The sequence below is a fragment of the Abramis brama genome, assembly GCF_963993115.1.
Source record: "Abramis brama genome assembly, chromosome: 23".
NCBI classification, from domain to species: domain Eukaryota; kingdom Metazoa; phylum Chordata; class Actinopteri; order Cypriniformes; family Leuciscidae; genus Abramis; species Abramis brama.
The window spans coordinates 6,710,980-6,783,068 of NC_139985.1; the positions used below are offsets into that span (position 1 = coordinate 6,710,980).

Below are 72,089 nucleotides of genomic sequence, written 5' to 3' on the forward strand. Positions count from 1 at the left end.
TATCAGTCATTTCTTTAATTAAAACGTTAATTAAAGTATATTATTGATCGATTGATTATTTGATTGTTGAGTTTTAAAGCTGAAACTGCTCGTTTCTCCTCCAAGCTAATGTTAGCTTCTCCTAGCTTGTCTTACGCTAAACTTCAGCATGTAAACAAAACAGTTAAAAGTACAATTGCATCATTTCCTTGTGGGAAAAGTACCAAATTAAATATTCATGGTGTCTTTATGGATTCAGGTTACACATTTAGGTAAACAGCTTTTGGAAACAAAATTGGAATAATTAGTTCAAAACTATTGAGGTGATTACATTATACATTAAAACTGAGTATCTTTTTGGAATTCAGATTGTGTCAGATTGGAAGGGTTTTTGTAACAATTTTTTTAACCAAATGTACTGCCCATTTTCTCACATGAGAGGAAACACATCGTGTGAACGTTTTCAGGAAACTGCTGCTTCAAGGCAAGATTCTGTTTTGACATCAACAGCTTTAGACTTAAGAGGACAATCAGCAAGAAGGAAAAGAGACAAAAGAGTGGCAAAAAAGAGGAGGTTTGATCCCAGGAACTTGAGATGTCAGATCTGCTTTCAGAGAACTGTGACTCAACCTCCAATTAGTGTATGTAGGTTGTTTTATATATAGATCTGCTAAACGAAAGAGCATTTATTCATATTGTTCACGTTCAATGAGCCACAGAGACATCATATAAACACTCACATGAATATAAGAAATACACCTGTGAAGACTGAACCAAGAAAGAATGAATATTATTTATTCTTTTTTTATTTTAACATTGTTTACAGTACATTAAATGCCAGCAATGTACTCGATACTGAGAATAAAGAAAATAAAGACATAAACTGGCTTTTTAAAAAGCATTTTTAAAAATTATTACGTTTTAATCATCGACTAAACATCATCTGACTATTTACAATATATAAACTATAGATGTGCTTATAATATAAAGGGTTTACATTTATGTACATTATTTATAAATGCTGCCATGTAAGTAATGAATTCATATAAACTGTTACAAACAGATGACACTTTCATTACATCACAAGGGAAACATCACGCTGACTGGACACAAGTACACAACTGCTAAAAAGACAATTAAATGCATCCCCCTTCTGCTACTTTGTGAATCATTGCAGATTTGGAGATCATACAATCTGCAGGTGCTTAAAAAGTGCTGCTGTCAGCCCAGGCGTCAGCTCGGAAGCTACAAAAGCGGTGCGTGTGAAAGTCTGGGGATGGAAGAACAGCATTATGGGGGATCTTGTTGGTCAGGGCAGTTTCTGCTGCACCGCTGCTAATGTTATAGTTGCAGCAATCACGGATTGTACTTCTAAAGGGAAAAGTATGTATGCATGATTCATCATCGATGCTAAAAATGTCTACTTTGTGCTATATGATAGTAAGTTAATAAGATCTAACTGGTTAACTACCTTCATCATTAAATCAATCATTTATGAAGTGGATACATCAGAGAGGAATCAAATACTCAGCATCATCATGAAATCAATGATACACTCTATGAAATTTCACTCCAAATTCAGAAGAAATTCTCTCTCTCTCTCTCTCTCTCTCTCTCTCTCTATATATATATATATATATATATATATGATTTTTGAGTGAAATGATCCTTTGTTTCAAACTCATCTTCAGCAATCAGGAATCATTTTGAGCCATTAGATAAGGACAGATACTGGCAATTCTTTAACAACTGGCACATTTAGTTTTCAGGCTTGTAAACACACATCAACATACACTGCTAAAACAATGGGACACTTTTGTGCTTGAGAAACCACATTGGTGTGTGAGGCATTAAACCACTACAGACAACATGTCACCATCACCAAAACACACAAATAAAGGCTTCTTTACCAAAAAAATTAACCATGATCTCAATGGGTTATTTCACTGATGCACTTCAGTAAATCACTCATTTCTCTTTGTATATCCAAAACAAAACACCACAAAGAGGGAAATGAAGCATCTGGTCATGATAAACAAGGATGTTGTTTTTTTTTTTTTTTTTTTGTTGTTGTTGTTTTTTTTAACAGCCTGGAAAAGGAAGTAGAGATTGTAATTTGGAATATATTACAGTGCCTTTGCTGTCAGACAGGCCCTTGATGCAGCACCAGAGACATTTAAAACACTGAAAGAAGATATCAATATATGTAATTATGCTGATACTGGTTCACAGATATGATGATTTATTTATATGTGTGGCTGGCCTATCCATTAAACATTAATTAAACAGACAAAATTAATTAAAAAGTACCACAATTTAAATGCACATCTCATTTAGACAGTCCATTACAGTACATTCACTGACTGAAATATTCTTTCTCCGTAAGCATAAAGAGGAGAGAACGCACACATTCACACACAATAAAACACCACAGTGTTACCACTTAGATCATTATGGGCCAGTAAGTGCTTGATTTATAGTATTTTAGGATGACGAGTTTCAATTACAAAGATTAAAATATTCATGATGTACCATGTTAAACATCCACACATTACTTGTTTTTTTTTTTCCTTCAAACAATTTACAGTTAGTAGTACATATGCTTTGTTCATATATCTGTCTACAAAATATATTATTAATCTATGATTATGTCATAAGTCGTAACTGGGTCACTAGGTCAAGAGATTGAGCGGAAGTTGTGCTTCAAATGAAAGTGCTACAGTTTAAGGTTTCAATAATCGCCAAATGACCCTTTGACCGTGAACCGATCTCCAAAATCATCCGTCTGGTTCGGTTAATAGCATAACTAGAAGCAACATTTTAATACGATCAGCTTTCCACTGAGCAACATTTACCCACATTTACGCCATTTGCCCTGGAACTAAAACGTTTATGTGCACCAATGCACAATATTTGTTTCTCCAATCAAGGAGAAGACCCTGTGAATGTTTTTTTTTCTTTTTCTTTTTTGGTTTTCTCTGCTTATAAATCCAGAGTCTTTCAAAATCAGTCTGTCAGTAGGACTCATGAGACCATTACAAACTGACCCTACGATTAACTGTGCTTTCCAATCTGTGCTTTCCCACTGCAACCAGCAGTATTTATTCAAATATTCAAAACGTGCCTTTCACCATAATTATTTAGATCTGAATCTTTTAAAGATGGCATTTAAGCTGAACAGTTAAATATTGTAAAGGGATGTGATAGATATCCTTGAGAGGACCAGATGAATTGGAATACTCTTCTATTTTCTATATCATATATATATATGTATGCTCATATACCTGCTAATAGATTTATCTCTAAATATTGTAGAAAGGATAAACATTATAAATCCATATAAAAATGTGACATGTACATCTGTTCTATACGTACAATTTGCATAAATTTGAAATTGTGTAATAGACTGCAGCCAAATCAAGTCTGGATTCTAGACGAGGTCGTGTGTTGCCCCTCAACAGCCTTCGGTGTCAGATATCGCACAGCTATTGCACAGAGTATTGCTATATCTAAAATGAGATATGATCAAATAAACAATTTAATAACACCAATCCTCCCATCAGAACTGAGCACTTACTGTGATTCTAATCTCTTGTGAATGTGGCCGAGAGGTAAAGGTGAAAGGTCATGATATTAAGGGATGGATGGGAGGTTGGACCAGCTGATCAGTCCGTTTGGTTAGAATGCAAAATCCCTTTTGTTTGCAAACCCTGCATACTGCATGTGCTGTTACTATGGCACATACTGACTATTACGGGCTTTTGATTTTCTAGTTCTGGTCATCTTCTCCCCACATATCAAGCTTTAAAATTAATATTTCCATGCCCTTTCATGACTTTAAATGGAATTAATGCCGGCCTGAGATGGGTCAACACCCCATTTACAGCACATGCAGGTCACAAGGCCAAATAATGCATTGATTGAAATCTAGGAATCTAGTGATGATCACTGACTGATCTAGTGAGAGATTCTGCATCCTCCCCAACTACTGACCCAAAAATAAAATGAAAAAGCATAAACCATTAGAGGATGAGGTCTAATGACCACTGTTTCCTTTGCTGTTCCCTGACGTCCAATCAATGATGATGAAGCTCAGGCTCATTATCATAAATAAGACTCCTAAAATGGCAAAGCAAGCAGCCTATAAAAAAAGAAGAGAGGCAAGATTATTAACACTATGATGTAATCGAAATATGCAAATGAAAAATTTGATTGGGTGCATATTCTGAAGAAATGTCTAAACAAATTAGACATAAATAAAATTTAAAAAATAAAAAAAAATTAGCATACAAAAAAAGATTAAGATTTTCTTTTGTATTGTGCCACTTTCATGTTTGTGATTTTAAAATGAAACACATTGGCCCCGTACACACTGCGGCTAAATTCAGTAGTCATTCACCTTTTAGGGCTTAATCCTGTTCTGTACAGACACAGTTCAATCATTTACAGGAGTGACAATTGCATTCTACAACCGAATTTACTCCTGAAAATGCAGGTAGTGACAACCGCATTTACAAAAATTCTTCTTTACGGACCCGAACTGAACAAAGTTGTTAATGATGTATTTAAAGGTTTTTCAGAAATGTTTCTTTCTTCTTTATGTGCGGAGCAAGAAATCACAGGGACGAGCATTGACTCATTTGTGTTTCAATAAATACAAAATTTGCATACTTTCACTGCAAATTTCAACGCAATTTTAAATAAAACAAAAAAACACAACAATGAGAATTGAGGGGGGAAATGTGCTTGATTGTCATGAAAAACAATCTCACAATGCAAAAAAAAAAGAAAAAGTATAATTCTTAATGGCCCTAAAAAAGGCTGGACATAAAATAACCTGGACATTTCTTAGAATTTCTCCAGGAACTTCTCCAGCTTCCTGCAGTTTGCTGTAACTTGAGGTGAACTAGTTTACTAGTTTTCAATAGTTTGGGTCACACCAAAGATTTACCCGAGGGATTTACAAAGCACTTAGAATGATTAGTTTTCAGAGAATCTCAGCCTAGAAAGGTTTCAAAGCATCAACATTCCTAAGAGAGGCAAGAAACCAGATCCCACTATGGATGAATGGGATGAAACCGAATACAGTATGTCTGCAAGTACTTACAAGGATTTTCGGCGGTGAGCGCATGGGTTCATCTTCCTCGGGAACAATGCGGATGTAAAACACAGCAGGAAATATAAAGATGAGGCACGGCGCGGACGTGGCACCTGTGGAACAAATAAACACATGTAGACACTTACTTACTAAATGTAAACCTAAACCTTCACTAACATGATTCATCCCTCAGGAATAAGTCATAAATGTGTCAGAAAATCTTTAGTTAAAGCAGTTCAAGTTACATAAGTCTCAGTCATTTAAGGAGATTTCTCAGGGTGGTCGGGCCCTTACAGAACAATAGTGTCCATTTTTCTCTGAGGTAGGTAAAACAATTGGTGTTAACGAGTTAAGTATGAGATCAGGAGAAACTATCATGTACTGTAATAAAGGGAAAGCATAATGGGACTTTGTTGATAATTATATACACATTCCAAAGGTGATTAATAATGCTGGTGGGGATTTATGCACGACTGGCACTGTGCGTACAGTATTATAGTCTGAAACTTTAATGCATGTGCTGATAAAAGCGAATGTGAGGTCCTTGAGGTTGCCATGGAACAGTACGCTGCTCTCATGCTCTTTTCACACTAATGGAACTTCAAAAGAAAAAAGAATCCATCGAGAATCCAACATCACTCAAGAGCCGAGAGCACCAAACCTACCGATGATCCCGAAGATGCCCAGGATGTTTGGGGCGAAGATGACCAGTAAGTTGATGAGGGTGAGGAGGCAGACAGCTATGGCAATGTGACGTGGCCACCAGAAGGTTTTATTTGCGAAGAACAGCTGCTGAATTGCTCTCCTTACCTGAGAAAAGACATGAAATAACAAAGCATTGAAAACAGACACTGAAATCCAATCCTGACTCCTCGACAAAGCTGTAACTGGATAAGATGAAGTTTATTTAAAATGGTAAAGTTTGTGTGTGTAAGTGTGTAATACTCACAGGAAACAGCACGATGGGTACAGTGAGTGTGACTGCAGTCAACACAGCTAGACGAACGCACAGGATGAGTGTGTCATACGGGTCAATTCGACTGTAGGTGTGCAACAGCTCGGCTTCCACCTTATCTACACACAAATAAAATAATTTGTATTTAAATGTCAAATTAAAAAAGGTTTATTCAACAATAATTCAAATTATGTTGCGTTCCTCACTGCTTTAGATCAGTAGTTCTCAAAATTTTTCAGGTGGCGGACCATTTCAAAAGTAAAACAAACTTTGTGGACTACAAACTAAAAAACTTCAAAATGAAAATTCTGTCATAATTTACTCACCCTCCAGTTGTTTCAAACCTGTATGAATTTCTTTCTTCTGCTGAACACAAAGGAAGATATTATGAAGAATGTCGGTAACCAGACAGTTGTTTAAGTACTATGGCCATTGAGGCCCATCAGCTGTCTGGTTACCGACATTCTTCAAAATATCTTCTTTTGTGTTCATCAGAAGAAAGAAATTCTTACAGGTTTGAAACAACTTGAGGATGAGTAAATGATGACAGAATTTTAATTTTGAACTATTCCTTTAATAAATACTGAGATTAAATAGACTGCTACTTTTAGGTATTGAACCTAAATGAGCCAAATATTTGCTAGCTAAGAAGTTTTGAATGAATTGAATCACTTACTGAATTGAAAAACAGAAACATTTAATCACAAATGAATGTTAATACAATGAGTTAATTCATTATTTGTTGAGTAATTAGTTGATTCATTCAATCTAGGGATTTTTGCCATCTAAAATTATTTTATATATTTTCAGTATGTCAGAAAGTTTGGGTTTTTTTTGACAGAAATTAATACTTACATTTATATAATAATACTATATTCAGCAAGGATACATTCAATTGATCAAAAGACTTTGAGATTGTACAAATATTTTTTTAAATAAATGCTGGGGAAAATGTATTACGGTTTCCACAAAAATATTGAAATGTTTGGGCAGCAATCATGTGACACTGAAGACTGGGGTAATGATGCTGAAAATTCAGCTTTATCATCACAGGAATACATTAGATTATAAAATATATTAAAACAGTTCTTTTAAATTGTAATATATTACACAATATTACAATTTTACTGTATTTTTGATTGAAAAAAATGCAGCCTTGGTGAGTAAGAGACATTTTCCGAAAACATTTAAAAACAAATCATAACAACCCTACATTTTTTAATGGTTTTGTATATCATTTTTTTAATCACTAAATCAACTCTCAGACCTACTGACAGTTTGAGAACCACTGCATTACTCTTTCCCAGCTCACACTGGTAATAGTTTTCATTAATGCACAATGGCCACTAGATGGAGTGCTAACACTTTTTACAACATGACCGTGCATCCAACACAGATTTATTGAATCAGATGATTAGATCTGTGACATCAGCACATGCACATGCTGATCCTGTAGCTGAGCAGGTCTCAATCTTCTTGTACTTCAAAAGCTCTGGAACATGAGGGTGAATATTTTGTGCCTAAAATAAGAAAACACACTCTTCCTCGTTCCCACTGCAGTCACACTGATCTCACCCAGACTCTGACATCTCAACTTGAATGACCACTCAGCACATCCATCTTGACAGGTCTTAATGAAACAAAAAAAAACCTCCTCCACTCTCTCCATCTCATCTGAGTCACACTGTTGTCTCCTGATGTGTAAAAAGGTAGGGAGCTGTCCTGGATGACCAAATGACCTTTAATAATTGCGGCAACTACCCATCCCTGCTGCTTCATGCTCTGTAACATATGACAATTTTGCCTTGCTCTTCACCTCTACCCCTAGATGTTTGATTCATTCTGTATTAGCCATCCTAGCACATCCAACTCTGAATGTTATCTACAATACAGTCGACAGCGGCTTCTGTTGTCTAACGTTTGGAAACAGATTATTGGCACAATATCTGCATTTCTATTGTTATTCTTAGAGGACGTTCACATAGGACATGTTTTTACATCCATCTGCAGCGTTTTTTACATTTTTGGTTTGTGTACACCAGTGGTTCTCAATTCCAGTCCTCGTGACCCACTGCTCTGCACATTTTGTATGTCTCTCTTATCTGACACACTCAGTTCAGTTCATGGAGTCTCTCCTAATGAGCTGATGATCTGGTTCAGGTGTGTTAAATAAGGGAGACATACAAAATGTGCAGAGCAGTGGGTCACGAGGACTGGAATTGAGAACCACTGGTGTACACATGCCTCTGACTATTTTTAAACAATACTCTGTCTGGTAATAAATAGTCCAATGCATTCTGTTCCCTTCATTTCTACTACATCTAACTCTGTCAACAGAATAAAGGCCCTTCACACCAAGAACGATAACTATAACGATAACTATATTAGCGTCGACACCAACGGACGATATTGTTCTGTTTATTATAAGAGCGCTGTCTGTCGCTTTAAATGCTCAAGCTCTTTAAAGCAGGAAAGATTCTGAATGGCTGTCAATGTTTTTATCGTTCATCAGCTAGAACAAAAAAGATGTAATCGTTATAGTTGTGGTGTGGACTCTGCTGTTCTTTTATATTTATAATGATTTTTAGAACTATATAATTATCATTATCATTAATAGTTATCGTCCTTGGTGTGAACGGGCTTATACTCTGTATAACACTCACTGATGCTATAGCTTGTCCCCAATTCCCACTAGAATATGATTAATATTTTTATTGTCACTTTGTCATTGCGGTACACATTTTCACTCTTTAGTACTCAGTTTCTACTATCTTGAGTAAAGGAAATGATGGTAATAGGCCTCACCGATGAAGGTCAGATATCCAAACAGAGCAGCCAGGAGGTACATGATGTACATGACCGCAATGGAGATGTTGGAGACGTGTTGCATCTTTGTCTTTGTGGGGCTGAAATCAGAAAAATATTAAGGATGTGACAAAATAAGACACAGATAGACTAAGCACATTACAAATTAAAAATATCAGTTCATAAAGTTTATACAGTCAACACACACTACAGACACATTTCAGTCTCCTCAAAAAATCTCTGAAGTGGTCATAACGCATAAATATTCATACTAATGGTCTATTTCTACCACTCTGATGTCTATTTATAATAGAATGTTGAACAAGTACGTACTTGTATGTACTTAAAGGAATACTGTGGCATAATGTTGATTACATTGCATAATGGAAATAATTTCTTGATTTCTAGTAAAGTCAGTATTTTAATGTTTACAGATTGGCCCTTTTCACTAAGTGCCTCACTGTAATCCAGATTTTTGCTTTTTTATAAGAAAATGATGGAAAAAAGTATGCCACTAGTGTTGTCGCTTAGACTTAACTTGTACTGAACCCATAATATTCCTGTAATGTCTGTTTAAATATGCTAATTCCAGACTGGTAAACCACAGCTCTCCGAAAAGAGAAGAAGATTGGTAGTGGTGCACAGCGCAATAGCCTCCATATGCACACTGTGACTCATCTCTGATTCCAGAACTTTGAAAGATCTTGCCACCTACTTGCGCAGCTCCGTGTAAATTGGCAGCACCTCGGGGTGGCACACGAACGCAAATGCCAGGATGGGAACCGTGTAGGCCGTCTAAAAAAATTAAAAACACAGACCAGACCACGTCACGTCACCATGGATACAACAGCAGCAACCATAAAACTCAAAGTCCACACTTTAAAGCCCATTAAACACTGTGGAGCATTTCAGAGAGCTAATTGTAGCTGTGATTAAGTCAGACTTGGACAGAGCTCAGGCCTGGATTCATTAAAAATGCTGGTCCTGTGCACACAGAGAAAGACTGAACTTAACACTCCTGACTACAGATTTTTACACGTAACACTCTGACAGTAAAGGACATGTGTGGGAAAACTGCACACGGCGATGTGCGAGTTGACACTTGTGTATGTGCAGGAGATGCATTAATGCTCGAGACATGAATAATAAAGGACCATAGGCCACAGACTGGAATAAATATGGACCTGTTTGGTTAACGTCTTACAAAGCCTGTGCTGAGCAAAGACTACATTCACAGAATTTTCATATGGGTTTCATTTTTCCTGCAATTAGAGAGCAAAAGAGAGGTAGTAAAATGCCAGTTCTTTCCATATCTTCCCAATTTAGCAAACCACTCAGCAATAATCTTTAAAACCACAGCCCGTCAAAGGTTCCAAACTTCCTGTGCTTTAGAAATGTGAATATATTATCATGACATACCACATAATATCATATATTATCATAAGCTGAAAATCCAGACTGATGCGTATATAAGCCCACATATATACAAGTCATGCAACGGATTATTGGGAACTACAGTGTGTGTCCATTTGATTTCGCTTAAAGTCTTATGTCACATGACTCATCATAATTTGAATGAATGTCACAGCATGATTTCAGTGCATTGGTATTGTAAGTTACGCAATGACATACCTGCGAGTTCATGTTAAAGAGGTGAGGGGTGCAGGCAGGGTCACTTTCAGGGGTCATCTCCACTCCTCTGTGGTCAGACACGATACTTGTGTTAAAGCCCACCACCGTCATGTTATGGGTAAAGTCCTCAAAAGGACATTTCACCTGGAACTTCTTATAGATCACCTGGAGGGAGACAAGAGATTCAGTAACTAAACAAGTCTCGCATAGGTTGCGCTAAACTCACAATGAGTTTTTAAGGGTTCATATCTTTGAATCATTTTTCCCTTAGGGTCCACTTATCATAAGTCATAACATTTTTCATGACCATTTCAAACCCGCTTTCTGTCCCTTATAATTAGCCAGGACATTTTGTTCAGCTATGGATTGCATTTGCATGCTTTTATAGCAATTAAAAGGGCTTTTAGTATAATTTTAAAAATGTACCTTTTCAGGTCGTGGTTCACTTGTCTTTTTGCTGTGAAATCTGATTTTTATAAAGTGAACATAAACGTTTTTAGAAAAATCATTTTAGAGTATCAAAGACATTATTGGGAGATATAAAGTGACAACTGATATTTAAATGGATTTTATGTAAGCATCTATACTGTAATAAAGATCTCATTGACATTGATCTCATTGATATTTAAATTTCATCTTACTTCTTTGGACATATAAATATCAGTAACTGCACCAAATTGCACATTTGTGCTCAGTTTGGGGCTCTGAATAAAATTAAGTTTTTTTCCCTCCCCAAGTATGAGCTCCATATTGACTTATATCATACTATATAAGCCATAAATGCCTGATGTATCAAATATTATACATATGCAATTTTTTTGTCATTTTGTCTAAAGGTTTCAATAAACTGCTCCATTAAAAAAAATGTATTAGACATATATCAGGCTTTACAGGGTTCAGACTTTAAACATGTTGACATGTAAATGTGGGTTGTCATTGGCTGATTTATTTGTTTTTCCGATGCCAGAAATCCAAGGATGAATCGTGTTTACTGCTTAGTTTCAAAAGATGGTGTTTTTGAGTTCTGAAAATGACATTTACAAGTTACAAATTCATAAATTATATTCTATTACATTTTAGCTTTGTTTCGCATGGTTTCTCATGATATGACCCCTTTAATCCTGAAAGGTACACCGCTTTATACTGTAATGTTATTCATCTGTGTCACATGACCAGTCGGATGAGAGCGAGAGAATATTGGGGTGGCTCTGGCGCGATTATGTCATTTGGTGCTTGTTCAGATCACAGCAGGGATGATGAATCGAGTGAAGAAGAGAGAGGCAATGCTATCGTATTCAGACAGGACCATGGTGTAAAGACCAGATGGTTTCATGAATCCAGTGTGAAGATGTGGCACAGCCAATGCCACACGCTCACACTAGCATGAGGACAGAGAGAGAGAGAGCTGTGTGCACATATTAAAGCTCCCCTCCGAAACTAGGTCAGTGAGGTGCACTGAACACAACCCCACTCTAAAAATACTAAACACTCTCACACAACATCACACACTCATTCTGCTGGTGGAAAAGATGAGCACATCATAAAATCCCCCAACTTATTATAAGATTTAAACTGCTAATTGGAACTGTATCAAGATTAAATATAAATTTTCATGCTCTCAGCACATTATTCAAGAAGAAATGTCAAAATAGCAGAGTACTGCTTCATGATGGGAATACTAAGCAGCACATGGCATCTGAATGAAACAGATTTAAAGGGATAGTTCACCCAAAAATGAAAATTACACCCATCATTTACTTGCACATGTTGTTAATAGTAAATACTGAGTAACTTATATTTTAGACACAATATTGCCAGATAATGTCTTTTTTTATTTTTTATCTGCCAATGAAAACAGTTCCAAACAAAGCTTAATAGAATTAAACACAGTGTGTCTCCGAGCAACACATAGTAGTGGAGTTACAAATGAATCAGTGTATTGAACGAATCGATTCGAATGGACGGAATGAATTGTTTAATGACTCACTCAAAAAGAAAGACCTTTTGCCAACTGACGTATCGATGTAACATCTAAAACACAGACTAAGAGTCTGTCTGGAGTGAACAAAAAAGCTGACTTATCCACCTTATTTTTCAACATGGAAGTAAGCTGTTTTCTGTGAATGTGCAAGTCTTGCGATGCATTAGCCGCTATAGGGAAATAAAAAGAATATCAAAGTACAGTAAAGGGTAAAACTGTTTGTGCTACAAACCAGTGTGTTTCTTATGAAGGAAATATGATGCCATAAAGAATCGCATGCGCAGGGTAGGATTTGTAATCGTGTACATAAGATTGCAAGCGCAAATAAAATGTGCATGTGCAAGAGAAGATTCATAAATCGCCTTTCAAGTGTAAGAAAAAGAAAAATGTTTGCAGCTTCATGCTACGCAAAATAAATATGATCTGTATTCTTCTGACTTCCATTTTTCCGTGCTTACACTTTTGGCAAGTTTTTTTTTGCACAAATACGGCCAAAAGCACTGCAAGCCTGTGAACAGCAATTTGCAAGTGAAAACAACAGAGTCAGGAACTACAAAACAGATTGATCACGTAAAACCAACCTTTTTGTAAAAAAATAAACTGTTGCAAATGTCTAAATGACTTGTGGTGTACATGGGGCAAAAAAGTTCCTGAAATAACCTGATTTGTACAGTCTTTAACCATATAAGCAGATAAGACAGTGCGTCTTTCTTTTAGCTGCGCTTACAGTTTTGGCAAAAACTCACAAAAATGGAAGTCAGAAGAATACAGATCATATTTAATTTGTGTTAGCATGAAGCTGCAGTTTCACAATACATGAATTGCACTTACGAATAACAGTAAAATGCTGCAAATATTTTTTTCTTACACTTGAAAGGCGATTAACACCTTTACAAATCTTCTCTTGCACATATAAAACATTTTTACGCTTGCAATGTTATGTATATTTTCACAAATCTTACCCTGCGCATGCGATTCTTTATGGCATCATATTACCTTCATAGTTTATAATTAATATTAAAATAAAATAGTAAGACATATCAGTTTGAAATATCAAGCAGCATAACAAGCTGTTTTTGTACAGCTAAAAATAACTGGAAGTGAATGACACCGGAGGCAGTGAAAACAGTGAAAAGTCAGTTTTGTTGGATTGTGTATCAGGACTTTCAGAACGCTACTCGACAAATCAAATTCAAGGCAGTGTTGTTGTTGTTAACTAAAAATAAATCTAAAACTATTAAAATTTGTTTTTGTTAATTGAAATAATAAAAGAAAATAATTTCCATTAAAAAAAAATCATAATAATAAATAATAAAAAAATTCAAATAAAATAAATTACATTACATTAGAAAAACTTAAACTTAAAAAACTTAAACAAAAATTAGAAATGTTGCCTTGGTAACTAACCAACATAAAATAAAGTTACGTTAAGTTGAATAAGTTAAGCTGAAGTACTTAAATCAATAAAAATAAAATTGAAATAAAAATAAATGAAAGCTAACTAAATTGACATTTTTCAAAACCAATATACTAATACAAATGACAAAATTACTAAAAATGTCATTTAAAATTAAAATATAAAAATAACACAAATTCACATAAAATACTATTATATAATATAAATAATATTATTTATAATAATATATCAATTATAATATATCAAATATATCAATTATAATATTATATCTTATAATAATATCAAAGACCATAACTAAGTGTTGTATGATGCAAAATGCCCAGATAATTTTTTTAATAATGATAAAAAAATAGAGGGATGAGATGAGAAGCAAAAAACAATTTTTCATTTTAGGTGAATTTTTTTTTGACAAGGTCAGCAAACATACCGAAATAAGGAAGAAGACCATACAACTGAGAGAGAAACCGCTGGTGTAGCCCAGGTACCCTGAAACACACAGTGTGATGATGGAAGAGAGCCAGTGATCATATACAGCAATTACCCACAACACTTCTATGAGCAGTCTGACCAGATCACATCTAACCCTTTATTAAGATTCAATACTTTTACAAATCAATAAAACATGAATATAAGCATTTTACATTATGTGGTCGTGCAGAAAGGAAGTTGTGAGCAGAACACAGGGTGTGTGCAATCAGACATTAGAATTAAAAGTTTGAGAAAACTTACCGAGCTGCTTCATTAAAGCTAGCGGCAAGATGACACTGCATGATACAATGACGACCAAGTAGTTTCCGTTTACATACCACTCCCTGCCAAACAAATCAAAGAAGAAAGGCAAACACAAAAAAAAGAATTATAATATGGATCACAGTTAACTTTCTTCCAAACTTAGCTTCTTGTGAATTCACATATCCTTAAAAATAATAAAAAAAGACAATAAGGACTGTCATTTTACCTCATTGACAATGGAATGTTACAGCAATAAATATAAAGATTTATACCATTTTTAGATTTTTTTCCCACTGTTATAAGTTGTGACAGTCACAGAGATTTTCATTTCCATCTGTATCTTTTTTATTTGATTTATTACATAAATCAAAATTATATTATATTTTATTTTATATAAGTTTATGTCAGATAAAAATGAGGGTCGGATATCATTCTTATCAGAGTTATTAAAGTAAACTAAATTTAAAAACTGTTTTCGTTACGGGTTAATCAACGTTAATCAATGTTGTGGAATATTTTGAGTGTATCATAAAATCAGAATAAGGTCTTTTATATATATATATATACAGTGAGGAAAATAAGTATTTGAACACCCTGCTATTTTTCAAGTTCTCCCACTTAGAAATCATGGAGGGGTCTGAAATTGTCATCGTAGGTGCATGTCCACTGTGAGAGACATAATCTAAAAAAAAAAATCCAGAAATCACAATGTATGATTTTTTAACTATTTATTTGTATGATACAGCTGCAAATAAGTATTTGAACACCTGAGAAAATCAATGTTAATATTTGGTACAGTAGCCTTTGTTTGCAATTACAGAGGTCAAACGTTTCCTGTAGTTTTTCACCAGGTTTGCACACACTGCAGGAGGGATTTTGGCCCACTCCTCCACACAGATCTTCTCTAGATCAGTCAGGTTTCTGGGCTGTCACTGAGAAACACGGAGTTTGAGCTCCCTCCAAAGATTCTCTATTGGGTTTAGGTCTGGAGACTGGCTAGGCCACGCCAGAACCTTGATATGCTTCTTACAGAGCCACTCCTTGGTTATCCTGGCTGTGTGCTTCGGGTCATTGTCATGTTGGAAGACCCAGCCTCGACCCATCTTCAATGCTCTAACTGAGGGAAGGAGGTTGTTCCCCAAAATCTCGCAATACATGGCCCCGGTCATCCTCTCCTTAATACAGTGCAGTCGCCCTGTCCCATGTGCAGAAAAACACCCCCAAAGCATGATGCTACCACCCCCATGCTTCACAGTAGGGATGGTGTTCTTGGGATGGTACTCATCATTCTTCTTCCTCCAAACACGTTTAGTGGAATTATGACCAAAAAGTTCTATTTTGGTCTCATCTGACCACATGACTTTCTCCCATGACTCCTCTGGATCATCCAAATGGTCATTGGCAAACTTAAGACGGGCCTTGACATGTGCTGGTTTAAGCAGGGGAACCTTCCGTGCCATGCATGATTTCAAACCATGACGTCTTAGTGTATTACCAACAGTAACCTTGGAAACGGTGGTCCCAGCTCTTTTCAGGTCATTGACCAGCTCCTCCCCTGTAGTTCTGGGCTGATTTCTCACCTTTCTTAGGATCATTGAGACCCCACGAGGTGAGATCTTGCATGGAGCCCCAGTCCGAGGGAGATTGACAGTCATGTTTAGCTTCTTCCATTTTCTAATGATTGCTCCAACAGTGGACCTTTTTTCACCAAGCTGCTTGGCAATTTCCCCGTAGCCCTTTCCAGCCTTGTGGAGGTGTACAATTTTGTCTCTAGTGTCTTTGGACAGCTCTTTGGTCTTGGCCATGTTAGTAGTTGGATTCTTACTGATTGTATGGGGTGGACAGGTGTCTTTATGCAGCTAACGACCTCAAACAGGTGCATCTAATTTAGGATAATAAATGGAGTGGAGGTGGACATTTTAAAGGCAGACTAACAGGTCTTTGAGGGTCAGAATTCTAGCTGATAGACAGGTGTTCAAATACTTATTTGCAGCTGTATCATACAAATAAATAGTTAAAAAATCATATATTGTGATTTCTGGATTTTTTTTTTAGATTATGTCTCTCACAGTGGACATGCACCTACAATGACAATTTCAGACCCCTCCATGATTTCCAAGTGGGAGAACTTGCAAAATAGCAGGGTGATCAAATACTTATTTTCCTCACTGTATATATAAATATAGCTGCGAGCAGCGATGAAGGGCCAAAGCCGGCGGCACCGCCACCCCGGTGCCTTTAGGTAACTAAAGGCACCGGGGTGGCGGTTCCACCGGCTTGGGCCTGTAATCGCTGCTCGCAGCTATATATTATTATTTTTTTGCTTCTGACGCCCATGCATTTATCCACTGAATCCATTTTTAAATCATATAGCTATTGCTGTGGTTTTATAAACACATCAATGCTGTGTGATACAATGATTTTACTATGTTTAAAGTGGTTTCAGACCAAAACCAATTAATTGTAATAAAATCATTGTATGGCTTCAAGTGGCCATTCATAATAAATACTGACCCATTTAACATTCCCCTTGTGCATTTGCAAATGCACAGCAGTTCTCTTATTAACCTTATGCATTACATTTCCATGCTATTACAGTAAAAGAGTGCTTACTGCAGTATGTTCTTTAAATGGCTTAAAGTAAAGTGCATAAATCACATTACTGGACAACAGCAGGACAGGGAGGTGGTGTTTATTTTGGGGTGTGATCAGTGCCTTTTCTTTTAAATGTGTTGTGATGTGTGACTGAGCTGCTATTTAGATCCGGAACCTTGTGCTCCGACTATCACAGGCCAATTTAGAGGGGAAATCCTCTCCCTCTCTACCTCATCCCTAAAGCTACTAATCTTGTTATTCTGCCCGTCATTAAGACCAAAATCATGGCATCTCTCAAAGAAGCTTTGAACGACAAAGACTGAGAGACTTCTCATGGATGGCCTGTACCCTGCCCGGAAATTCAGCTTGATTTAAGACAATAGAGCGACTCTATAAAGCCAAGGATGTTCGATGGACCGTGAATTTTATTAAGTGGAGACGTTGCAATCTCAATGAGGTGAATGGTACCAGGTACATTAAGAGCTGAGAGCTGGTCAACAGCGCTAAAACAAAGTTATCTCGAGAGGTCGAGCTACATTGGAGGTGATGGTGCTTGACTTTTGTACTGATTGGCTCAGGATCTGTGTGTGTGTGTGTGTGATGTTTCACATGAGCAATAGTGTGAGTCAGCGATTGAAAGGCATGCCAACACTCGTCTGAACAAACTGTGAGTTACTTCCTCTCAACAGTTTTCTCCCCACCTACCCACCCCTCCATGTCTAGTCTGGATGAGGACATGTCTGGGTGTAGAATGAATGGGGCACATTAACCAAAGTGACTTAAAATACAGTGTACAAATCGTGGTATTTCCAAATAGCAAGACAGGAAAAGAAGAAAATAGCCACTTTCACAAATGCAACAGATTTCCATATTGTATCTGCATTGCTATCGTTCACATTTCAGAACCAAACTACTGTTAAAAATGTGTTGCAGTCTTTGACTTGAATATCTAACCGTTCCAGCATCATGTCGACTAATTTCCTTGGATGAAAAGAAGCGAATTTATTTCAGCATCTAATTTGATTACATTTCTTTCTACAGCATATACCTACCATTAAACATTTTAGGGTGAGATTAAGATTTTTTTTTATTCCGCAAGGATGCATTAAATTGATCTTAAGTGACAGTAAAAACATTGTAAAAAGTGATCAGTTCACTTAACTTAATAATTTTAAGGCAATGGGTTTCCTCACTTTTTTAAGTTAAGTCAACTGATCACTTTTTACAGTGTAATGATACAAAAGATTTCTATTCTTTCCATTCATCAAAAAATACTAAATTTTGTTTATCAAGGTTTACACAAAAATATCAACTGTTTTCAACATTAATAATAATATGAAATGTTTCTCGAGCATCAAATCAGCACATTGGAATAATTTCTGAAGGATCATGTGACACTTAAGACTGGAGTAATGACTGAGGAAAATTCAGCTTTACCATCACAGGAATAAATCACATTTTAAAATATATTAAAATAGAAATAAAAGTTATTTTAAATTGTAATAATATTTCACAATATTATTGTTTTAACTGTAATTTTGAACATGCAGCATAGGTGAGCATAACAGACTTCTTTAAAAAAAAAGAAAAAAAAAGAAAGGTTGTGCATATAACTACGTTTTTTGACCTAGTTTGTCTTGCTGGAATAACGAGTGACACCAAGATACACATAAGTACATCCTACTTAACGGACTGTCTATTCTCACCCTTGTTTTCATTTGTGTCAAATTAAATATGTATGCAATGACTAAGGTCCTTTCATAAGTCAAGTATATTTGTATAGCGCTTTTCACAATACAGATTGTATCAAAGCAGCTACACAGTATTAAATTAAAATAATACAACATGGTTTGTTTCTATTTGAATTTATTGATTAATAAAAATAAAATTAAATATCCCCAAAATATCCCCAACTGAGCAAGCCAAAGGCAACAGTGGCAAGGAACCGAAAAACTCAAAACATCAAGTGACCTAATGGTGAATGGTTTCATAACACTTTCCTGCTAGTTTTAATTTACAAAAAATGTCACGCACTTAGATTCATGTGCACTGCCAGCTAAAACTGAAATTAATAATCACTGTTTACAGCGTTGTGATCCTCCTCGCTCGCCTGGAGAGGTGAGGAATTCAAATGAGGCATCCAAAGGTCGTTTCCGTGGAGTTTTTGAGGTGTCCTCCAGAGTGTGTGCACAGGCCTTCTGTCAGGCCGAACTCCAGTCATCGCATCTGCAGCCGGCTTACGTCACCGACCGTCACACACTCATACACACACATTTCCTTGGCTGGGCAAGTGAGTGTTAGTCAGGAAAGATCTGACCTTCACATGCATACATACATGCAAACCTGTTCTCACCATATCTAGTCCATCTATCACAGTTCTTCTCTTACACGCACGCACACACACAAACACACGCCAAAGGATTTAACTATGTGACTCAAAAATCCTAAGGGACCTATTGATCTGACAGAAACTGCGCAGCTCACACACATTCACAAATTGGCAGTAATCATTACGAGGGTCAAAACTGATGTGGTTGCTAGTGTTAACGGCCTCATGTCCAAATGACAGGCTGGTATTTGACAAAAAGGAAAAGAAATGCCATTGAAAGAGGAGCTTTTACAGACTCAACTAATGAACAACACTTTTCCTTGTGACCTTTAGTGTAGACCTTCCAACACACTGGTTTCTTTCATTCTTTCTCTTACTATCTTATCCCAAAGGACATTTTTTAAATTTATCATGACGTTTTTGCTGTCGTGTAGTCAACTTTATCTCAGGTGTTTGTAATATAATAGCTAAATATAATAAAAAAAAATAGACACAAATGAGATTTGTTGGCATACAGTACACTCTTTCTATATTCTACTATTCTACTCTTTCTATATTATATCTATATTTTGCAGCACCTCTTAAAAGGCATAATATGGCCTCTTAAAAATTAAGAATCCAAAAGCAGGTTTTCCCAGAGAACCTTTCAGTGAAAAGTTCTTAAAAGAACCTTTTTTTTTTCTTAGTTTGAAGAACATTTTAATAATATAAAGAACTTTTTTCCACTATAAAGTGGAAAGGTTCATGGATGTTAAAAGGTCTTTATTGAACCATCGATGGCAAGTGTATAGGGTTATAAAATAAAAAAAAGTCTGATCTCTTGTCTTGAAATATCTGACTTTTAAACACATACACAGTTTGAGACATTGTTGAGACTGTAAGACCTTTTTTTGAATCTTTGGATAAGTTACTGGGTCTTTTTCTTAGGAGAAACATTTGAAGCAGGAGACTACTTTTGGTTTCCCCTTTTGTCTACAATTAGAGACATTAAACATCTCATGTTTCATTTGACTTTCTAGCGAGTGCTTCTGTGTGCTGATACCCTAACATGCTTGAAATGGTTCGCGTGGTAATCTAGAGTCCTGATGTGGCCAATAAACAGTGGGAAAAAACAAGATGTATTTGTGTTGCTTTCTGAGAACTAAAAAACAACTTTAAACACACACAGACATGTGTACTCACCCTGATGTACTGTCCACCTTGAGAAAAGCCTGGATAACCAGTGGAAACTCGTACTTTACTATGTACAAGTAGCTGGACATGGCTATGAGAGGAGAGAAAGAGAGAGTGAGATTCATACACAAACACACACATACAGTAAACACCCTAATCCAGGACGTATTTGTCTACTCCAGGGGATTATGGTTATTATCCTGGAAGCAAATGTCACAGTAAAGAAGAGAATCAGTTCTATATTTAGTTACTATAAACATGCACCAAACAGCAACCAGCTTAGGGTCTTTTTACACTACTGTAGATCAAATCACAGTTAAAATGACAAAGCTCTCTAAAAACTATTGACGGAAATGCAAAGCAATATTAAAAGAAAAATACATTAAAAAAAAGAAGAAATGATAATGTTATACAATAGGCAGGATACTGGTATAAACATTTTAAGAAAAAAATATGCTGAAAATAATCGGTGTGCCTTAGCAGATGGACCATAATAATAATAATAATATATAGGTGAAATAGGCTACAGCTTTCGAAAATGAGGACAACATGGAGGAAAGGGAGGAAAGGTTACAATGAGATTGAAAGAATAAAAAAATAACAAAGCGATGACCTGGACTGTAAATGAGAAATGAATGACAATGCTATCTATCTACGTCCTGTCACTTTCTCTGCAGAACTGTGCTGTGTCCTTGACAGGGTCACAAAGCATTACATTGTGTCTCCCGAGACGTAACTTTTGACAGCGTCTCACCTCCAATGTTCTGCAGGGTGATTGCAATGCCGGCAGCCATCTTGCCTGGTGTGCCGAAGGCTCGGAAGCCCAGTTGTTCATAAGCTCTAATGCCTGACAACAAATCAAAAAGAAATTAAATTCACACATCGCCCGATTGCTATTAATATACAACAATATAGTAAAAAACCTTAATCTCCCACCAAAAAAAAAAACATTTCCTCAAATAATAACAATAATAATCATAGTATATGAATTTAATTTAATATACTAATACATTTAAAACCGTATATATTAGTAATAATAATAAAAACATCAAAAACAAGTATTTTTCCAAGTAATATAGTCTTACTCAAATCAGATGTTCTGATTTATTATGTCATTTAAATTGATTCATTATACAAATATCTGTCATGTTCTGTTTGTGTTTAGTTTAATTTTCATAGACTTTCAGTTTGTTTCTCTTCAGTCGCCCGTTTCTTTTGTTCTAGTTTCCTGCCATTCATCAGTTGCGATGGATATTAATTTTATTCATTTAACAATCACACCTGTTAGTCTTGGAGTTCGTTATGATTGTATATTTAAGTTCCTCTTGGTTTTCAGTTCATTGATGGGTATTGTCGTGTTGTTATGCGCATGCTGTCATATTATTTACTCATCTTTGGATAACCTGTGTTTGTTTTGTTTAAATAAATACGTTTTTGTTATTAGTACCCTTTTGGATTTTCTAATCGTCATCCTTGGACAAAACCTTACACTATCATCAAGTAATATGTATATCATGGTATTTGTAAGGTTTGTCAGTTTTCAAGGTAACCATGTGGTTGACATGGGTTTGGGGCATCAATGTAAGCATGGGCATATAGTTGATATAGCATTGACAATGACAGCCACAATTGATCAAGCACAGCAGACGCTTGGCTATTTTTAGCCTAATGCACACCAGAAATTCTTGCCAATTAAAATCTCTCACAGAGCAATGAGGCAGATGGTCACTGAGCCAACAGAGAAACCAATGTCACATCAGTTAACGCCTCTATCTAAACCGGCTCTTCATTTTAACTCAGGAAAAGTTTTCCCTATCCATTTAACAACAGAAGAGAGTTTAAACTGGTCTCAGGTCAGTGTAATGAAATACTCACCCACAATGCCTGAAGATTTTAGCAGCAGGTGAATGGAGTATGAAGACAGGCCAGCAACAGCAGTGAGAAGAATTCTGAAAGACAGAAAAGATTAAATAAATGCAATTGGACCCAAATGTCACTTTCATGACCCGTTGTGACTATGTGTTATATTTATATAATACTTAAACGGCCAATGGTTCATAAACATTCTGTGTTCAACTGAAAGGTAGTAGGATCAAACCATACATGTGGTAATCCAACTCAAATCAAAAAATATTTTATATACAAGAAATTAAACATATCATTGACAATATACAGTGAGGAAAATAAGTATTTGAACACCCTGCTATTTTGCAAGTTCTCCCACTTAGAAATCATGGAGGGGTCTGAAATTGTCATCGTAGGTGCATGTCCACTGTGAGAGACATAATCTAAAAAAAAAATCCAGAAATCACAATGTATGATTTTTTAACTATTTATTTGTATGATACAGCTGCAAATAAGTATTTGAACACCTGAGAAAATCAATGTTAATATTTGGTACAGTAGCCTTTGTTTGCAATTACAGAGGTCAAACGTTTCCTGTAGTTTTTCACCAGGTTTGCACACACTGCAGGAGGGATTTTGGCCCACTCCTCCACACAGATCTTCTCTAGATCAGTCAGGTTTCTGGGCTGTCGCTGAGAAACACAGAGTTTGAGCTCCCTCCAAAGATTCTCTATTGGGTTTAGGTCTGGAGACTGGCTAGGCCACGCCAGAACCTTGATATGCTTCTTATAGAGCCACTCCTTGGTTATCCTTGCTGTGTGCTTCGGGTCATTGTCATGTTGGAAGACCCAGCCTCGACCCATCTTCAATGCTCTAACTGAGGGAAGGAGGTTGTTCCCCAAAATCTCGCAATACATGGCCCCGGTCATCCTCTCCTTAATACAGTGCAGTCGCCCTGTCCCATGTGCAGAAAAACACCCCCAAAGCATGATGCTACCACCCCCATGCTTCACAGTAGGGATGGTGTTCTTGGGATGGTACTCATCATTCTTCTTCCTCCAAACACGTTTAGTGGAATTATGACCAGAAAGTTCTATTTTGGTCTCATCTGACCACATGACTTTCTCCCATGACTCCTCTGGATCATCCAAATGGTCATTGGCAAACTTAAGACGGGCCTTGACATGTGCTGGTTTAAGCAGGGGAACCTTCCGTGCCATGCATGATTTCAAACCATGACGTCTTAGTGTATTACCAACAGTAACCTTGGAAACGGTGGTCCCAGCTCTTTTCAGGTCAGGTCCCACGAGGTGAGATCTTGCATGGAGCCCCAGTCCGAGGGAGATTGACAGTCATGTTTAGCTTCTTCCATTTTCTAATGATTGCTCCAACAGTGGACCTTTTTTCACCAAGCTGCTTGGCAATTTCCCCATAGCCCTTTCCAGCCTTGTGGAGGTGTACAATTTTGTCTCTAGTGTCTTTGGACAGCTCTTTGGTCTTGGCCATGTTAGTAGTTGGATTCTTACTGATTGTATGGGGTGGACAGGTGTCTTTATGCAGCTAACGGCGACCTCAAACAGGTGCATCTAATTTAGGATAATAAATGGAGTGGAGGTGGACATTTTAAAGGCAGACTAACAGGTCTTTGAGGGTCAGAATTCTAGCTGATAGACAGGTGTTCAAATACTTATTTGCAGCTGTATCATACAAATAAATAGTTAAAAAATCATATATTGTGATTTCTGGATTTTTTTTTTAGATTATGTCTCTCACAGTGGACATGCACCTACGATGACAATTTCAGACCCCTCCATGATTTCCAAGTGGGAGAACTTGCAAAATAGCAGGGTGATCAAATACTTATTTTTCTCACTGTACAGATAGATAGATAGACAGACAGACAGACGGACGGACGGACGGACGGACAGATAGATATAAATGTATATAAATTCTTGACGGCATGTCACAAATATTTTAATTTTTTATTTGAATAATTAAACAATTTTCATTGTATATCTAAATCATTATTAAATATGTTACATTTATGAATATTAATATATAGAATATAGAACATTAAATAGTTACAGGCCTAATGCTAAGAGTTGAAAAGAGGTTCTAGCCTCAATAAGGTGGAAAACTACTAGACAGCGTAATCACAGCCAAGATAGCCCATAAATGCAACGGCACCCTCCAGCTGTCAACATCTGGACAAACATCTCAAGCTGTGAAACCGAAACACGCTCTACTGACTCTTTTTCTTGCATAAAAAAGCCCTGTTTAGTCCCTTTTCCCAGTTCCAGAATGTCTTGGCATCTCTACGGACCAGGCCTAACCTCTCTCTGCCAAGCACTCAGTTTCAACTCTGCACTTTCTCACGTTTTCCCTTGTCCTTCTTTTTTCCAAATGACGTGGCTGAACTGCAGAAGTCAACGAGTGCAGTTCTGCTGAAAACGCTGTTGCCTTGACTCACACGAGCTCTGAAACAGATATTCAGCATCAAAACTCCCATCTCTGACTAACATTCCAGTCATATATAAGTAGAGAACAATTGGTATAGCTAATCGCTCGCGTTTAATAACAAATTACGCAGGAGTAGGCAGCATTACGAGATTAAAAAGCTTTGAGAAATCTGCTGAAACTGAGACAGAACGTGTGATTTGTTCACCAGCTGCAGTGTGTTAATAGATACAGCTGGCTTGAATGAAGACAGCATGCAATCAGTTCAGCATCTAATCAACTTCTTTAGCAGCTGATTGTGATGAAATATTTGATATTATCCAAGCTCCAAAAGATGCAAAAAACTTCTTAATTTAGCCTAAGTGCACAGAAGAATGGAATCTATCTATCTATCTATCTATCTATCTATCTATCTATCTATCTATCTAGAATATTTGTGACTTCTATGTATTCTTATGTTTATTGAAAATATCTAAAATGTATGTTAATATTTATATACAATATAACGTTCAAAAGTTTGGGGTTGGTACAATTTGTTTTTGAAAAAGTTCCTTTTGCCTGCCCACACTGATCAAAAATACCCTAAAAACATCAACATATTATTATTTTTTAAATAAACGTTTTCTATTTTAATATAGTTTAAAATGTAATTAGAATTGAAATCTTCGAATTGTTCCGTTTATTATTTATTCCTGTTATGCAAAAAATAATTTTCAACATCATTTCTCCAGTCTTCAGTGTCACATGATCCTTCAGAAATCATTCTAATATGCTAATAACAGTATATGATTATAATAATGTGCTTAAGAAACATTTCTTATCATTATCAATGGATAATAAAATAAATGGAAAAATGAAAACTGGGATATATTTTTTCTGGATTCTTTGATAAATAGAAAAGAACAGTATTTATTTTGAAATAGAAATATTTTATAACATTATAAAAGTAATTACTGTCAGTTTTGATCAATTGAATGGGTCCTTGATAGATAAATTAAAAATATTAATTACTTTCAAAAATAAAAATCCAAAGTTTTGAACGGTAGTGCAGTTAAAACATTATATATTAATATAAAATGATCATATCATTTTTTTTTAAATTAAATTAACATTTTCTGTTGATTAATTTCAGCACAGAATGAAATGTATTGCTAATCAGCATTTCTCTCTACCTATCTGCCATATTAGGTGATTTTGTCACCTTGATTTTTTGTCAGTGAGCTCACCACAAGAGAGTTTTAAATCTGAGATTGAGACCGGTCTCGAGTGATACTTTGCTAGAACGCCTTATTAGAACCTGAAGACAAATTACATAATTTACTCTGGAGCATCTGTACGTGTTTCTCCATTTATTGAAGAACTTTTATCCAAGTGGCTTCATCAGTTTTTCAATCAATGTAAAAACACCTCTTCAGCAAATGGAGGAAGAAGTGGATGAAATCCAAGCACTGTTAATTGAGACTCCAGCAGCACTGTGTCACTGAGGCTATTAAAAATTATTTTAATGGAGAAAGAATATATGAACATTTAATCCAGTATGGTCCTACAGCAAATTATCATATCAGATATGAATTTTTTTGATCCCATAACTACTTCGTATGACACAATTCTTGCTCCCACTGTCTCTCATGAACATGTCTTTTATTCCAGAAACATAAAATCATGTAGCCTAATTTCAGATGAGGTTTGTCATAATCTTTCTCAAAGAGCTGCTCTTTCAAAGACAATCAGTTTTAGTTATGCTTCATGAACCACTAATATTTGATGTAACGTGTGGAATAATATTTACGTGGTCATTTGCGGGTGTGGGTTGGGAATCAATAGGCATGGTTAGACTGAGGGTCTAATAGCCAATACTTTTTCGACTCAATTCGGTACCCACTGATAGGCGGCTGCTTTCAAATGGTCCCGTGCTTATTTGCTTTCTAATTACAACACGATTTGCAGCGTTGAGCACAGCGTTTGCACTGCAACTGAAGTGATTGACAGCTTCAGTCATTAAGGGAGCGCTTAATTTCTTTCTGTATATAATCTATTTGCAATTTCAATAAAAGTTTTATCTTTCATGCTGCTAAGAGGATCAACGGCCACGTATACACCGCAGAGTTTCAGGAGACAACCGCATTTAAATGCAGAGTGAATCTGCTAAAATATCCCTGATATTATATGACAGTAAATATAATATATATGTTTTTTTTTAATGTATAGAGACCTCTAAGCGTCTGTATAGCCTATGGTATGATTTAAACAAATGTGCATAAATGTGTTAAAAATAGCCTGCAATACCCTGTATGGGCAGATTGTTCACATGATGTAGGCAAAAGTTTTGTATTGTTTACACGACGGATGCACATTCTCAATTTTTTTACATTTAATTATTAACATGTTGGGCTGTGTGTCTATTTTTCTTAAAAACATAATGTTAGTTTGATTGCTTGTGTTACATAAGAAAATAAATATTTTTTGTCTACCTGATGTAGATTTAATGCGGGTGCAGTTCGGGTCACGGTCTTTATGTCAAGCGGGTCGGGTCGGGTACGGAATTACATTAGTGCTGCTGTCGGATAACGGGTCGGGTGTTCTGTTAAATACTGCGAGAGAGGTTTAGCAAACAAGACCCGTGCAGGACTTTACGTTTCATTTACGTAATAACATAGTCCTAAATGTTTCTCCTAAAATAAAATAAAAATAAAAAAAGAAGCAAATTAGATATTGAGATCATATTTAAAAAAGTAGAACTATAAAAGTAAAGTGGATGGTCTTATGTCATCACACAAGAAATTAATTAATATACTGAACTCTCTGACTTGGTTTCTGATGATAATATGATGAAATCTTTTGCGAAACTCCAGAGGAGACAAATTTACTGTGATCTTTTTCTCAGGAGAAAAATCTGAGCATGAGTCACTCTTATCTAGAAGAAAAGAAAGAAAGGAACTCCACACACTGTGTTATGTGATGCTGGATATTCTGTGTTTTGTAATGTTGTGCATTTCTGGGAGATGTGGACCTACTCTCGCCTCTAGGGAACTGCTGCCAAGATTCAAAGTGACAGAGCAAAATCAAGCCTGAAGTCAAACCACAACTCATACAGGCAAAACCCAACATAAACATTTCAGAATCTGTCCTTCCTCTATATACACCAAATTCTATATACACCTAACGACAATGTATTACAGTATGAGACTCTACAAAGATATCTCCATAGCAAGGTCTATAGTAACTCCCATAAACCTTATGAATTCATTCACAAGAGCTGCAGTATTGTTGAAAGGAATATTAGCGCCGTTTAATTAAATTGTGTCTGGGATTGATTTATGTGTAGCCTGAAGTCACAATCTGCACTGGAGAAACACAGTTCTCAGATTGGACAGGTACCACACACGCAGAAATCGAGAGTGCGGAAAGTTTAAGTGTGCCAAATATCACAGAACCCCAGTCACACCAAACAGCTCAAACCCAAAGCCCTTTCAGAAAAAAATCCTCTGTACATTGCTTAACCCAGATTAAAAGGCCAGACTGGTTTTCATAAAGCATGCACAGCCCATGTTAAGTAGCACAGGTCATTAGATCATTCTCTTTGTTAACAAAAGTAATGTAGCGTGCCTGGAGTGAATGTGGAACTCCCGTGCAACATAAGTTTCCTGGTGCAGCCCGCTCAGCTCTATACTGAAGGTCAGTCAGGACACAAATCTCTCCGGCAATCTGACTTTACTAATAAAGGCTGCTTTACTGGAGGATTAATACAGCAGGGGAACCAGTGCAGAGAACGGGACTTAACCCAGATCATGACAACTAACAAACTTTAGGGAAGCTGTGATGTTTACACTGCATAAGAACCGAAGCAAGATTTGAGAAAAAACCTATGAAAAGCTAAAGAGATTAGACAATGAGCTTGAACATGATGTTAACTATTGTTAGCGAATGTTCAAGAGTGATCCAGGAACTATAAAGTGTTAAATATCTGCTTCCACTGCCTCATAAGAGTCTAAACCTATAGCCTCTTACAGGTCCATAACATTATACCTAATAACTTCTTAAATGCTTGGGGTCGGTAAGTTTTTATGTCCTTGAAAGAAATCTCTTGAGCTCACCAAGGCTGCATTTATTTGATCAAAAATACATTAAAACAGTATTATACTACAGGGCCGTTGAATGCTTGAATATGATTGGTTGACGAACGTTCTAAGGTGTGCATTATTTTCAGGGAAACGCACAGCTAAAGTAGTTCCAGGCAGGTCTTGACCGCATTACAGTTCCATATCACTTCGCGTAAGTCAACTGTAATAACGGAAAATAAGATACAATTCATAACAAGAAAAAGCATTTAGCCCCATGCGCTTGATCTGCAATTTTCAATAATGTCTAACTTCACAATCAATGGAAACATGCAGTTTAATTTTAATAAATAAAGTATATAGTCCCATCTATAATCAATAAAAAAATTAAACTGAATATAGGCTAAATAAATGGATAGTCCTGAAGCACGGATTTTTATTGCAGATAATATAACAAATAAATAATTATTGATAGGCCTACTTGTTAAAAGGGCTTTGTGTTTCATTTATTTGGCTAGTCTACTGTCATCTGTAAATAATAGAAAAAAAGAATGAACGAATGAATTAAAACGAATTGAATAAATAAATAAATAAATAATAATATTGACGCACATGCTTTTCTGTCTCATTATTGCAACATCTCTCTCTAATAACTGCATTAATAACTGCATAAAGCCGGGGACACACTTTAAGGCCGGTTATGAATGTTATTTGATACTTATGACTGATCATGCCCAAACGCGTGTTCAGCGCATTCAGTCTGTGTTCAAAGTCGGTGTTTAAAATCTGCTGCGATGAAAACAGTCAGAGAATGTGTCAGCTAGTCATGTGTCCCCAGCATTAGTCTGCTATCAGTGGCTCAAACCTCCGTTACTAACTCTAAAATGACGTTTTGGAATTAGCAACGGAGGCATGGGATTAGATGCGTAAGAAATTAGTCCTACATACAAGAGCGTTTTAATGACAAAAACTTTACAAAAGTCTTGAAATACATAATCTGAACAATGTTTCGAGGTGTGGTAACTGTAGTATAAGCGGAATAATTGACTTCAGGCCGTTGAATTATTAGAAAAATAATGCACACCGAGGTGTAACGGCCACTCCGCTTCGCGTCGTGACCGCATTACCACCTCGGGTGTGCATTATTTTTCTAATAATTCAACGGCCTGTCGTCAATTATTCCTTACATATTGTGAAATATAATTACAATTTGAAATAATTGTTTTCTATTTTAATACTTAAAATTAAATTATTTCTGTGCTGGCAAAGCTGAATTTTCCGCATAATTACTCCAGTCTTTAGTGTCACATGATCCTTCATTCTAATATCTGATTTGGTGTGCAAGAAACATTTCTTATTATTATCAATACTTAAAACAGTTGTACTACTTAATATTTTTGTGCAGTGATACAAAATTGTCAGGATTCATTGATAGAAAGTTCAAAAGAACATAACATATTATTTGAAATATAAATCTTTATTGTCATTATGTTTCCATGAAGAACCTTTAACATACATAGAACGTTTCCAGTGCATAAAGGTTTTTTTTATAGTGGAAAAAGGTTCTTTAAGTTATGTTTTTTACACTTAGAAAATGTGTCTTTTGAGGAACTTTTCAGTAAAACTCTCTTCTAATGCATCGCTGTGAAAAACTCCTTTAGGAACCTTTATTTTTAATAGTATAAAAAAACGTAACAATAATAAAAGATAATTTATTATGACTTCTGACTTTAATATTTCCCCACAAAGTGATTTATGATGTATCAAATGCACAATGATCATATTAATTCTAGCTCAAAATGAATTATCTGTTCTCCATTAAAGTGCCCCCCCCCATCATGCTTTTTCAGAGTCATCAGTAATTCCAGTCTTACTGGAAATCACAACAGACTGGGCCATCTGACCAATCAGAGCAGAGTAGACTCTCAGAAAGGAGGGGTTTAGAAAGGCTGAATCCTTTACAGAACCGTTTCAGACACTGTGAGAAAAGGGGTGATTCTGCAATGAATATTATGAGAGATTTAAAGTGTTTTTTGACCTTGGATGCATGTAAACCAATTGTAAAAGACCCCCAAAACAAAACAAGGAACCTTTAAAAAAAGCACTTTAAGGAATTACCCCAAAAATCTGAACACAGAGTTTGACCTAAAACTGTAACTTACATAAAGAGGACAATGCCCGTGTTAGCCATGGCATACGCTAATCCCAGAATTCCACTTCCCATGATGGCGTTTCCCAAGTTGAAGACGGACATCCCAAAAGAAGTCTTTCCCTCAAACTAAGCAAGAAGAAAAACAGAGCAGTTAGTCCACACATTCACATTTGAAACACTTCACAACATTATGGTCTCATCTGAAGGATACACATCGTCACATATTGCTATACATGAAATCTTACCAAAAGTTCAACTTACATCCGTGAAGCGAGGGTTTTTCTTGTCATCTACATTGGACAGGAACTCTGAGCTTTCTGGCAGGTTTGCCTCTGCATTACCTGGAGTTCTGTCAGTACTAAAAACACAAACAACAGCCATGAGGGATTGCCTTGTTTGGCAGTGCATCAACAGATAGGGTTAACACCACCAAAACAGTAACTGAGGGTGGGTGCTTTAATTATAGATGCATGATTTGCAGCTGCAGACACACACAAAAAAAACTTATGTCTGCAACAATTCTGCTCTCTGCATGACGTACCTGACATTTTCTGTGCTATTTGGTACAAGTTCCCTAAGGAGCAGAGTAGGAGCCGCATCCACGAAAGCACAAGAGACAAGGAAATCATGATGAACACATCCTTAGTTAAACACACTGATGAAGGTATGTGGCCAGTTAGGGGGAAGTGATGTCTAGCTGAGAAACTTTTCATTTCCTTAGGGTGAAGGTAGGCAGTTCTTCTACATGCAGGGTGATTTTATTTTGCATATAAAATTATATATAGGTGTTTCTTCAACTATGGGCCCTTTTGGCCATGTAAAGAAAAACAATTATATCTTAAAAGACACTTTTTGTGTTCTCACTAATCATTTATTACTACTAGCAATGTGTATTGTGTTCTGTCATTTTTTTCTAGAACAAAACATTTAAGTTCCACCATATCTCACACTACTATGTTTTGCATTTGACAACATTCAGTGGTGGAAATTATTTTTGATGCATTTTTTTAAAAACATTTATAATATTAAATTGCTCCTCCTTTGTCTTGCTAAGGCAAATTTCATAGCATCTTATGTATCTTAAATGCACACAATTAAATGATATTGTCACACATTTTTCATAATCTGAGATAATTACAGCCTAACTGGAAATGACACACAATAGTGAAACCTTCTTTTTACAAGTGATGTTTACCTTGATTTACCATCTCAGGCATGCTCTTCTTTGTGAACAAGTACATTAACTAATGAAACTTTATTAGTGGCAAAAAAATTTGCTGTATTTGAAACAATGCCACAACTGAGGGACAGATTTGCTTTGTGTAAACAAAAAACTGTAAATAAAAGTAAGTATTTTAATCTGTAGATCATTGAGACAGTAATAGTTAATAGTGATGCACCAATTCTTTTTTAAACACCAAAAAATGTATTGGATGATAGGCACGCTAAAAAAAATGTTCAGTGAAGTTTTGTTCATGCATCAACTGAAACCAGCATAGACAAAAAAAAATTAAATAATCACAGTTCATTAAAATGAAGATCCATTAAAAATGAAAAATCGATATTGTCAATCCAGACCTACCATCCACACAGCTCACGTCTACCTGTTCAAAACGTGCCATCGGAGAAGTGCTAATTAAACGTCACCGTTTAGTTCAATGATTTTGACCCTCCAAATCTGCTTTTTATTCAGCAACCAAATATTTTTTGTCGATTTTGGAATAATTTCAGTGCATCACTAGTTGTTTTTCAGTAGTTTGTAGATTGAATGTCTGGGTCTTAGAAAAAATCTAAAGTCATCACATAAAAAGTTCCTGTAGTTTAAGAAACACCCATATACATTAGTTTGTATAAACATCTACACATAAACATCTACACAATCACAAACACATTGGAGGTTTGAACACAGTTATATAGAAAGAGCATAACATCAGTGCTACTGAATGTGCCCAGTGATGTCTGAACTGTGCTGTTCAGTGACATTTAGGACTGTGATGACAGACAAGCTTCACCTTATTAGGATGACATGACTGGATGATACTGCAAAAACACACACTAATGTTCATAAATACTGGATATATGCACTAATATAAGGCACCCCATAAACACATTTTATTCCATAATCTTAAAGGGTTAGTTCACCCAAAAATGAAAATTCTGTCAGTAATTACTCACCCTCATGTTGTTCCAACCGCGTAAGACCTTCGTTCATCTTCGGAACACAAATTAAGATATTTTTGATGAAATCTGAGTGCTGGATCACTTCTCCATAGGCTGCTAGGTGACCGAAACTTGCTGGCCCAGAAAAGTTATTAAAGAGATCGTTAATATAGTCCAAGTGACTACAGTGGCTTAATCTTAAGTATATCAAGCGACGAAAATACTTTTTGTGCGCAAAAACAAACAAAAATAACGACTTTATTCCACTATTCATTTCCTTCTCTCTGGGCCTCTAGTTGGTTCACGTAGTGTTTTTGCGCAGCGCGTCTGTGTTACACGTCACCACGCAGGCTCACTATTGGCCGACGCTGGTCATGTGTGTGATGCGTGTTGACGTGCAACACAGACGCGCAGCGCAAAAACACTACGAGGCCCAGAGAGAAGGAAATGAATAGTGGAATAAAGTCGTTATTTTTGTTTGTTTTTGCGCACAAAAAGTATTTTCGTCGCTTGATATACTTAAGATTAAGCCACTGTAGTCACTTGGACTATATTAACGATCTCTTTAATAACTTTTCTGGGCAAGCAAGTTTCGGTCACCTAGCAGCCTATGGAGAAGTGATCCAGCACTCAGATTTCATCAAAAATATCTTAATTTATGTTCCGAAGATGAACGAAGGTCTTACGCGGTTGGAACAACATGAGGGTGAGTAATTACTGACAGAATTTTCATTTTTGGGTGAGCTAACCCTTTAACAACTACTAAATGATAAAGCTTATACCAACCGAAACTGTATTACTAAAACTGAACACATTGTATGACTGACAATAAACCATCCTGAACTAGACAGACACTATAGTGCACCCTTGAGCGCATACTTACTGAGCAGCATCTTCTGATTGGCTTTTTATTGCAGTCACAGTTGTCTCCTCACCAGCTTCGTGCCCCTTCCCATTGGGGATAGTGTTCATCTCGGCAGGCTCCATGCTTTCAGAAAGATTATTCTCGGTCTTCAAGTGTGCGTGTGTGAGAGAGAAAGATCTATAGAGAAACTGTGTCTGTCCCTTGTTTCCCTATAAGAGAAGGATGTAAAAAAAAAACAGTATATGTTAATCCTAGCTTAAAGGAGATGTGTTCATCTCTCTAAAATAGAGCAGTGAAGGTACGTATTATGTAAGGCATTGAAATAGGATAGTAATGTGATCCTCAAGGCCCGAAACACACACATAGGTAAGTCTACACAAACTCAATTTCACATGCTGATGCTTTCCGAAATGTTTGAGAATTTAAAGTCTGCATGAAACGGACACTGAGATCATTTTTCCCTCTATTGTAACATATAATATATCCAAGGGAAGCAACTTCTCAGATGAGAAAAAAATGTAAGCCAGCACTTGATTTTGTCGATCAGTAATTGATTGGATCAGTGCATTGTTGTTGTTTGCTAATTGCTACGAGTACGATCTCATGTGAGTGACAGGTTGCTGCTGGTAATGGAGAGGTTATTGTCCCGTCCTCACGTCATCAGAGAAGAAATGTCATTGCAAGGGGAAGAAGTTAATATTTTTTATTAAAGATTATGAAGGCACATGAATCTAAAAAAAAATATGATGTACATAGATAAATTATTTATAATAAAAAAATAAGAAATGTCAATCTGAATTTCATGCTGACTTGAAGCTCAAGCATTAGTTGCATTCTTCTCAGCGTTGCCACTAGGGGTGCTATAGAAAATCAGTATCCCTAGAAACACTTTGAACAATTTAGAACATCAGTGGAGAAAGGCAAATAGTTCATCATAACATCATAATATACATAATTCACCCGCTATGTTGCTAAATATAAAAACCGGGATAGCTGGCTTCTCTTGAGACTCCCCTGCTTCGCAGCATAGTAAATAAAATATACTAAAGCCTGCCGGCACGTTGACATGATTGGTTACAAGGTAGTTTGTGACATAAGAAACACTGGCGAATTCAAACCACATTTTTGAGACTTTTCTCTTTTTCACTGCAGTTTTAAAGAGAAAATACTCAGCAATGGTGTTGACTTATGACTTTGTACATAGTTTGTCTTTAAGCATATTATTAACACCACATAGAAATATAAAAAACATTCAAATCTTGATTTTCACCACAGGGGGTCTTTAAAAAGGCTTTAATAGGCCTTATGGACAGACAGAACTTCCTCTATTACTTTGGTTCTCTGTATTACTCTCATGTTTTTCTTCCTTCTTGCATGACAAAACAGCTCCATCAAATCTCTGCCACTGCCAAATTAACTTTGAAAAACAGTCGGTAACCTTTTGCACCGTTACCGTAAAACTGAATAAGTCATCACTTTCCTGACTCTACTGAGAGGTGTTGTTCTCGCTTCTCTCCTTTCACTATACGGCTCCTGATGTCTCTATAGCTGTTTTTGTGGTCTCTTCCTGTCTTCTTTGGTGCCTGACTCCCTGTGGCTGCTTATGATGGACCTGAGTGGGTGCTGAGTCCTGAAAGCACAAGCTGACATGCGTCTCCAGGCTCCCATTTGGCCCCCTGGTATTCCCAAACCTGGTCTGAAAGGACAGAGCCCTAGTATCACATTAGCTACAAAGCATAAACAGAAGTAGGGGGAAAGAGTAGGGGAGGGAACCTACACTCCAAACCAGTGGGCCCATAGCGGAAAGCAATGAAAGCCAGCAGAACCAGCTATGACCAGCTCAGAACCAGTTCTGGCCCTCTTTGTCTATTCATCTCGCTTTTTTTTTCTTTCTTCCCATTCCTTTGCTTTTAATTAGGAGAAGCTTAACATAACAGTCATGCTCTCTTCATGCTTAAAACTCTGGGCTGGCATTACCTCGAGTTCCCCCAGCTCCTTTTCTCCCTTCTTCCCCCTCGCTCTTCCCCACTACGCCCTGGAAATGTGAATTAATAACCAAGCAGAAAACAAATCGGTGTGAACTCTGAGAAGATAATCTCTGAGTTATCCAGTGAGATGCCACGTTACCCGGCTTGCTACGCAGCCACGGAGAGAGCAATGTGGTTGGGCAGCAAAGCACGGTACGCAATTGTGCATGCTGTGCTGTTTCCTGGGAACAGGGCTGGAGGAACAGAAGGGTGATTGTGCCAAGCGTCATTATACCAGTGGGGCCTCCTTGGCTCAAACTCGCCAGGGCACTCGAAGGGCTGAAAAGGTAATTCAACGGATCCCCAAATTGAAAAAAATGGTGAACCTTAAATTTGGGAATGGGAAGCGGACCTATGATGGGGGCAGAGGTTTGTGCCAAGATGCTGAATGGAGAACCAGCCTGTCCTTCATGCACTCCACTAATCAGACAGACAGTGGTTACAAGTGATTGGCCGGAGGAGTTCAAGGCTTTGGGCGGAGTCAATTGAGCTAACTGCAACAGGTCCCGTTGTTGCATATTTAAACACATAATAGCTGCGGCGTTCGCTCTGCGCCAGAATATGTGACGACTTTCAACCGGGTCTGAAAAACAAAAACAGAATTTGTTTTCATTCTACGCCGACGTCTGGCAACTCCTAAACACACTGGGGATGAAACTGCTTTGCCAACTAGGTCATAGCTTAAGTTTCTTGAATAATGAGAAGTTTATTCATGGATTAAATACTCTATGCAGCCTGCTTTCAATTGCTCATCTAGACTAAACCCGCTAGTATAGACGCACGCTTCCAAAGAGTCGTAACATTGCCTCCCTGCTTATGTAACAATGTCCCACGTACTCAAAAAGAGGAGTGGACATGCTAATTTGTACTCATTATGTCTGCATGACATCAAGCAGTCACATGCAAAAGAGCATGAATTTGTTGCGACATGATTGGTGTTGTCAGGAGCTGATTTAGCACGGTGGCTGTGAAAAGCACTTATTAGAAGTGCTGCAACGACACATCAATGTTCATTAAAAACAGCCTACGAATGTGTTTAAAGTGTCCATAAATTACTGCTATTAAGACTGATTCATCCCTCTCTGTCACGGGATTCAACACCAACAAAAACGTGAGTGCAAGAGGAAGAAATCGACTAAGAATGGATTACAGCAAATGGTGGAGAGAAAGAGGTTAAAAATAGTGGTAGCTAGGCCGTTTCTAGGTGGTTGCTAGGGTGTTCTGGAAGGTCGCTATGTGGCTGCTTACTAGTCGATGTCAAAAGAGCACTCCCATGTCTTTAATGGTTTTTCTTAACACATAAACAACATCTTTAATAACACATAAATGCAGTACATCTGTCTTGGGTACATTAGGGCAGTGTTTAATGTGAGCACCACATGATTTTCTAGGGTGACACAGGCTTAAACTTACCCAAGCAACGTGAGCATAATCATCTCTCTGTCTGCAAATAACCACAGAATCTTATTTACAAAAATTAAATGAAAGACAAAATTAGATAAGGTGAGAAAAATCGAAAAGACAGCCAGATGCAGATTGCAGACAGAGAAATGTCGCACCCCCACAACACAGCTGACGCAACTCCACAGCATCTGACGTGGGCAAAGCTATATTGGGACGTCACTCGTTCCAGGGGTTTACACACAGCACTGGAATTTTTGCCCTCAGCTTTCAGATGTGAGTGAGCTACGTGGTTTGGTGTTCTGCTCTTTTAAATGATCCCTGCTGTCAGATTACTTACAGACATACAGCTCTGTATACCTGGCAAACACTCACACACCTCTGCTATTCACTTCATTAAACCTGCACTGTAATAACCAGGCTAATTGCTCAGTCAAAAGCCCCTGGTCTTTAATTAACCAATGAAGGATTTGGAACTGCTGTGAACAACCCTCTGTCCGGCCTACCATCTGGATTATAATCTCAGATTATGTAGGATATTCCGTCAAATTCATCATATTCCAAGAAAAATGATTCAGGTTATTAATAAAGCAACATTTTGGGAGATTTGTCTTTAGCTTTATATATTTGAGAAATTAAAGGGGCTCTTCTCTTGCAGAACGCCATTAAGAATATATTCTCCAAAAAAAAAAGCATTTGATAAATTATATGGAAAAAACACTATTAAAAATATATAAAACACATATAAATATATGTGTATAACGTGTGTGTGTGTGTGTGTGTGTGTGTGTGTGTGATTATGTAAATTATGTACAATTATGTCATAATTTACTCATCATCATGTCATTTTAAACCCAAATGATTTTCTTCAGCGAGAAAACACAAAATATTATAAGAAAGTAATATTTTAAGAATGCCCGAGCACACGTTTTTCACACCTTAATGCTCCATATGCTGAATGTAAAAAAGTAAATTAGAGTTGTGCTGAAAGGGAACATAATAAACAAGTTTTTTACTTTTAGGTGCTCATTTTTGGAGCTTGACAGTCTCAATTCATTTTCATTCTATTAAAAAGAGCAGCAAACATCCCGCCTAATTCCACTGAAGAAAAAAATTATACAGGTTTGGGATCAACGACATGAGAGTGAGTAAATGATGACAGAATTTTTATTTCGAGTGAATTATCTCTGTAGTTTGGTATAATCACCATTTCCCTCCACAAGAGAAATGGTGGAGATTAAACAGACTAAGAGATTGACAATGACAGTTCTCTCCCACTTTAGATGAGCAGCTAATACAGCAATGTTTTCATTGAGTCATATGCCACAATCCAACACTTATTCACACAAGTGCAGAATCTGTTGGATTTTTCAAAGCCGTCACACATGGGCTAAACTGGATTAAAACTGGATCACATGCCCGCCTGACTGCAGGATAAACACCAGATTCTATATTTGCGGTCAAAAATAGCACAGAACATTCACAATCAGTCATGTGACAAGCAGAGATGTATAGCGCTAGCATCACACTATGCATCCTGTGATGTAAAGAGCAGACGTTCTGTCAAGGTTGCTTTTGAAGTGAGTGGATAACAGTCAACTGTGCAAGGACCGGATACATAAACAAGACATCAACAAGTGTGTCAAGGCTGAAAAAATATTTTCTGACTGCCATGATAAAAACACCTTGTTTTCCAATGCAAAATTCTGAACATGATCCTCACTGTAAGAAATCAGACTGTGAGCTGCATTTACATGAGGGATTGAAATGGTGGCTAGCAGACAAAAACAGTCTCTAGGGTTAATTTTGATCATGGCTGGTCTTGAAAAGAAAAGAAAAAAATGAAGACTATGTATGTGGAGCAGGTGGTTTGTTGTCTCACTGGTTGCATCATAAGGTTGTGCTCAACTATAGGGCTTGGGTGCCGCGTTGCATTCTGGGACGTGGCGGCCATGTTGATGGCCTCGCGAATGTAAACATACAGCAAGTCGAACGAGGAGAAAGTTGGGAGAAAGAAAAGAAAGAAAAAAGATGTTAAAATCCCGAAAAAGATGTGGAATTTACTGGGATACATTAAATAAGGAAGCCAGGGACCGGTATGTGGACAAAATCGGCACTATTAACGGTTTGGATCCATATGAAATTCCCAACAAAGAGTGGAGCACCGACGACAACTTGCTGCCGCAGTTTTGCATAACAGACATCTTCGGCTACCTTGTTTGTGGTGTGAGCGCCTACACTTCAGAACAGTTCCGAAGCTACAAGTCATTGGAGTCTCATGTGCAGTTCACAAATGGAATTTAATACTCTCATAACATCAACGTTAGCCCTTCCATCGGACCTGTCAGTCTCTGTACTGTTGTCCTGTTGCTACCCCCTTGCCCTTTCCAGCGAAACAGATGTTTCAAAGCATCGTTTTGCTTACTTGAAAGCAACCTTAGCGTGATGTTGGCCTTTTTAAGATAACAGCGTGGTTGTTGTGACAGCACGATTTCACGCCAATCTGTAAGTTAAACAAAGTCACGTTAGACCTAGCTTCACAACTCGCTTAGTTAATGCAGCAGTTTTGTATTTTTGCTGTCAGCAGAGGGATAGCAACAGAAAGATGAATGTTGAAATTTTCATTTTCGGGATATTTTACAGGAAAATACTAAAACGGGAAGACAGCGGGAAAAGAGCTCAAATACGTGACGTGAGAAACCCGGAAAAAACGGGAGGGTTGACAGCTACTAACTACACTTTTTTTTGCCGATTTTGTCCACATACCGGTCCCTGGCTTCCCTATTTAACGTATCCCAGTAAATTCCACATCCTTTTCGGGATTTTAACATCTTTTTTCTTTCTTTTCTTTCTCCCAACTCTGCTTCTCCTCGTTCGACTTGCTGTATGTTTACATTCGCAAGGCCATCAACATGGCGGCCACGCCATGTAATGACGTCACGACGCCCAAGCCCTATTGGTTCTTCTGAATTTCATCGGAGGTAAAAATTTGATTGTTGCGGTCATTAATCAGCTGTCGGTGGACGTAAAACTAACGATCAAAGACTTCAGATTTTTGCATAGAATTCAAGGAATCTTTTAGGATTCTCAACATTTGTCTCAAATGGCCACATTGTGGCCAAAATCGTACAGTGTGAACCCGGTTTACGCTGGGTCTTGTAAAGAATATACCCAAGTGTGAACATCTAAGTTTTCTAGTCGTTCCCAAATCGTTCAACACTAAAAGCATGGTTCGCACTTTGGTTCGCACAAAGCACTTCCCAACAAAATCAGCCCAATCATTTAAGAATGATTTATTCTTTCAAAATATAGCCATTCAAGACATTTGAAAACAAAATTTCACAATGTCAGTTTTTCTCTGGGCCAGCCCTCACAAAGAGTCTACAAGTGAACATCAATCTGAACAGTATGATACTGGATGTCAAACTGCATCACAATCAAAAACATCAAAGTGAAACATCAGAGTCCTGTTGCTCAAGTGTCCTTTGTCATCACTTTTTCATCACTCTAAAGATTATCACAATCTAGTGCTTGTCTTCATCTGTACTGCACTTCCCTCCTCTTTTCCCCCGCCATCTAGAGAGGATTTGTGATTAGTGAGATCTGTGTGACAGAGATTAATACCAAACACACCAATTTAAATGTCAAATGTCAACCCTTAACTTTTCTCCTAAATTACATGAATATATACACACTACATATCAAAAGTTTGGGGTGTTTTGAAAGGAGTCTCTTATTCTCACCAAGGCTGCATTTATTTGATCAAAAATACAGTAAAAACGGTAATATTGTGAAATATCATTACAATTTAAAATAAATGTTTTCTATGTTAATATATTTTCAAATGTAATTGACTCCTGTGATGGCAAAGCTGACTTGTCAGTCTTCAGTGTCACATGATCATGATCCTTCAGAAATCATTCTAATATGCTGATTTTTGTGCTCAAGAAACAATTCTTCTTATATCAATGTCTTAACATTTTTACGGAAAATATTTTTCAATGTTCTTTGATGAATCAAAAGTTCAAAAGAATAGCATTTTTAAATAGAAATAAAAAAACAGTACTAAATCCAAAATTTGTGGGTAGTGTTAAATAAAATAAAAAAAATGGTATGGGCCGTACTATTATTAAATGATGCAAATGAAGAAAAAAATGCAGGCAGGTGCATCTCGTATGGGAGAGGACGATCGTCATATGGAGGTACGTCACATGCTTCGAGAGCAGCTTCCTAAAAGGGAGATTTAGCAAATCTCTTTCATCCAGGCAAATTCTCTCACTCTCATCTCAAAAAGAGGCTTCGGGCTCAGAATGAAGCTGTCAGATCCTGATGAAGTTGTTGTTTTTTTTCATCTGCCACAGTGGAGGGGTTTGGAGACGTCACAGGCATCAGGCATTGCCCATCATATATGATGAGCTTTGCCTGGCCTCTTTGTTCCTCCCCTACTCTCCTTCACTCCCTCTTTCCACCCCCAACGCTTTCTGTGTCTCTTTCCCCGGAGGCAGCGTGGAGAGTGACTCATTGCAAATGTGATTTATTTATAGGCCTGTGCTCCACATCCTGTCGGGGCTGCTCAGGTTCCCACACTGAGATCGCCACAGGTAGTGGAGTTAACATCACACGTGCACAAACCAAGCACAGGTAAAGCAAACACCAGTATAGACCTAAAATGGCTTGATCCACATTGAATACAGGGCTCACACTGACAGCCAGGGAAACAAGTAGTAAATCAAATCATCTGTTTAAATTATGTGATATATGTTCTATTACAGTGATTATGCTCCTTTATTCATATTATCATTAAACCACAGCACATCTATGTCAGTGAAAAGATAGAAATTAAAAGGTAAAATCTCTATTTTTTTAATGATATCAAAAAACATTTTTAAAAGTCTTCATTTGTTTATTTTTATATTCCTCTTATAGTTTATTTTGATAGCACATGAATAAAGTTTACAATCTGTTAATTATGAGGTTTAAATTCAGTTGGGATACTGCCTTTTAAAGGGTAACTTAGAATGGAAACACCACTTTTAAGTTTGACCGTATTTTCGTTTTAGGTTAAAATGCCTTGTGAATGGGAGTGAATGGGGCACTTTTATGATAGCATCAAAAATCACTATTTTTAAAACACTAAGGAGGCTCGATACAACATGAAACTTTGCTCAAAGTATTACCAGGGGCTCTACACATGAACTCGAGCATTGAGAACACTGTTTGTGTACACAGAGTTTACTAAAAAGAGAGATTTTGAACAACTCACTGTAGCTGTGTCCGCCGGCATTTTGACAGTCAAAAATAGTGGATTTCCAAATGCGAATGAACTGACTCTGAATTTTAGTATTGTTTCTTATATGAGGATCCTTTTTCAAATACAAGGTCAATATTGATTTTCACTAACGAGAAAACAACAAATTATCCGTGAATTTATATTGAACTAAGCTTTAGGAGCTTTCCATCTTTACTCTCCTCTCTGTTACAGAGATCAACTATTTTTGACTGACAAAATGCCGGCGGACACAGCTACAGTGAGTTGTTCAAAATCTTTCTTTTTAGTAAACTCTGTGTACACAAACAATGTTCTCAATGCTCGAGTTCATGTGAAGAGCCCCTGGTGATACTTTGAGCAAAGTTTCTTGTTGTGTCGAACCTTCTTAGTGTTTTAAAAATTTGATGCTATCATAAAAGTGCCCCATTCACTCCCATTCACAAGGCATTTAACCAAAAGGCATTTAACCAAAAAAGGAAAATACGGTCAAACAGTGGCGTTTCCATTCTAATTATGCTTTTAAACGAAAGTTTGGCTTGAGTAGATTAACAAAATGACCCTAGGTTGCATTTTGGCGAGAGTTATCCTTAAGGTGTCTAGACAGTATACAGCAAAGCAGCCCAATAGGTTTTAGAACAGAAACATTAACAACAGATGATATTCTAAAATAGAATTAAGAAAAATACTGTGAAATTGTCCCACTATAGCTCTTTGTCTTCAGAAGCCAATCATCTCTTGTTTCACACTTTTCTTATCCATTAATAGTTACTGAATGTGTAAATACTGTTAATAAGGAACAATTCTGAGATACAGTGTGAATGCAAGGTTTTGGATGAAAACATTGTGTGAAGAAACAAACATTATCCAGCGAGAAAGGACAGATTAAAAAGTGTGACTAGCATGAGAGATCTCATTACTTTACTAAGCTGTAAATAAATAAATAAATGTCACAAAAGAAAGAAAAAGTGATGAGCTGGCAAGCTGTCACATTAATCCCGATTGTATAAGATGATGGCATGAAGACACAAACAGTGATTAGATGCTACTGCCAGATTGCACTGAAGTTGATAAATCACACAAAAAAAAGAAAAACAGTTGGAAAAGAAATTGAGAATCATTCACGTTGCATTATGGGTAGCTGACCCTAACATGATAAGATCTGGATAGTGCATAAAGTGGCCCCAAAAAGTATTTGGGGACCATCAAAAATAAGAATTTCATATATATGAAAATAAATAAGTTTGCTGAGGGAGGTGATATTCCTAAGCTAGTTATAAAAAACTAAAAAAAAATGTAAAAATATAATAATAAAAATTACAGTAGGCAACAAGTTCTTAAAAAGGTGATGTCAATCCAAAAAGTGTTTATACCATTTTCTAAAAAATAATAATAAATGAATAACATGTGTAGAAACATTTGGTGTAACCAAGTAAGAAGAACCAAAAAAAAGACCTTCCTTTCACATTTATTACACGCGTGTACCTAAGGGGTGGTCGACATGATCATATCACAATTTCTTTCAGACAGGATCACGATCCACGATTTTATCACAATTCTTTTCATGTTGGCTTTTAAGACTGTTTTGCAAGTTACTAATTTCACTACTTAAAAATGTAGCCCTACAAAGTTGTTGTTTTCCTACAAAGAAAAAAGAACGTCAGGTTATTAATCATTATTTTTAAAAAATATTTCATTGCATTAAAAAATAATATATTAAATAAACAAACAAACCAAGTGGCACCTGTAACCATATTAGCTATAAGAATTGGAGAGTAATAGCATGTAAAAGTAATCGCTCTGAGCCCCATATCTAGAACAATCAAGTTCTAGAGTAATTATATCCTGCTCACTGAAAAAAATGCTACAGTACATCTTCAGTAAGACTGTACCTTACTCTACTTGAGTTCTCTTGGTTCAGTGACCGTATTTGTTTTCACTCTCTCCACACATCTGCCATTTCCGGTGTGTAGGGGCATGTTTCTCTGTTAGGAAGTTATTGTGTGATTTGGAGCGTAGAGGAGAACACTGAGGCAGTGTTGGATCGGTCAGGCGCTCAGCAGATGAGGGAAGCCTCCACATGTTGGCATGTCATCTGCAACAATAGAAGAGCATAACAGTGGTCCAAATAGGGCATATCGTTTCAGGTCGGCCCATCAAAAGCCATTCTGTGCCAGTGTCCACACACCAGTCCTAAACAAAGGGACACCCTCTCCTGTCTTCCCCGATGTTCTTCTCCTGAGTCACGTGGTGAGAGCAGAACATCGTGAGGGGATGTCACCGTGACCAGATGGCAAATCTATATACTGCTGCTGACACCTCTGATGAACCCGGGCGACCAATCAGAAGCCAAAGTTCCGCTGAAGACATCAAGAGACCTCCAATCACTTTCAAGCTCTTAAGACAAAGGATACTAGGCATTCATTTCCTCTTTAACAATAACACTATTGGTTGAGTAGAGAGAGATAATGTTTCATTGACTTGCTGCATTCTTGGCGAGAATTAACGGTGTTGTAATTGGAGTCACATTCAGTCAAATCCTTTATTAAATCAGTGAATTAAAAGCATGCATTCTCAATGGCTATGTTTACATGCAACCAAATAATCTGTTAGTAATCCGATTGAGCCTTCGATTGAGCCTCCGGTTGAGCCTACGAAATTTCAATCGGATTGAAAGGGGTGGTTTATTCCTTTTCTAATCCGATCGAGAGAACATGTAAACACTTGTTCGGATTGAAAACCGAAACTGAAAGGACTGCGCATGTGCAATGATGTAGAAATAGCGTAATGACAAGCGGAGCGAACTGTTCTTCCTGTTGAATAAAGTGTCATATAAATGAGTGTCCCGTCATTCTAAAATTCGTCAATGTCCCACCAGTCCTTGTTTCGGATTCTCATCCACAGACGACGCTTTCAGGCATGGGAAGGGGCATTTTTACTGCATGATAAATATAAGCAGCACAGCACAACGGTTCATATGCTCATTGTCTCCAAATTATGACCAGAAATGGATAAATATTAAGGCTATGTTTACACGGAAACGATCTGAAGAGAAAACGCAAAAGTGGCGTTGCGTTATCACTTTTTATTCTGCGTTTAGACGAGCGTTATGGGGGGGAAATCTGCGTGCATATGGTGACGCAAAAGTGTGTGAAATTCGATGTAGTATGCACTCCAGGCGGCTAGGTGGCAATGTGAAGCACTGCCACACAACAACACCAAGTCCGCGCGCCTGCGTACAACCTTCTTTCTACTTCTCTCCCTAGCAGACTTTTGCGTTTTTACCCTTTAGATGGGAACGCGACGGTGGAGTGTTTTTAAGATTTCCACTCTGGAGGGTGGTTTCACTTTTTTGCGTTTTTAAGCCCCTAAAACGCTGTCGCCGTCTAAATGAAAGGCACATCTGATCAAATATTTTTACATTTTCACCCGCGAGCATTCTCGTGTAAACAGGGCCTAAGTCTGCTGTTTAAAACAAATAAAGAACCAATGTAGGAGAATAGTTATCATACGCAAAACAGCGGAAAACTGTATATTCGTGCAGTGTGCGCATGTCTGGTACCCTGTGACCTAGTTTTGCTGTGTTCTGATTAGTTCATTATTCCCACCTGTTGTCTTGTTAATTATCCCATTAGTCCCAGTGTTTAAATACCCTTAGGGGCTGTTTACACGACACCGTTTTCAATTAAAAATGTAACAACTTTTTATGCGTTTTAGCCGTTTGTTTACACGATAACGGCGTTTTGGGTGCCTGAAAATGCAAAGTTTTGAAAACGGGTTTCAAAGTGCAAGTTTTTGAAAACGGTCTCTGTGTAAACAACAAAAACACGAATCTCTGAAGATGATGACATCATGCACATGCGTATTACGAGTTCAGTCTATATGTTTCATCGCCATCTAATGGCCTGGCAGCAGAGTACAGTGTTTTTAGTTGTTTTCGCGGGTCCGTGTGAATGGGGAACTCAAAGGAAACACTTCTCCGTTTTAAGCATATCGTTGACGTGTAAACGTACCATTAGTTTCCTTCTACTGGCTGTCGGTCTACATATGTTCATTGATGTTTGGGTGCTCTCTACATGTTTCCTGTGAAAATTTCCATTAAAGTGTGTTCCTTTATATTCCTTCGTCTTGCAAGTCATTGCTACAACCGAGCACATTACAATATCTCCCAATAATGTCTTAGTAAGATGATATTTTAATGCTTTTTTGGTTAAAGCTTTTTATTGTGGGAGCAAAACATTTGATATTCAATGCAATGATGACTAAGAGTAAGAGATGTACAAATAAATGTTCCTCAAAAGCCTGATGTATCATAATACTCACATTTTAACATGATCTTTCTTTAAAAAAAAATGATGTATGGATATAATTAAGTAAAACTAAGTGGCTTCAGTTCAGTAAGTGTCTGTTAATCTTGAAATATTACTAACAATGTAAAAGATATTCTTACATTTACTTAATACAAATCAGTAAAAATTTCACAGCAAAAAGACGTGTACAAGACCTGAAGTTGGATGTTTTTAAAATGATAGTAAACGGCATTTTACTTAATAAAATAGTATAAACTGTCAATCAGACGTCAGAAGGAATGTAGTAGATTGAGTACAACAGGTTTTTCAGCAAAGTTTTGATCATGCTGATCATTTAGAGACCTTAGATTTTTGCATATCAAATATGTAAACTTTATAGGGTTGAAGGGATAGTTTACGAAAAATTAAATTTCTGTCATTTATACTTTTTTTAATTTATATTTTCCTTTCGGTGTATTGCATGACACATTTTCTCTTCAACAAACATCCTCACTCTATCGTTTAAATGCTGTGAAGTCTGACAGAAACAGTGTAGGCCTATTACACGACATTTGACATCACGCTGCTGTTCTCTTATCAATCTCTGTCTGATATTTACAGTACATAACTCTGAACTTGTACTTAGATTTATTACATCATTTTAAGTAATTCATATAGACAAACAGCACGCTGTTTTCTGCGCTGCGCACACATATAGTGCGCAAATACTGAATTGAATTCTCTTTCACGTCTTCTTGCACTTGAACGGTAAATACACAGAAAATTGTGAACGTGAACAGTTGAAAAAGAAAACACGTGTAAAAGTACATAGGCTTGATGCCAAACGTCACATGAACAAACAGCAGGAAAACAGCAGGTCTCATCGCATCTGCTTGTCAGAGAAAGTTTTAAAGGCCGTATGAACTGATGGCGATATCTATGGACTTTGCAAAATGTTTTGCAAAAAGACACAGAATATGTTTGATATCTAAATGTTTGACCTTTTTTTTTTTTTTTACCTTGTAATCGAAACTTGGAATTGATAAGAATCAGATTCGGAATCGCTAAAATTCAAACGATACCCATCCCTAGTGTTCGAAAGCATTACTACACATGCAACTTGATGCCAAAACTATCCATAACCGCTATTTTGAACATGGCCAGAGGATTCAAATTCAATAGATCAAAAATGGCATTGGAACTATAGGTTTCCTGAATCATGTACTCAGTATCAATGCATTAACAACTAGTAATCCAGCTAATGAGATTGGCTCGACTCCAAAAACTGCTGCTGGATGACAATGCTGCTCTGCCAACACTAAAGTGTCGATACTGATCTACAAGCAAACCTCAATGGCCAGTTTGCAAGCAATGCTTAAACACAACTGCCAAAGATGGAGATGAAACATATTGGACAAATTACATGTACAATATGACACAGACAAGAGCTTTTCCAACACATTTAATCAGATTCATGCAAACTGAACCATTACACAAAATACACCAGTAGACATCTTAAGGTAAAGGCCAGGGAGTGCACACATTTTGTTATTTTATTGTATTTATTTATTTTAATTTTGTTTAAATGTGTAAATGTGTGTTTTTGTGTATCAAACTTTTTGTTTTTCTCTGGAATCTACTACAGTACTTATCCATAAACTGTGCAAATCAGAGTCAAGGGCTGTTGTTAAAACTTACCCCACGCACATTTTAAATTGTGTGCATGAATTTACAGTGGTATTCAAGAATTTGCTTGTTCAAAATAATTGTTATGCCATCCACCAAACATTTTAAAGGGTTAGTTCACCCAAAAATGAAAATTCTGTCAGTAATTACTCACCCTCATGTTGTTCCAACCGCGTAAGACCTTCGTTCATCTTCGGAACATAAATTAAGATATTTTTGATGAAATCTGAGTGCTGGATCACTTCTCCATAGGCTGCTGGGTGACCGAAACTTGCTGGCCCAGAAAAGTTATTAAAGAGATCGTTAATATAGTCCAAGTGACTACAGTGGCTTAATCTTAAGTATATCAAGTGACGAAAATACTTTTTGTGCGCAAAAACAAACAAAAATAACGACTTTATTCCACTATTCATTTCCTTCTCTCTGGGCCTCTAGTTGGTTCACGTAGTGTTTTTGCGCTGCGCGTCTGTGTTGCACGTCATCACGCATCACACACATGACCAGCGTAGGCCAATAGTGAGCCTACGTGGTGACGTGTAACACAGACGCGCAGCGCAAAAAGATGAACGAAGGTCTTACGCGGTTGGAACAACATGAGGGTGAGTAATTACTGACAGAATTTTAATTTTTGGGTGAACTAACCCTTTAATTCAAAATTTTAAACATATAGAAGATATTTTAAAAGTGGATCAATAATTTTACAAATGAAGAGTTTTACAACTTCTGCTTCTTTAGGATGGTGTTGGTCAGTGGTCAAGTATGATAGTGATGTCACCGTGTAGCACATATCTAATTGGTTAAACAGATTGTGTTACAACTCACCACGTGTCACTCCCCGCCCGGTCTTCCCTACTCAATAATTTACAACCACTAATTAAAAAACAAAACATAAATATCCATAAGTGGGGCTTCATACAATAGACGCCTTATACTGTGGAGTAATGGTCCTTTCTGTGTTTTCATCCCACTTCAAGCACACAATTGACCCTACTGAGAGCTGTCACATCAACACACACAATCTGCTTGGGATGTGAAGTGCTTTCAACAGAACCAGTGATAGCGGACCAGCTGCGCTGTATCTGTGATAAATACCGTCCTCTATTTTTCTTTGGCTTGTGTTATTCAATCCAGCAATTACAGGAACAGCGCACATGCATTCATTTTTAACACACATAAAGAGTTCTGTAAGTTTCAAATAAATGATAGGCCCAAAATTATGTCTATCATAAATGAAAAAAAAGAACAAAGTCACCTTGAGTCATGAAGCTATGCTTCTTTACAGATTCAAACTCTCTTGCAGCACAGTGTAATTCACATTTCATGCATATTAAGAAAATAATTCATGTTTGCTTTTCATTTATGAGGAATTAAAAACCAGCTGCACTGATATCCCAAACAGACAAACATCAGACTAATCTACTAAAGCTAACATAGTTCAGATCGGGCCACCCATCCTGTGTGACTGAACATCACACTGAAATCGAATTCTGAATCAAATAAAAAATAGCCATGATCCCAAAATGCCTTAGGATAAGAATAAATAACCTTTGCTGAGGCATTCTCTATTGAACCACCTTTTAAACAACTCCAACAACTCCTGTCCTAAGGGCATGTCCCAATGAGATTTCAGTGAATTTCAAAGGGCATAAAATAATAATGAGTAATATCAATGTGCACATTTCATGTATTCACCTGTTATCTTGACCTGTGAAATGCCACTTTAGATAACATGGGACACAAGGAGAACAAGCCTGAGACATCTAAGAGGATGTACGGTTAAAAGTGAGAGGATTTGAGAGAAATCAATTCTTTTGAAGTCAAGATGTGATTATTATGCTCTGTCTAACAGCCCCTGTGTTTGGATAAAAAGAAAGGAAGAGAAAGAGAGACAGGGAAATCGTGCTTTCACTCTTCCTCACCTAATCACTGGTTAGAGCACAGCACCTTCTGTGCTTTACTCTGCCACCTCAACCACCTGACGTGCTCGATAGAGTGAACTCATGATACTGAATATCTCAGCTTCACCTAGGTCAATTCTGCTGGGTCTCATCTGTTACCCAGACGCTCTGGGCTGATGCTTCACTAAGGCACAGGTGCACACAGGAACACAAGTATCATATCCCGATAACCCTACTGAAGCCATAACATTTAAGTCTAAACATGAAGCCTAAAAAAAACCAGATGAAAGGCAAGTTATAAACACACAGCAGGCAACTAGTTCTTAGAAAGGTAATCTTTGTGTCCAAAAAAAGCATTTATACTATTTTCTAAAAAAAATATATACATATCTGTATATATTTATTTATTAACTTGTGTAAAAAAAAAGTGGTGTAAAGTAAGGAATTTCCTTGCACCTTGACTAATAACATAATATAATATAATTAAACATAATATTTTAAGTCAGGAAGTTATTTTTTAGTTAGTCAGTTTTTTATTTGAGCTGAAAAAAGTGTATTTTCATAAATGCTTTTTAACAATCTACTGTCCTTGACACAAACATATGCGTGTCTGTGTGTATAACGTTATATATATATTAGATTATTTATATTAAAGATTTTACCAAACAAACAAAAAACTTGCCTCAAAAAAATCATATAATATTTAATGAGACTTTTTCTTTCTTACAACAAGCAAACAGTTACACCTTGACATCATAATTTGCAATAGGCTGTGTCTCAAACCGTAGTGGGCTTCCTAACTAAACAAAAAAAATTGGTTACTCGGGCGCGTGCAGAGTGGGCTTCACAGACGCCTTGCTCTTTAAGCACTCGCTAAGTTCACCTTGATTATGATTCAGTTTTGACATCTGCACGCGCACATAGGATGCCAAAAATGCTGTCTTGGTGGGCACCGAACCAGAATTTGAGACAGCCATTACCAGACAGGAAAGTTTCTTCTGTTTCTAGGCGACATAAAGTATTCACACAGATATTCAAATAACCCACACAAAGAATTAACGGACGTATGACAAATTATTATATTTAGAAAAACATCAAGGTGTTCATCGGTAACAGGGGCAATAGTTTTACATATTTCCAGTGAGGAATAGTAATGTCATTGTTAAAAGACTACGACTAAAATGTGGGTCACAACGGACAAAAAAAAATGTGTCCATGTGTCGTGTCTATGAGAGATGTAACGTTATTGTATGACGAACGATATCACAATATTACAAACGTTCAGTCTTACCGGACAGATTTTCTGTGATGGCAGATTATTGAGAAATGTCCTTCAGATGAAGCTCTCCCCGTAGGTTACCTCAGATAAAACATACAACACCACAAAACTTGAGGACGGGGATGGGAGGACCGTCCGTTATGAATTACTGCCGTTATTCTCATTGACTTGGAGCCCGTGAGTCGGTTTTGACGGGGTTTTAAAGTGGGCTGTAACGGTTCTTCAGTTCCCCGCCTCCGATTGTCTAGACCCAGCCGCGACCAATCAAATCATTCCATTGAATTTTCGTCACACACTGGACGCAACGCTGTCGTCGTTCCAATCAAAGTAGCCGAGAAGCCTGTAGGCGCGTGCGCTTAATATTGGACATTGCACATCTTTTTTTTACAGTCTATGGTTCAGATTGTGGGGCGCCGCTCACATTTGATTGGTCGACTAGGTATAATGGAGGGGAAACGTCATAATTCAATAATACGTTGTGTGTGATATTTACGACTTCTCGCTTGTTGTGCTGCTGATGGAGTGTTGTTGGACGCAAGAAAAGAGACATGAGCCGTTTATCATCATGCTAATGCTGCAGCTGAATTATATCTATCTATCTATCTATCTATCTATCTATCTATCTATCTATCTATCTGTCACTGTCAGCCATGCAACATGGTTGAAAGATTGTAATTAGAAAAGTGCACTGCATGCCTCTTTAAATAACATTTTATTAAATATCATAAAAATACATTTATACATTTGCTAGAATATCTCTGTTTTGGCAAAATGTCACTGTATTTTCAGTTATAAATGGGATTAACATTATGTTAGGCCAACATCATTTTAATAATTTCATGTTAACTTTCATACTCTCTAGACAATTGAATGTATAATCTGAAAAAAATCTCTGAATGTGTTTGCCACAAAGTTCTCCACATTTCGTCCTGCAATGAGTTGGATGAGATGTACAGAAAATGCCTCAGATCTTTTTTGTTGTTGTTTTTATAAATCTGGCTCGAATTTTCTATTGCCAAGAGCATTCTGTTTATTAGGAAAAACTGTGGTTAATTTGGATTCAGATTCAGATCATTATGGGATCCATTAAGCCTGCAAGCTATTGGAGAGGTAAGCAGCACCTAACTCTGCATGTTTGCATGTTTTAGAGGGACTATAGAAGGGGCAACAGCATGCATGCAATGTATGGCCCGATACATAAAGGAAATAGACTCAAGCCATACATCCGGCATGTGGCCGCATAGCAAGGATATACAATAACGACAAATCCCCAACAATTCAATGACTTCAAAGACCAGTTTAATATTGAGTGTGGATGTCACACAGTGCTGTGGCTATGGGGAGCTAGATCTTAAAGGCAAAGGCATATCCCGACCACTGTGCCCTGCTGTACTGGTCCCAGGTGCGTCAGTACAGCTGCATGCAGATCACGCATGTAGCACAGCAGTGAGGATCTCCGGACAGCCTTTGGGGGAAAGTTTATGGGGCCATTGGGTATCTCTGCACAGCCAGAGACCAAATACTGATATCCTAAACAACCTCACTACTAGGAATTATGGGAATTCATATTCACCCTTTTATGAGGGGACGTTTAACGTTTCAATATGTACTTTGAAGTTTATATATATATATATATACATTTATTATATACTATATAGGGGTTCCCATCATGGGATAATTTTATGGATTTAGTTTTAATTAATTTGTTAGTTTTAATAAAATTTTGTATTTTTATTAAATTTTATGAATTAAACAGGTCATAAACATACTTTATCAGTAGAAACTTAGAAATAACCTGTTAACCATGAAAGTATTATGCAATCATTTAAAAAAAATTCTCCTTATAGTTATATAGGTTGATTTTTTTTTTTTTTTATCGAGTCAAGAACTAGAGTTCTACCCCACTGAACTTTTTTTTTTGTGCTAGTATCCCAATTAAAATTCAGACAGAGATGGAAGATTCCAAAGGAATTTGATTAATTTGATTCAGTTTTCTGATAAAAAAAAAAAAAATCTTCTATCCCATTAAATACAAATGCCTTAGAATCCTATAGGCTGGTAAAATCCGGTCTTAAAATAAATTATTTGTTGAAACTAACAGTATTTTTTCCAAAGAGATTAAAATGATTCTGTTGTAAGTTTTAATGTTTTTTCACTTGTTCAAACGTGAAAGCACCATACTAAATCTCTCTCTCTCTCTCTCCTCTCTCTCTCTCTCTGACTCCTGCTTTGATTCATGTTTTCAACAGGGCCAGGCCACTGACAGAGTGAGATAATTCATTTAGACACAAGTAGGCTACGTATGCCACCCACAAAACGCACTAGGCCTACTCATGTAAATTCCGATCCGTTAGACATTTCCGTTAACCAGTGGCGTGACTCTTTTCTGGTTAACGGAAATGTCTAACGGATCGGAACCTACTGGACGTACTGTATTTATTCCTCCAATTTAGCCTTACATTTTTCCTTAAATTTTTATCTTGTTGACGGTTGCATCATACAAAAAGAGACACGTCTCTGGTTAACAGAAATGTCTAACGGATCGGACGTAGGGACGTACAGTAACGTCATTGCTCTGGCCTGGCCCAGCACCCCTAATGAGGAGATTCCAGCACAGATAATTAACCCCATTGAACATGTTGTGCTCCTCCTGTTGAACACAACGATCAAACTCAATCAAGGTCATGTTTTTCTGATGGCAGCATGAGTTCTTAGGTTCTGATGGTGGAGGGCCTTTTTTACACTGTCCTGGAGAGAGAAAAACTTCTCGGAAACCGTTACAATGTATAATACAGATTTTTAATCACATCTTTTAGTAATGATTGCATAACCTCATGCTCAGTTTGTTGAACAATGAAATGAAACCGAATGTCTATTTTACTCTGTGATTGTTATTTTAATCAGAAACCATCATAGACATCAGGATTATGTGGCCATATGGCGGGGTTACTTTTTTTTACGTGTAGGTTATAATATTGCAGAGATTTTCAACTAGACTATTCTTTCATACTGTAGTTATGGAAATACACTTGCCATGTGGCTTGTTGCACAGAAGCTATCTTTACTACCAAACACTACAGAAAATACTAATTATGTCTGACAGTGACAACTTTATTTGGATCTCTGGCATTATGCCTTAAAATTAAGAGAGACATGAATGCAATGCATATTATATAGCAAATCTAAATTGGCCAGGAGTTCATAATGGCAATAAATGTCATTAGCATTTTGTATTTTTAGTATAATGTTATGTTAATGCAGAAATTATAGTCGCTGCATCTTGACAAGGGAGGTTCCCCCAAAATAATTATTAAAAACTTGATCTTGAAACGTATTTACTCAACTTCATGTCATTCCAAACCTGCACGACTTAATTTCTTCTACAGAATTCAATATAAGATTTTTTTTCAATCATCCAGTGGACCCCACTGACTTTCATTTTACAAAAATAAGAGAGATATTTTTCAAAATAACATCTTATTTGTATACACACACACACACACACAAACAAACATTTTGTCATTTTTAAGCAAACAAATAACAGGTATAACAGTAAATATATTAATATATATATATATGCATTTGTCATTTTTAAAACAATAGTTGTAGCTCAATAGCTCAAATAACGGTAAATAACTATAAAAATGTAGTATATTTTAATAGCAAACCATTAATACGTTATTTTAGGTTTGCTATAATACACACAGAACATGAGAGACTATAAAAGCTCTCAGATCTAGTGCGAAGAAATGAGACAAAAGAAGGTGCAGCATTTCTAAACATTGCATAATTCCATGTACAGCAGCAGCACAATCAGTCTTTGAACGGTTTATCAACATTAGACATCTGTCATACCACGAACGTCATGTTTGTTGTTCTTCTCTGGATATCAAAGGTCAGAGATCACTTTCACAGAGTAAGTTCAGAGAGCAGACCCCCCCACCCACCCCCTCAAACCCCCTCGCTCCCCCCTCAGGTCTTCACACGGCCCGCGCCGCGGTGCTCGGATGCTCCACTGGGAACAAAGAACCGCTGAGCATTGTTCCACCCCGTGTGCGGAATTCCGCAAGCAGGCCAGGTGCACCTCCATTAGGCCTCGGACATGATGAGGAGACCCCGGGGGGGCCGGAGAGTGCGGATGGAATTCGATTGAAAGTGAAGCACAGATGAAAACCTGAACAAGTCCAGATTTGAAAGATTACGGCAGTCTAACAACATAAACAGAGACATAAAAACATACTATATTTAAACCAGGGACGGTTGGAATTGTACGAAACAACAAAAGTGAAGGTGCTTGTGAAATGAACCTGCTGATGTTGACACTGCTGTAAATAGAAGTTCAGTGAGGTGAAGGTGACATAGTTCATTCTATGGTAAATATGACCTCAGTGAGGAGAAATACACCACCCACTATACAATTTGTTCAAAGCCATTCAGAAATAATTTACAAGAATCAAGGCTATTAGATGTCTAGAACAAATTTTGAAAAGCAATAAACTAAATGTACATATTTATAAATTAGTGTGCAAACTGCGCAAAGGGAACGTTATTTGATTGTAAATATATATATATATATATATAATTTAAGTGTTTGTATACAAATCAGTTAATTTTTAGCTTCAATATTATAGTAGGCTAATGAAGCCTAGTAGGCTATATAACTGACTCCCATAGTTTACAGCATTCGTTAAGAGATTTGTTTTCCTTGAGAAAATTTGCCATGTATTGTACCTGATATCCAAAATAATCAATATTGAATCAAATCGGAATCGAATCGCAAGCTTGTGAATCGGAATCGAATTGTGAAATTTGTCAATACCCATTCTTTTGTGGTTATACTAACCAAACATCACACAGACAGATAAAAATGTTTACTGTGATATTCATCAGCCCCAAAAAGTATTTGGGCCCATGTCTAAATGTCATTGCATTATATAACAAAATATTAAAATACTGGCGTTTATTTAAAAGAATGACACATTTCAAGCAAAATAGTTCACAGAAAATAAGTTTTAAATTATAAAACAATAGCTATACCATTCAGATTACCATTCAAATAAAGATTCAAAAGTATTTGGACATGCAGTTTCTGGTTGAGAGGATCACATTCATAGGTAATGTGCTAGTTGGAAATAATTGAAAGTTAGCTCAGAAAAAAATGCCACTTGGTTTGATACATTATAATCAGATGCAATAAAAACATAAGTTGGTCTAAAAACGCACAATGACTATTTCAGCCAAACATCACGCACACAGATGAGAAGAATGTGAGAGCCAAAAAACACAAACTGCCTCTTAGACAGATCTAAAACAACCAAAACCCAGAGTTACTCCCACTGAGAAAGCTACACAAAAGAGGCTTTTCCAGCCAGAGTCGTTGTAGCATCACATGAGGGGAAAGTTTAGTGGGAGAATCAAGAATCTGCAGGAGTAAAACTGTGGGAAACATGAGCAATAGTAACCTCAGTGTTTCGAAAACAAGTATTGGCATGACAAATTGCCCGTCTCATCAGTTTGTCCAAAGCTCAAAGCACTTTTTTGTTTTTCTATACCCAAAATAGTATTTCTGAAATGAGAGGTTATATAAAAGCTTTGTAATTACCCTGTGCGCTCATGTAAAAACATTTGTTTTCCTTTCAGTTCAGACTTTTTTGTTTTGTTCAAACACTGTGATTGTAGCAACAAATGCAGGTGAAAACAATTGGTCTCTGAACTATAATACTCCAATTGTACACAAATGAACATCCTGTTATGGTGATCTGATATATAAAAAAATTCCATTTACACAAAATGAATGCTAAGCCTGGAGTTTATCCAGTGGATTTGGTTACTGAGGAAAAATCAGGTCAAGTCGTTTTAGGGCAAAAAGCCTCAAGTCTCCAAAACGTAGCTGTCTGGTGAGATGCAAGATCTAAGGAAAAAGTAAATTCACAGTTGGTTTATTTAGCTAAGGTGGATAAAATGCAACCCCACAGAGTCCCACAGGTAAAACCTGATTAAAAAAATAATAAAAAAGTTATCTTCCACAAATGAAGTCTGTGTCTGCGCTTTATAGAGTTTATTGGGTTCAGATGTTGTCCATTTAGACAGCTGCAAGAGCCGTATGAGATGAACTGTCGGCTTGAATCACTCCTACATGGCATTTTACATACAGTATTACATTTTTTTCTTTGCGTCTCATCTGTTTCAGGGTTATTGGGGACATGCAAACGAAGCCAAAACAAATCAAACGCCAATAAACTCATGCACAGAAATGGAATGTTTAAATGGATCATAAAATGACAAATAAAATTTTCCCTGATCTTCTGAAATCCTGGATAGTTCACCATCAAATGGAAATTCTATCATTAATTACTCACCCTCATGTCGTTCCAAACCTTTAAGAGATCGTTCGTCTTCTGAACACAAATGAAGATCTTTTTGATGAAATCTGAGAGCTTTCTGTCCCTCCACATACAGCTACGGAACTACCACTTTGACGCTTCAGAAAGCTCATAAAGAGATCGTAAAACTAACCCATATGAATGGTTTACGCCAAATTTTCTGAAGAGACTCGATCGCTTTATATGATGCACCGATTGAATTTAGACTTTTATTCACATATAAGCATTCATCAACGCACACATCAGTTGTGGTAAACGGAAGCTCAAGCATGTTCGCTTGACGTGCGAGAACCAATGAGGTTCATTCTCGTGTTACGCAGCACGTTTGAGCTTCAGCAGGAACCAATGAGGTTTGTTCTCGCGCGTCAAGCAGGTTCGGTTGAGCTTCTGTTTATGTCCGCTGATCAATGTTTAAATGTGAATAAAAGCCTAAATTGAATCGATAAATGATCGAGTCTCTTCTGAAAATTTGGACTAAACCGTCAAAGTGATAGTTGCTTAGCTATTAATGGAGAAGAATGGACAGAAAGCTCTCAGATTTCATCAAAAAGATCTTCACTTGTGTTCAGAAGATGAACTCTTAAAGTCTTACGGGTTTGGAACGACATGAGGGTGAGTAATCAATGACAGAATTTTCATTTTTGGGTGAACTATTCCTGTACACTATGAAAACACTTATTTTAAAGTGCAATAATACTTCACAATATTACTGTTTTTACTGTATTTTCTATCAAATCAATATAGCCTTGGTGAGCATAAGAGATTTCTTTCAAATACATTAAAAAATCTTACTGACCCCAAACTTTTGAATGTTAGTGTATATATTTCAATTTTTGCTATGTGTAAAAAACTTCACCAACACTGTAAGTGCACCCCAGTTAACCATGTTATTACCCAAAATGCCCTATTTTAAAGCAATGGTGGAAGGAGGTCAGTCTATAATCAAAATGTACACTCCTCTGTGTTTAATGGTGACGCACAACACTACTTTCCTGGGTCAGAACACACAGAACATAGACAGAGAAAGTTGCAGTGAACCCCGGTGGCTCAACACCCTCTGCTGAGAAATCCAAATCCTCTTCAAGTTCCCATTGAACTGAAGCCAGGGCACTAAAACTACAGAACCGAGCCACCCGGGGACAGACTGTTCCAAAGGGTCAGCGGGGAGGGGAAGTGAGAAGTATGTCTGTAGTGTCTAGATTTGTCTTGCACAATAAATTAAACCAGTCCAAGCGATTTCAATTAGGCCAAAGGTCAGTGCGAGTGTTAAAGGTGCTTGGCTTTTCCTGAGCTGACATAATGAAACAGAAATTGGGGTGGAACACAGTGAAGTGCTAGTCCTTTTATTATTATTATTTGACCAACAGCCTTAAAGCTATAACAGACATGAGGTAAAAGTAACAAACATTTTATTTAGATTTCATTAAAAAATGAAAAGAATAAACTAATGTGATGCTTTTTTCATCTGTTGTCAAATATTCAGGGATCCCTGAAAGAGATACAGGTGTCCAGTAGTGAAGTCTCTGCTTGCAACCCATTGTAACTAATGATCGCTTTCTGGTAAATCAATCTCTTTGGAAGCGGTGAGGATCAAATGCCTTCATGTGACTATCTCTGTTCCACAACAGTGTCCCACTTTCTCAAGGGATTTGGTGGCCTCAGAGGGACATTGGCATACATTCATTTGAGAACTGTTCCCCTTAAAAAGACCTTAACCTTTCCATTCTATGAGAATGAATCAGCCGGTTCTCAGACTAGAGGTGAACAGCACTAACACAAAGATTGATGAGCTCAGCGTTCCTCTTTGTCTTGAACTGATGGCTGTCTAGTTTGTAAGTGGGAGTGGGAAATAAAACTCAGAATTCAGCTCATTCTTCTGTGTCATTAAACTTAAATGTTAACTGTTATTCAAACTGTATTGGATTGTTTTTTTCAAGTCTGGATCACACTTTATTATAATGTTCATTATCAGTTATTATTAGTGGTGTTTGCTAAGGCAAGAATCATTACTACTGTTGCTCATAACTTAAGTCACTCTGCATTTGTGTGACATACATGAATGTTAACTCAAACCATCAACCACCTGGAACCACCCAGAACCCCATAGCAACACCCTAGCAACCACCCAAAACACCATAGCAACTGTATAGCAAAACACTGAAACCACAATAACAATCACATAGCAAAGCCCTGGAACTATGATAGCAACAACCTAGAAACCACCCAGAACACCATAGCAACCACACAGAAAACCATAGTAACCACAAACATTAGCAAAACCCTGGAACCACAAAATCAACTACATTGCAAATCCCTGGAACCACAATAACATTTACATAGAAAATCCCTGGTACTATGATAGCAACCACACAGCAACACCCTAGCAACCACCCAGAACACCATAGATGCCACACAGTAACACCCTACAGTAGCAACCACCCAAAACACCACTGCAACCACATAAAAAGCCATGGAATCACAATAACAATCACATAGCCAAGCCCTGGAACTACGATAGCAAACATAGCAACACCCTAGCAACCACAGAGCAAAGCCCTGGAACCAACCAGAACACCATAGCAACACCCTAGCAACCACCCAGAACACCACACTAACACATAGCACACATAGCAAAGGCCCTGGAACTATGAGAGTATCCACATAGCAACACCATAGCAACCACCCAAAACACCATTGCAACCACCTAGCAGACAGTTGACGGTAGTCATTGACTTCCATAGTATTTTATTTTAAGTCAATGGCTACCATCAACTGTCTGGTTACCAACATTCTTCAAAATATCTTCTTTTTAGTTTAATGTTTGATTGTCTGACCCACATTTCACATTTTATTTATTCCTTGTCTGCATGTTAGACACACTTTATTCTTTTTTTTTCTCCCTGAAAATTTAGGCAGTGCAGATTTGAACCACAAAACATGAATTATGAACCACCCAGGCCTAAATATAATGGCACATTTAAGTAATAGGGATAAACTGGACCAAAACTCACAATTGTTACCAACCAATGAGAGAAGGAGCCAAAAAGAGGTTATCTGAAGTTGACCTGTGACGCTGATTTCATCAAAGCTTATGCAGCTGTGAAGTCTAGGAGGATGTGAATGATTTAACAGGTTATGACAGACACGTCTCCCTGACAAAGATGTCATCAGTTGCCAGATGCAGCTTAAGCACAGAGAAAATAATGATGCTTGAGGACAGAAAGAGGATTAGATAATTGGTATGTGAGCGTAAACGGTGTGCTATAGATAAAATGTCACAAAACAGACTATTAATCAAGTGTTCTTGCATTTATCATGCCAAAAGTACAGCTTAAAAGTGTTATTTATGATCACATTTTACTCTCAAATAGGCTGTTGTGGAGAACCATTCATCATAAACACAATGAAAACAGGCAGTTGTTGTAAAGCCACAAAACCACAATCAATAACTCTGGATAATGGCTAGTGGTCTCTGCTAATATTTATGTCTGCCACCTGGATATCTTTCGGATTTGTCACAGCATTATGTCCTGCTTTTTGGAATAAACTGAATATTTTCTCTTTCAGACTTCCATCAGACTATTGGTGCAGACTGAAGAAAAGAACATGGAATGCCACGGGCGCTACGACTCGGGTGTAATCTATAAAATATTAGCTGACCCCATGCTGCTTCAAGACGAGAGAGAACTGAATACAGGTCATGGGGTGCATTGATTCCCTGAGTTATTTGTTTCAGGTTCATTTTTAATAAATTCCTCAACAGCCTCTGAAAGCATAAAAACTGCTACTACTGAAACTACTTTGAGAATAGATCGAATGAAGGCCTGGGTTGGCTTAAAAAAATAGAAAGAAAATTGATAGGCTTCCAAGCCCAGACTAATCTGATGGCAAGACCCAGCAATTTAATTTTTCTTGTAAAGGTTACGGAAAAGGAGACTTCATAATTATATTCGTAACTGTGGTAAAATTTCAGTGGGCAAGATAATGAAAACAAAGGCCCTGCCAAAATCAACCTCTATGAAGTATTAAAGTCATTTTCAGACCTGGTCCATAATTAAAAATATCCATATTTAACACGTTACAAAGTAAAATACTAGCTTCCGGCTAAACGAACATACGGATTCCACTTAAGCGACGTACTGCAGATATTTACGCTACGTCATGACGCACTACTTCTGACGTCACAAGTTGCACAAGTTGCACTTTCAACTTGTGCAAGTAGACTGCGTATGGCCGTTTGGCCAGAAGCTAGAATTTTACTTTGTAACGTGTTAAATATTAATATTTTTCTTACACAAACTCATCTCTTTGCTTCAGAAGGCCTTTATTAACCCCCCGGAGCCGTGTGGAGCACTTTTATGATGGATAGATGCACTTTTATGGACTTCAAAACAGAAATATCCATTCACTGCCATTATAAAGCTTGGAAGAGCCAGGACATTTTTTTTTTATACAACTCAGCTTGTATTCGTCTGAAAGAAGAATGTCATATACACATATGATGACATGAGGGTGAATCAATCATGGGCTAATTTTCATTTTTGGCTGAACTATCACACCAACTACCGTTCACACCAAGGACAATAACTATAAAGATAACGATAAAGATATATTTCTAAAAATCGTTCTCAATATTAAAGAATAGCAGAGTTCAAACCACAGCTATAACGTAAAGGCACAGAGAAACGATTTCGTTGGAATCCCTTTCAGAACGATTTTATCCAGCTGATAAAGGAAAACATTGACAGCCAATCAGAATCCATCCTGCTGTAACGAGCTCAAGCCTTTTAAAGTGACAGACAAGCTCGCGCTTAGTATAAACAGAACGATATCGTCCATATAGTTCTCTTTATAGTTATCGTTCTTGATGTGAACGGGCCTTTATTTTTAAGAGTCTATAGTGAATTTTAATGCATTTCCCCAAAAAAACAAAAGAGCCAACATGCACTACAATGATATTTCTCAATGCAAAAACAGTAGGGAATTTTTTCTCTTGAGACAAAAACAATTGTCCATCCACAACGACCTGGTTTACACTGGTTCTCTGCCCATCAGGGTCTGGATGACACTGTGGACAGATCATGAAGAATAGAACAAACAGACAGTGCATGAGGCAACGTCTGATTCAGGCTGTATGAAGAAAGGCAAAGTGTGAGATTGGCAGGCAGCCACCCACCAATCTGTGAAAATCTGCCTTAGATTGAATTTAATATTACATGATCTGAACGTTTTTATGAATTAACATCTACATACAGCCTGCACCCACACAAATAACAAAAAAAGGTCATTTGTTCAGCGAGTCGAACGCAAGTAAAACCAACATGCTATGCCCAGACTGAAGCAATTATATAAGCTTTCGGATAACCAGTCAACGAGCAACAGACCGCCTAGGGCTTCAATAAATTCAAGAATGCTCTATTTATTTTACACTCACAATATAGCTGTTTTGTAAACGAAAGCAAGGGATTTCTAGCATTAGAACTCTATAATTATCTCTCATATTCATCATATCCTAAAAGCTCCTTTATTTGATCAGACAGAGAACAATTATAGCTAAGCCGGCCACACAGACTCAGAAAAAAGTTTTAAAGGAATAGTTCAGCCAAAAATGAAAATGAAAACTTCTGATGCCGTTCCAAACCCACGTCATTTTAATTTTCCGTGTAGCACAAAATTAGATGTTCTGAAGAACTTTTATGTTGCTATTTTCCATAATAGTGGCATACAGTGACCACAGACATGTATACGTGTTTGTGTGTGTGCATTATATATATATATATATATATATATATATATATATATATATATATATATATATATATATATATATGTGTGTGTGTGTGTGTGTGTGTGTGTGTGTGTGTGTGTGTGCATATACATACATATATTTCAATTATATTTCATTGATTACATTATATTTCATTGATAATTTCAAATTACATTTTAATTTTTGTTGTGAACTAATCCTTCAAGCTGCTCTCTATCTCATAGGTAGATCGATACAGTTCCCTGACATGAACATTTCTCAAGGTTAGCAGAAGCTGCGTCACTCACAGGTCACACCACATCCACCAGCAGCACTCAATGATAAGAGAGCCTGTAAAGATGGTTGGTGTGACATAATATCCTCCCCCATGCAGATTCAATGTAGCAGCTCTACATCTCTACATCTTCAAGGCTCTAGACAAAAAAGTGACTGAAGGTCACCCACACATACTGTACACAACCCCAAGAATACTGACAGCTGCCACCAGAGGGCAAACTCCAAAAGACATTGTATAAAAGGCAATATAGCAGCCAGAGGAAACAGAATGTAGAGGCAAGGGAGAAGGGAAAGATGCATAAAGTGGATGGAAGGTGTTTTCAGTATGCTTTATCCGGGGGTTTTTTAAGAATGTGGATGTTTCTCTACTAAAGACACACTGTCACCAAGCTACACAACTGCTTAAAAGAGATGCTGCCACCTTGTGGTATGTTTGTGGTATATTTTTATGGAATATTAAAAGTATTTATTATAAACTATATGTGTGTGTGTGTGTGTGTGTGTGTGTGCGTGTGTGTGTGTGTGTGTGTGTGTGTGTGTGTGTGTGTGTGTGTAACATATACACTGCCGTTCAAAAGTTTAGGATTGGTAAGATTTTGTTTTACAAAAAAGATATTTTATGCTCACCAAGGCTGCATTTATTTGATCAAAAATACAAAAAATACAAAAAAACTGAATATTGTGAAATATTATTACAATTTAAAATAACTGTTTCTATTTTAATATATTTTTAAATGTAATTCATTCCCGTGATGCAAAGCTGAATTTTCAGCATTATTACTCCAGTCTTGAGTGTCACATGATCCTTCAGAAATCATTGACACTCTGTTGATTTGCTGTTGAAATCATTGACACTCTGTTGATTTGCTGTTGAAATCATTGACACTCTGTTGATTTGCTGCTCAAGAAACGTTTCTTTTTATCAATATATTATTATCAATGTTGAAAACAGTTTTTTGATTCTTTGATGAATAGAAAGTTCAAAAGAACAGCATTTATTTGAAATAGAAAGCTTTTGAAACATTATATACTACCGTTCAAAAGTTTGGGGTCAGTAAGAATATTACTATTTTTATTTTATTTAATAAAATAAATGCAGCCTTGATGAGCATAAGAGACTTCTTTTAAAGATCTTACCGATCCCAAACTTTTTAACGACAATGTACATACACACACACACACAAGATATACCAATAAAAATGTTTGTTTTCCTCAGTATGTTAGCACTCATCCCTGTCCTCTGTAATGAGGTATGCCATCTGAAAAACACAGGGATCTAGTTCACCTCAGGTACCTCAGTTAATTAGTAAAACACAGACTGCACACTGTTTCCTGACAAGCTGTCAGTGGAGTCTGAGGGCATGACAGTAAAATAGCTGCAACTGTTCAGTCTCCTGAGACTGGGATTCCCAAGGTAATAAAGAAGAAACTGGGCAGCCGGCACACAAAAACGGCAGAAAAGTGCATTATTATTTATTATTTTTACTACTATTATTGCTGTCTTAAAATCAAACAATTATTTGACAGATTTAGTTGTTTCTTAAACTGAGTTCTTTCTTGAACTCAGGGACCAAATAAACTCCCACACACTTTTCACACTCTCACATGGTTAGTTGCTTACTACATGGTTACTACAATGTCCAAAATACATTAATAATTTCCCCCCCTGTGAAGGTCACGGATAAATGGCATTTCCACCACGTTTTTTTTTTTTTTTTTTTTTTTATTATAAAACGGCCTACTCCTTTCTCTTGCTATTAAGGACTATGTCATACAGTCATAGCTAGCAGTATATTTGTCCTAAAAACACAAAGACACAATATTTTCTTAATTTAACAAATAAAACTTGATTTTAAATGACCCACAAGAAAGATATCCAGTGTACAAGCGACCTTTAGCTTGATTTTCCTTCGTCGTCTTCATACACCATTTCAGGCATGCTCTTCAGTGACAATGTTGCCCCCTTGTTACACAACAGATACCCAAACTTTTGGAAAAAAAAGTTTTGACTTTGGTGAAAATTATACCACAACATAACTGAGGGACAGTGTTTTTTTTGTGTGTGTGTGTGGGGGGGGGATTTCTTTTTAAAATTAATTGAATAAAGTTAACAATAAACAGCAGTTTGTGTTTATTTAACTCTAACTCCCAAACTAAAGTATGGGTATTGGACAATAATAATAATAAAACAATATAATCTGTACATATGATATAATGCATTTGAAAAGTAACAATTTTCTATTCCCTCCCTCGTCAAGGGAAGCGTTATTTCCTTCACCTTTATTTTGAAATGTCATGATGACTTTTATTTTGATACAATCCGGCTGTGACGTCACGTGGTTACTGTAGCTCGCTGCCTGCCTCCATGCTGGGGTTGATGTAACAGGCGTGTGGATTGATCATTGTACCGGTGTTTGAGTTTCATTGATCGGATAAACGGCTATCAGACGGATCTGTCAGCAGATATGTCGTACTGCAAACAGGAAGGTATGATTCAACTAAACTGGACTGTTTAAACCCATTTTATACCCATGTTTTACTGTCGTTTAGCTGTGCGGCTAGTGCTCATGCCAGCAAAAGTCACTCTCCCCAGCCATGCTTAATATCAATGAGTTATAGTAATATTTATCGGCTTCAAATAATCTTTTCAGATGTGTTCCAATGTGTCGTGCTAAACTATCCTATATTATGTGTGTACAAGTTTTGTGAAGTATTACTGGTGGAATTATAGATGAACTTGAGGCTATGATGACTGAATGACTAACGTTGTGTGTTGTGTCACCCTACATATAACAGCCGCCTGCAAGGTCATCATAATTTAAAGTACACCAAATGGTTATTTTTTAATTTAATAGTTATGGATATTTTTATGGTTATACATAATGGCTATTTTTATTTTTTCATTATGAATAGAGTGATATAAATATTTTAACAATATGAACTTCAACACACAATATCACACATTGGCACATAGATTTATAAACAAGAGATGTAAAGTTCACTCAGCTCAGTTCATGACAGTATGTGTGCTTCAGTGGTTCATTTATTCCATGTGTACAGATTGTGTTTAACTGTTTGTGGATAATTTTATAAAGTGTAATATTTTGATTTAGCAGAATTTGAATTTGCAGAATTAAAGGGGATGTTTACAATGCACATATAAATATAATGTGTGTACTATTATAGCATTTATTAATATTTAGAATTTACTCCTTTTATCTTTTCAATTTCATTTTAGCTGTCATGTGCTTTTCTAATTTTTAGTGTGTGTGTGTAAGATGATGATGATGATGAATACTTTATTCATCCCTTTCGGGAAATTCATTATATATGTGTATGTATTTTTTTAATCACAGAAAATGTTTAAGTGTTTTAAGTTAATAACACTGGTATAGAAGTCAATTAGCAGTATGTTTTTAAATAGAAAATATTCTTATAATTTTATCATTGTGTGTAATTTCATTCTTTTCTCACAATAGGTAAAGATCGCATCATATTTGTCACCAAAGAGGATCATGAAGCACCCAGTAACGCTGAGCTAATCGAAGATGACCCTAATGATCCGTATGAAGATCACGGTAAGTTTGATTTACTTAGAAAATACAAAATAATAATTACTAGGGGTGTAACGATACCCTAATTTTACGATTCGATCACGATACTGAACTCACGATACGATATTATTGCGATACTCCAAGACATATAATAAAAGGTTAAGAAAAAATGTACAGTTGATTAAATGCTAAATTTGAACATTGTGGGTGTAAATGAATAGGCTTGGAATAAATATATTCATGATTATGAACCTGAAATACAGAATTATTTTAGATGAATATGCTTGCACTCTGTCACTGGCTAGATATATTTAAAATAATGTAGGCCACTTTTTACTGGTAACATAAGACTTATAACATAAGCATTATCAGGACCCACTAATATTCCCCCATTATTATACATTATATTCAACATAATATATTGTAGTTTAATGTAGAACTGACTCTGAAAATTTTCTCACAGGGTAATTTTTATTTTGGGTGAACTATCCACAATACATATTGTCACTATCCACGATACATATTGTTGCATTTTTGTATTGCGATATATTGTGACACGATATATTGTTACACCCCTAATAATTACCATTTTGCATAGTTTAGCCTAAATATGATAATTTCTTACCTCCAGAATACTAATTTGACACTCATTTCATTTGACCCTACAGGCCTTATTCTACCTAATGGTGACATAAACTGGAACTGCCCGTGTCTGGGCGGTATGGCCAGTGGCCCTTGTGGACAGCAGTTCAAGGAAGCCTTTTCTTGTTTCCACTATAGCAAAGAGGAGGTGAAGGGGTCCGATTGTGTGGAAAACTTCCGGGGTATGCAGGAGTGTATGCAGAAATACCCCGAGCTCTACCCCCAGGAAGATGACAATGACAGCGCCCCCTCTGGTGGGGCTGATACTATACCCAGCGAATCCACTTCCACTGACTCTCTCCCTACATCCTCTCCTGATTCCGCACCAGCAGCCACAGAAAACCCAGCTGCTAGCTAATATTATCCTGGCTACATTCCCACCACACCTCACAGCAGAGACAGCTCCACTTTCGTGTATGCAGAGATCACATCTAAATACGCCACTGGATAACTACGATGCCCTCCACCTGGATGCATGATGCACAGAGATGGGGGAAGCCCTTAAACTTCAGGTTTTTTGATTAAAATTTTCAAATGACATTAACATGCACTTGAGGGACCTATAAATAATGAGTTTTGGGGATTATATGGTGAGTATGACCCCCTATGAATCATCCAGCTTTGTATTTTCTGGTTATTATTTGCTCCACAACCAAAGCTCAGCTAGTTTGACTTGTGTATGTGTACTACTACAGATCAAAGGTCGTTTGGCGGTTGTACTTTGACGACTGCGCAGTTTTGGGATGAAAATAACGAGTCCTATATACATTTCCTGTGCTGATTTTTGTTGTTGAACATGATTAAACAGATTTTTGATGAAGAAATGTTATGTTGTTGAGGTTTGAAAGCGTGTAGCCTAAAGTTGCAAGTACAAACAGTAGAGGGCGCGAGTGAGTAAACTCACCTGTCAACCGATGATACAGGATTCTGCCGTTAAAACAATTATTATGGGGAAACATCAACATCAAAATTAAGATCTTCAGTTCAGTAAGAACATGCAAATATCTGTTGTTCCAAAAACTAGTAGGTTTTGTTTAAATTAAGTATCTAACATCGAGGGATAATTCTAGATCCGTTCTCGACACATGCTATTGCTAACATTAAACAGTGTTTAAGAATTGTTCTGATATCAGATCCTTTTTGTAACCTTAAAATATGTTTAAACTCATGTGGCTTATTGATGCATTCAATTAGTGTCATAAAACTTTACAATAAGGTTTAATTTGTGAACATTAGTTAACTACATTAGTTAGCATGAACTAATAACAATGTACAATACTTCTACAGCATTTATTAATCTTGGTTGATGTTAATCTCAACATTTACATTATTAAAATCAAAAGTTGTATCTGTTAGCACTGTGAACTGAACAAAGGTTAATAAGTGCTGTAAAAATATTGGTAATTTGTTAGTTTGAGTAATTAACTAATGTTAACAAATAAGACCTTAATGTAAAGTGTTACTAGTGACATTTACGAATATGTCTGTTTTGTCACCAAGAGCGACTGTGCTTGGATTGAAATTTGTCATTCAAAGCCTTAATGTGATCATATTTGTTTTGATTAAACAATTAATCTCATCTTTTCATCTGTGATGTATCTGTTTCTGTAAAATGATTTAATAAAATAAGATACAGAGCCAAATCATGCATAAGCACTGGAAGAATTTGAATCAGTCCTTCTTACCTTTTGTTTTTCAATTGTGACATGTTTAAATGTATTTTTGAAACTGAAATGTAAGCAAAAAAGCTAATAAAATACAAAAGTGTGAATGAATGAATCACAAAAATGCCCTGCAGTCCTTGTGAGCCTATGGATTCACTGGCTCATATTTATCATTTGTCCATTCTTATATTCAAGAAACTAGTTTACAGTGTCCTTTAATGACTATAATCTAATAATCACAGAGAAATAAGTACAAAAACAGTCCAATCAGGCTCATGAATGCCATATCAATGTATGATATTCATGTACACAAGACAGACACCAAAATGAACAGTTGTTTTTGAAGAGCCTTGACCAACTTGTATGACAATTATATTTATTTTAACTGACTATTAAGTACACTTTGTCATGCGACTGCTTCATGAATCTTGCTTCTGGTAATTACCCACTTTCTATTTCAGTTGCATCCGGTGGTCATGGTACATTAAGTATCTAGCTGCCTGCTTTGGTACAATGGCATCATTTCAAGTGAGGGCTTTCAAGTTTGGGCAGTGATGTATGGAAGCTTGTTACCGCCAGAAAAAAAATAAATAATTGCGACTTTTTATTTCCCGATTCTGACTTTAATGCGCAATTGCAAGTTTATATCTCACAATTCTGACTTTTTCTCTGAATTGTGGGAGATAAACTCACAATTGTGAGCTAAAAGTATAAACTTGCAATTGTGAAAGTCGTAATTGTGGGATATAAAATCTGAATTGAGAAGAAAAAACATATTTGCAAGTTTATTTCTCACAATTCTGACTCTTTTCTCAAAATTGAGAATCATAAAATAGAATTTCAAAACAAACTCGCAATTGCAAATTATAAAGTTGGAATTCTGATGGAAAAAAGTCAGAATTGTGAGATGTGTCACAATTACCTTTTTTATTCTGTGTCGGAAACAAACTTCCATGATGTTGTGCAACTGTACATTTGGGTAAAGTTGTGCTCATAGGCAGCCCTGATGCAGTGCTTCTGTGACCTGAAAGCCCAGGATAGGGGTCCAAGGGACTACCAGACTCTGCATGGTGACCAGTAGCCTCCCTGAGTCCACTTCCTCAGGACCTGCCAGCAGATAGTTCCCACCTAAAGATGGAGACAAAACAGTGACTACTCTAATGGCAAACTTGCCTGAACCCAAGCTGTGGCCCAGATAACAGTACATACAGATAACAGTGGTGTACCTGGGTTGAGGATGGGACAGGTGCAGCCACGGCTGGTCCAAGAGAGTGGGTACAGACTGTGTGTGCCCTGGGAGAGGGGCAGTTTTCCAGAACGGAAGACCTTCCTCACCTTCACCAAGACAACAGCGTGTGTGCCTTTATCATGTGCTGACAGCACACTGGCTTTGATCACTACGGCCAACACAAACAGTCAGTTCACTCATTGTCTGTTTAGACAGCAAATGCCATCAGAATCGATTAATCGAATTATTTCATATCATGAAAAAGCCTCACCGTATGCATATTTTATCTTGCAAAGATCAGCCACACTTTTCAGCTTCTTTTCTCTACAGCTGCACTTCCCTGTGGAGAATTCACATTTAACATGTCACAGGTTCTGTACATATTGACATATTTATTCTCACAAAAACACGCTCAGCTCAAAGAAATTATATTTTCCACAAATGAAAGGAAGCCTATTTTAGGACCATTTAAGATTTAACAAGATTTAAAGCAGTC

General features: G+C 36.9%; 3 protein-coding genes across 6 annotated transcripts in view; 1 reads left to right on the top strand and 2 right to left on the bottom strand.

The window, feature by feature from the left end:
* Positions 1–2,049: 2,049 nt before the first annotated feature.
* slc38a3a (solute carrier family 38 member 3a) lies at positions 2,050–52,329 on the bottom strand. 4 transcript variants are annotated; one of them, XM_084101068.1, is made up of 17 exons: positions 52,092–52,241; positions 34,252–34,442; positions 31,750–31,782; positions 31,470–31,566; positions 31,219–31,334; positions 22,572–22,645; positions 21,451–21,543; positions 20,706–20,787; positions 14,597–14,679; positions 14,295–14,353; positions 10,470–10,634; positions 9,553–9,632; positions 8,838–8,938; positions 6,027–6,151; positions 5,743–5,887; positions 5,087–5,190; positions 2,950–4,120 (listed from the first exon to the last, which is right to left on the bottom strand). In XM_084101068.1, the coding sequence occupies exons 2-17, from the start codon at positions 34,353–34,355 to the stop codon at positions 4,016–4,018; spliced, it is 1,566 nt and encodes a 521-aa protein (XP_083957194.1). In that variant the 5' UTR covers positions 34,356–34,442; positions 52,092–52,241; the 3' UTR covers positions 2,950–4,015. The 4 variants fall into 4 exon arrangements, with proteins under 4 accessions (XP_083957196.1, XP_083957194.1, XP_083957197.1 ...); XM_084101071.1 differs by lacking the exon at positions 31,750–31,782 and adding an exon at positions 44,820–45,022; XM_084101069.1 differs by lacking the exon at positions 52,092–52,241 and adding an exon at positions 44,820–44,960.
* Positions 52,330–66,847: 14,518 nt separating this feature from the next.
* Positions 66,848–70,480, top strand: chchd4a (coiled-coil-helix-coiled-coil-helix domain containing 4a). The gene is made up of 3 exons (XM_084101337.1): positions 66,848–66,992; positions 67,985–68,083; positions 68,728–70,480. Exons 1-3 carry the CDS (start codon positions 66,971–66,973, stop codon positions 69,057–69,059), a joined length of 453 nt encoding a protein of 150 aa, XP_083957463.1. The 5' UTR covers positions 66,848–66,970; the 3' UTR covers positions 69,060–70,480.
* A 15-nt stretch (positions 70,481–70,495) lies between these two features.
* Positions 70,496–72,089, bottom strand: part of LOC311074616 (netrin-4) — an 8,967-nt gene continuing 7,373 nt past the window's right edge. The window contains exons 8-10 of the mRNA XM_084101336.1: positions 71,865–71,933; positions 71,592–71,762; positions 70,496–71,493 (exon numbers count right to left, since the gene is read on the bottom strand). Of these exons, the coding sequence (XP_083957462.1) occupies positions 71,357–71,493; positions 71,592–71,762; positions 71,865–71,933 (377 nt within the window). The 3' untranslated portion in view covers positions 70,496–71,356. The remainder of the gene's footprint in view (positions 71,494–71,591; positions 71,763–71,864; positions 71,934–72,089) is intronic.

What these genes read in the sequence shown, in the direction of transcription:
- chchd4a (XM_084101337.1), top strand. Translation starts at nt 66,971, where the DNA reads ATGTCGTACTGCAAACAGGAAG. An exon ending in GTCGTACTGCAAACAGGAAG is followed by an intron (nt 66,993 to 67,984) that starts GTATGATTCAAC and finishes TTCTCACAATAG; the next exon opens with GTAAAGATCGCATCATATTT. An exon ending in TGATCCGTATGAAGATCACG is followed by an intron (nt 68,084 to 68,727) that starts GTAAGTTTGATT and finishes TTGACCCTACAG; the next exon opens with GCCTTATTCTACCTAATGGT.
- slc38a3a (XM_084101068.1), bottom strand. Translation starts at nt 34,355, where the DNA reads ATGGAGCCTGCCGAGATGAACACTATCCCCAATGGGAAGGGGCACGAA. An exon ending in CACCCTGCAGAACATTGGAG is followed by an intron (nt 20,788 to 21,450) that starts GTGAGACGCTGT and finishes CTCCTCTCATAG; the next exon opens with CCATGTCCAGCTACTTGTAC. An exon ending in AGCTTTAATGAAGCAGCTCG is followed by an intron (nt 14,354 to 14,596) that starts GTAAGTTTTCTC and finishes TGTGTGTTTCAG; the next exon opens with GGTACCTGGGCTACACCAGC.